This window comes from Setaria italica, chromosome IX (assembly GCF_000263155.2).
Source record: "Setaria italica strain Yugu1 chromosome IX, Setaria_italica_v2.0, whole genome shotgun sequence".
Lineage (NCBI taxonomy): Eukaryota > Viridiplantae > Streptophyta > Magnoliopsida > Poales > Poaceae > Setaria > Setaria italica.
In genome coordinates, this window is record NC_028458.1 from 5,212,277 (window position 1) to 5,272,098 (window position 59,822).

At 45.3% G+C, this 59,822-nt stretch overlaps 7 protein-coding genes, 1 long non-coding RNA gene and 1 other non-coding gene across 11 annotated transcripts; 5 read left to right on the top strand and 4 right to left on the bottom strand.

The window, feature by feature from the left end:
• Positions 1-12,151: 12,151 nt before the first annotated feature.
• Positions 12,152-19,071, bottom strand: LOC101779046. Its single transcript, XM_004981659.2, has 6 exons — positions 18,546-19,071; positions 17,717-18,252; positions 17,253-17,598; positions 14,700-15,182; positions 12,756-13,294; positions 12,152-12,644 (listed from the first exon to the last, which is right to left on the bottom strand). The coding sequence occupies exons 1-6, from the start codon at positions 19,039-19,041 to the stop codon at positions 12,297-12,299; spliced, it is 2,748 nt and encodes a 915-aa protein (XP_004981716.2). The 5' UTR covers positions 19,042-19,071; the 3' UTR covers positions 12,152-12,296.
• Positions 19,072-22,809: 3,738 nt separating this feature from the next.
• On the bottom strand, positions 22,810-28,785 carry LOC101779843 (protein Asterix). The gene is made up of 3 exons (XM_004981661.3): positions 28,532-28,785; positions 28,202-28,302; positions 22,810-23,138 (listed from the first exon to the last, which is right to left on the bottom strand). Exons 1-3 carry the CDS (start codon positions 28,700-28,702, stop codon positions 23,072-23,074), a joined length of 339 nt encoding a protein of 112 aa, XP_004981718.1. The 5' UTR covers positions 28,703-28,785; the 3' UTR covers positions 22,810-23,071.
• A 118-nt stretch (positions 28,786-28,903) lies between these two features.
• Positions 28,904-33,918, top strand: LOC101780257. Its single transcript, XM_004981662.4, has 7 exons — positions 28,904-29,092; positions 29,522-30,698; positions 31,177-32,142; positions 32,335-32,383; positions 32,472-32,698; positions 32,892-32,999; positions 33,162-33,918. Exons 2-7 carry the CDS (start codon positions 29,536-29,538, stop codon positions 33,388-33,390), a joined length of 2,742 nt encoding a protein of 913 aa, XP_004981719.1. The 5' UTR covers positions 28,904-29,092; positions 29,522-29,535; the 3' UTR covers positions 33,391-33,918.
• Positions 33,919-34,279: 361 nt separating this feature from the next.
• LOC101780655 (guanine nucleotide-binding protein-like NSN1) lies at positions 34,280-39,001 on the top strand. Its single transcript, XM_014804601.2, has 8 exons — positions 34,280-34,663; positions 35,775-35,913; positions 35,998-36,171; positions 36,265-36,479; positions 36,994-37,258; positions 37,438-37,617; positions 37,690-37,901; positions 38,416-39,001. Exons 1-8 carry the CDS (start codon positions 34,400-34,402, stop codon positions 38,701-38,703), a joined length of 1,737 nt encoding a protein of 578 aa, XP_014660087.1. The 5' UTR covers positions 34,280-34,399; the 3' UTR covers positions 38,704-39,001.
• Positions 39,002-39,365: 364 nt separating this feature from the next.
• On the top strand, positions 39,366-42,451 carry LOC101781057 (transmembrane protein adipocyte-associated 1 homolog). Its single transcript, XM_004981664.3, has 6 exons — positions 39,366-39,815; positions 40,680-40,871; positions 41,283-41,442; positions 41,536-41,638; positions 41,727-41,808; positions 42,075-42,451. Exons 1-6 carry the CDS (start codon positions 39,516-39,518, stop codon positions 42,150-42,152), a joined length of 915 nt encoding a protein of 304 aa, XP_004981721.1. The 5' UTR covers positions 39,366-39,515; the 3' UTR covers positions 42,153-42,451.
• Positions 42,452-45,467: 3,016 nt separating this feature from the next.
• On the top strand, positions 45,468-47,795 carry LOC101781462 (PLASMODESMATA CALLOSE-BINDING PROTEIN 3). Of its 2 annotated transcripts, none has more exons than XM_022822856.1 (4): positions 45,468-45,796; positions 45,930-46,153; positions 46,340-46,373; positions 47,345-47,795. In XM_022822856.1, exons 1-4 carry the CDS (start codon positions 45,730-45,732, stop codon positions 47,476-47,478), a joined length of 459 nt encoding a protein of 152 aa, XP_022678591.1. In that variant the 5' UTR covers positions 45,468-45,729; the 3' UTR covers positions 47,479-47,795. The 2 variants fall into 2 exon arrangements, with proteins under 2 accessions (XP_022678591.1, XP_004981722.1); XM_004981665.3 differs by having other exon boundaries at positions 45,475-45,796; positions 45,930-46,169.
• A 4,528-nt stretch (positions 47,796-52,323) lies between these two features.
• Positions 52,324-57,740, top strand: LOC101781864 (LRR receptor-like serine/threonine-protein kinase RPK2). 2 transcript variants are annotated; one of them, XR_215770.2, is made up of 3 exons: positions 52,324-55,879; positions 56,903-57,138; positions 57,265-57,740. XR_215770.2 is itself a non-coding variant. In XM_004981666.2 (2 exons), the coding sequence occupies exon 1, from the start codon at positions 52,646-52,648 to the stop codon at positions 55,832-55,834; it is 3,189 nt and encodes a 1,062-aa protein (XP_004981723.1). In that variant the 5' UTR covers positions 52,324-52,645; the 3' UTR covers positions 55,835-55,879; positions 56,903-57,740. The 2 variants fall into 2 exon arrangements, 1 of the variants encoding a protein (XP_004981723.1); XM_004981666.2 differs by having other exon boundaries at positions 56,903-57,740.
• A 5-nt stretch (positions 57,741-57,745) lies between these two features.
• Positions 57,746-57,818, bottom strand: TRNAR-ACG. The gene has a single exon. It is a non-coding gene; the product is annotated as a tRNA-Arg (tRNA).
• A 788-nt stretch (positions 57,819-58,606) lies between these two features.
• On the bottom strand, positions 58,607-59,640 carry LOC111255932. The gene is made up of 3 exons (XR_002676087.1): positions 59,444-59,640; positions 59,266-59,353; positions 58,607-58,799 (listed from the first exon to the last, which is right to left on the bottom strand). It is a non-coding gene; the product is annotated as an uncharacterized LOC111255932 (long non-coding RNA).
• Between the last annotated feature and the right edge of the window lie 182 nt (positions 59,641-59,822).

The following is a 59,822-nucleotide window of genomic DNA, read 5'->3' on the forward strand; positions in this document are numbered from 1 at the left end:
GAGCGCTAGTAGCTCTGCGTAGGGCCGACACATCCTGTTGATCGGCGGGGGGGTCATGAACTCCATCGGCAATATGAAAACCATATTGATTTCAGCCGCCGATTCGTCACCTGCCGACTCGTCGTTGCCTTTGTCGCTTCTCTTGGGGCGCCACACCCGAGGCCTTTCTTGCTTTTTGTCCGTCGTGCCCTCTTCTTCTTGCTGTTCCCATTGGCGGAGGCGTTGGATTCTCCGTTTTTGTGATTTGGTTAAACCGTCGGGGCACCATCTGGGGTTTATTGGCCTCCCTTCTCTCCCAGCGCGTTCCCGTTCTGGTTCGCGTCCTAACGGGTTCTCGTCTGTCACCCGCGCATCGGCCATGTTTTCGAGCCGGCTGTGAACGCTGGTTTTGCTACTTGATTGATCGTGGTGATCGGTTCTGCCCCCCTGCCTATCATGGCCTCTTCCTTCTGACCGATCATATCGGTCGCTTCTGCCCCCCAGCCGATCACGCATGGAAGGGCGTTGATCATCTGAGATTCGCCGATTCCTGCTGATCGGTTCTGGCCTTCCGTCTCTAGAGCGAGACCTTGTGAACGGCCGATTGTTTCGATAGGGGCCGTTGCACTCTGGGCACGTATCAGCTGATGGAAGTCTGAGGTTATTTTCCCAACAGTGGATGAAGAATGGGCATCTCCAATGTTCCTCGTGCCGACGTATTGCTTCCTCTCGGGACCTTGATCGTTCATGTTGGCGCTGGTATTTTTGGAGCAAGAACTGGGAGGTAATGCGTGGTCCTTCTGGCTCATCGTCATCGGCCTCCATCCGTCGCTTCCCCTTGATGTCTTCAGACGAGACTTGATTCCTGGGATCGACAGCGCCACTCTTTTTTGCCGATTCGGATGTCAGCACCTTCGTTTGGAGGGGATTCTTACCCGTATCCACCATGTTGGTAGGGAACGGATGCTGATCAATCTTCATTGGTTTGGCCGGTTTTGTCGGCACTTCAAACTTGAGTCTGCCCTGTTCAATGGCCGACTGTATTTGTTGTCTGAAGATTTTGCACTCATTGGTATCATGCGACGTGGCATTGTGCCATTTGCAATACTTCATCTTCTTCAACTGCTCGGCAGAGGGGATTGTGTGGTAAGGTGATAGTTTAATCTGTCCTTCCTGGAGTAGAAGATCAAATATTTTGTCAGCTTTAGTGGTATCGAAACCGAATGCTTCCGGCTCTTTTTTGCCGAATGGGCATGATATTGGCTTCTTCCCCTTAATCCACTCTGCAAGCCCGATTTCGGCGTCTTCTTCGTCCTCTATTTCTTCCAGGAATGCTACTTTCTTTTGGAAATTCCTCCTTGGGTCAAATGGACGCACTTCTTGTCCGGACAATCGGTGGACAATCTGGCTTAGGCTCTCGAACTCTTGTGACGCATATTTCTCCTTGATGTGTGGCAGTAGTCCTTGGAAGGCTATATCGGCCAACTGTGCATCAGTTAGAGCCAAGGAGTAGCACTTATTTCTGATTTCCCGAAACCTCTGTATGTACGAGGGTATCGGCTCATCGCTTCGTTGTCGGAGGCTAGTCAGATCAGATAGCTTCATTTCGTGGACTCCAGCATAAAAGTACTTGTGAAATTGCTTTTCTAGATCGGCCCATGTGATAATCGAGTTTGGTGGTAGAGTGGTGAACCATTGGAAAGCCGATCCAGACAAAGATGACGAGAACAACCGTACCCGCAGGGCATCTTGTGTAGCTGCTTCGCCGCATTGGATGATGAATCTATTCACATGTTCTACGGTAGAAGTATCATCCATTCCGGAAAATTTAGTGAAATCCGGAACTTTGTACCGATGGGGAAACGGCAACAAGTCATATGTAGACGGGTATGGTGTCCTGTAGGTATAAGTTTGAACCTTCGGCTTCAAGCCGAATTGCTCTTGCATCACTTCTGCGATTTGCGCCGCCCAATCTGGTTGTTGCTGGGGAATAACTGGCGGCGGAATCGGCACATGTTGATAGATCGGAACTTGAATGAAAGGGGATTGGTGAAACGGTGGTATCTGAGTATAAGCCGGTGGTGTAGTAAAGGACGGCTGCTTGTAGGCACCACTCGTTTCATCATATAGCATGAGCTCTGACGTCTTGTTGACCTCCGGAGAGATAGGTTGGTATGGAGGTATGATCGGCCGAGTGGCCGTTTGGGAAGGTGTCTGGAACAGAGGATTCCCTTGGCTGACCGATTGATTCAAACCGGTCATGTTTAGAGGTGCCCCCCAGGGTAAAGGAATAACTGGAGGGAGTGGTGTAGTGGACGGCTGGACGGAGCCGTGTCCCACAGGAGTTGACGACGTAGAGGCACCGACTCCTCCGTATCCCAAAGGAATTGATGACGTAGAGGCACCGATCCCTCCGACGGAGGATTGGATCGGCTGAGAAGCCTGATAAGCCTGATTTGGTGGAATCGGCTGAAAATACGTAGGCCCCCTGTATCCCTGTGGTATACCCCCGGCGAAGGAATTGACAACAGCATTGTGTACCATGTTTGAAAGTACCGAGGATTGGTTGATGAAAGCGTGATGAAGAGATTGCTGAATCATATCGGACATCTTGTCCGAATCTTCTGAAATCGTGATCTGGCGAGGAGTAGTGAAAGGAGATTTCTTAACAGTTTCCCCGCTTCTGGAACGACTGAAGGATTTCAAGCAAGCTTTCCGGACTTGCTCCAAATACTGATTCAGATCTTCTCTTTGGTCGTCCTTTAGATCTGCTTCCGTTACTTCGATGACGTTATCTTCGGTGATTTCAGCAGCTTTCGACATAACGGCGGTTGCAATTGTCCCACCGGGCGTGCCAAAAGTGTGTTGGCGCTAGAAATCGGTCCAGCGGCCGACACACGACCCGGGAGAATCTGCTTAGCTCCTGTTCGGGTGAATGCCCTGGTGCGGTTCGCGCGGCGTGCCAGCCAATCTGACCTGTTGATTGGCAAGGAAGAACACGTGTCAAATTCGGTAACTACGATCGGCTAAGTTTCCGATCGAGAGGACAAATCGGCAGATCAGCCGATTTACTGTAGTAAAGTAACCGGCTACGAGAGAGCGCGATCCTTATAGCCTTGTAGACAGAAAAATACTAAAACAATCGGTACAAAGCTTATGAAAATAACACTAGGAAAAGATCTAATCGGCAACGAACGGATCTAACAACAGAAGGTAATAAAAGCCGATACTACCGATTCCTAGCGGGATAACTGGTGATAAAAGCTAGAAAAACAGGTAAAAAACCTATGAATCTAGTTGATATCGATAACTGGTGAATAAATCTAAACGAAACGACAGCGATACGCCGGAAGTTAAAGCTTAGACGTTACTCGATAAGCGGAACTTACAGAATCGGCCGGAGATCAAGATGATGCAGCCCTGCCAACCCGCACGAACTCGTGAGAAGAAAAAACGATGGCGAAGTCGCCTGCTTGAAAGTAGTATGAAGAATAAAGTAACTTGTTGTATTGATTGATTGTTTTACAGATTTACAAAGGTAGCTATTTATAGCCCCGTACAAATAATCTTTCTTAACCGAGTAGGACTCTATCTCTAATTCAAACAGAAAACAAATATCTACAAGCACAATCCGTGTTAAACTAACTACCCCACGCTTCGTGGGCTGAACTCCACCTTATCTTTCCACCTAACCAGGCCCATATAGGCCTACTTTAGTCTTCCTTCCTGGTCGGGCGATTTCTTATCAGCAAAGGGCTGCCGATTGGGAACCTGAAGCGAAGCAAAAGCCACTTGACCGATTCCACACTGTAGCACCTTTTGACCGATTCCCAACTGTATTCTTTCGATTTCTTCCCTCTTTGACGCCGATTCTACTGATGACGAAATCTGACGTCAACAGAAGTACTAATGGGCCTCGGACCCAGAGGCCCGTCAAGAACCTCTATAAATAGAGGGGTGGGGCGCCCTAGGGTTTCATCCCTTTTGGCTAAAAACACATCTGCCACGCCTCCCACGCCCTCGCCCTATTGCAACTCGCGGACCTAGCAATCCGGCTTGTGACACTTCCTCCCTGCACGTGTGGATACCTTGGAGGTGTTGCACCTGCAGCACTTGGACGAGCCGCCGACAAGCCACGATGAGCCAATGACGAGCCGCGACATGAGGACGACCTTGTTGCACGTGGACGAGCTGGTGAGGAGCTGCTCGACGTCGACGTGATCGACTATGTGTTCGACTACGCTGATCGACTTCGCTGCCCCGACGTGATTCTACATCTTCTGCACCAGTACGTCGAGTGGTAATCCCGTGATCCATATACGGCAGTTTTCCTAGTTTACGCGGTAGAAAAATTTTTGTTTTGTGCTGGCGTAGCCTACCTCGTATCCCAACACCTCGTTCATCTAGCCGGGGTCAGCAGACCCGACCAGTCAGACCGGTCCACCCTGACCGGTCAGACCAGTTTGCTAAGGTGCCGCGCGTTTCCCCTCCTAAGAAGATGTATCGTCCCAAGCAGAAGGAGGGTGAAGTTCAGAACGTAGAAGTAGACCCAGAGGAGTGCAGAAAAGAGGCTACTTTCCAGATTGGGTCTATGGGAATTCTCGTTGAAGCTAATGTGGGAAGACTGATTGCCACGAGCGATCTGGTTGTAGCTCCTGTTCAGAGGGTACACGCTGCCAATGATCCTGAAGCTAGCAGCAATAGGTCAAATTCTTAATACTTCCTATCAAGGTGGTGCCCTCCTGGGTTAACTCGCACACAAAGGAGGAAGTTGCAGAGGCTAAGGCTACAAGAGAGAAGGGAACAGGAGCAAGATAAATAGAGGAACGAGGCATTCAACAAATACAGACCCATGGCGCCTCAAAGGAAGGAGTGGAGAGCCAAGGCCGACGCTCAGGACACACCGGTCAAACCGGTCGAAGCATCTGAGCCAACTTCTAAACCGGTCAGACCGGTCCTGTCAGAAACATCACCCATTTCTGCTCTTTTTGACCCTATGGCTTGCGATGACGAGTTGGCATCAATCCATGAGATGAAGGACGATGAACAACTTGTTGATTTTAGTTCTTCTCCTGAGAGAATGACGCTGGACATAAATGTAGTTCATATGTCAATGGATGTCTATGCGCTCTCGGAGGAGGATTTGGCTCATCTTGACTTTGGGCCTAAGGAAGCAGTATTCCAGAAGCCTAAAGCCACTGAAAATCATCTGAAGGCATTGTACATGCGAGGTCACATCAATGGGAAGCCGATTTCTCGAATGTTGGTAGGGCAATTGTCAATTTGATGCCCTATTCTTTGTTCAAGAAATTGGGAGGTTCAGATTAGGAGCTGATCAAGAGCAACATGATTGTTAGCGGTGTGGGAGGAGGCGAGCCTATGGGAGCTAAAGGCGTCGTCTCTATGGAGCTCACCATTGGGAGTAAGACGTTAGCTACTACTTTCTTCATCGCCAAAACCCAAGGTAACTTCAGCTTAATCTTGGATCATGATTGGATACATGCAAATCAATGTGTTCCTTCTACGTTGCATCAATGCTTGATTTAGTGGATTGGCGACGAAGTGGAGGTTGTTCATGGTGATACGTCGGCTTTTGTTGCTGTGGCCGATACTTCTACCATGAGTGCTCATGATAATGTTAGGTGCTTATTTGGCATAGATCTTTCTAATTATGACTACATTAGTTACACAAAGGATGGCTTTATTGCTGCTATATTAAAGCTGATTGATGATCGGCTAGCTCATCACATATGATGTAATGGTTGTAAATCTAGAATGGCTGCAACAGAGGCTAGAGCACTATCGGGCGTGAAAGAACGATAGGTGTGAGGCCATTGAGGAGGGGTTTACGTCGATCGATCCTTTAGAGGAGGTGGATACTGGTGATGGTATTGTACCAAGGCTGGCGTTTGTAAACAAGAATTTTGAGCTTGTTTTTAAGGCTGATTTAATAAATTATTGAAAGAGTATGTCGACTGTTTTGCATGGAATTATACTGAAATGCCTAGTTTAAGCCACGAGTTAGTTGAGCATTGACTGCCTATCAAACCTGGTTTTAGGCCTCATAAACAACCTGCTAGACGTTTTAATCCTATTATTTATGACCAAGTGAAAGAGGAAATCAATCAGTTACTTGATGCTAAGTTTATTAGGCCTTGTCGATATGCTGATTGGGTTTCTAACATTGTGCCTGTTGAAAAGAAAGGTACAGGCAAGCTCTGTGTGTGCACTGATTTTAGAGATCTTAATAGAGCTTCGCCTAAAGATGAATATCCTATACCTATAGCCGATGTACTTATTAATGCTGCATCTGGTCATAGAATGATTAGCTTTCTTGATGGCAATGCTGGATACAATCAAATTTTTATGGTCGAAGAGGATGTATCCAAAACGGCTTTTGTGTGTCCAGGATTTGTCGGTTTGTTTGAGTGGATCGTTATGATGTTTGGTCTAAAAAATGCTGGTGCTACTTATCAAAGGGCTATGAATTTAATTTTTCATGATTTGCTTGGAGTAGTGCTGGAACTATATATCAATGACATTATTGTGAAATCGGCCAGGCCTGAATCCCATTTGGCTGATTTGAGACTTGCATTGGAAAGAATGTGTCGGTATGGTTTAAAGATGAATCCACTCAAATGTGCTTTTGGTGTATCGGCTGGGAAATTCTTGAGCTGTGTAGTGCATGAAAAAGGTGTTGAGATTGATCCTGAAAAGATCGAATCCATCAAGAAAATACAAGCCCCAACTTGCAAGAAGGAATTGCAGAAGTTTTTGGGCAAGGTGAATTATTTAAGGAGATTTATTTGCAACTTGTCTGGGAAGGTGAATGCATTCACTCCTTTACTTCGGTTAAAAGATGAGGCTGATTTTGCTTGGGGGGCAAAGCAGCAAGAAGCATTTGAGGAGATCAAGAATTATTTGACATCACCACCCGTTCTTTAGGCACCAAAGCATGGTACTCCTTTCAAAATATATATAGCTGCCGAAGAGGGTGTCATTGGGGTTGTTTTGACTCAAGAGACTGAAGGGAAGGAGCACGTCGTTACTTATGTAAGTAGAAGATTATTGGACGCCGAGACGAGATACACTTTTATTGAAAAATTGTGTTTATCATTATATCATGCTTGTACCAAGTTGAGACACTATTTGTTATCAAATACTTGCATAGTAGCTTGTCAAACCGACATAATTAAATACATGTTGCAAAAACCTATTTTGAGTGGCAGAATTAGCAAGTGGGCTTATCCTCTCATTGAGTATGTTCTGGTTTGTGAACCGTTGAAATCAATGAAGGGTCGAGTTGTAGACGATTTTATCGTCGAGCATAGGATTAATGAGCAACTCGATTTGGATGTCGGTTATGTTACTTTTACCCCTTGGAAGTTGCACTTTGATGGATCAGTATGCAAAAGTGGCTGCAGTGTTGGTGTGGTGCTTATTTCATCCAACGGAGCTGTTTTTGAGTTTCTTAGCCGATTGGATCACAAGTGTACCAATAATCAAACTGAATATGAAGCTTTGTTATTCAGTTTAGTAATTTTACAAGAGATAGGGGTAAAACATGTTGAAGCTTATGGTGATTCTTTAATGGTGGTACAACAAGTATCCAAGGTATGTTAATATTTAGATGGTTTTCTAAATACTTATCTTGATAGATGTCTAGACATCATATCTTGCATGGATGAATTTGCTATTTATCATGTACCAAATGAAGAGAATCCGAGAGCTAATGCTCTGGCACAACAAACGTCTGGCTATATTGTCCAGAAAAGAAACTTTCATGAAAGAAAGTCAACGCTTTGCGAGGCCAGGTGTTATATCCTGGAGGAACCGATCCAACCGGTCTCCGAAACTGGTCTGACTGGTCCAACCGGTCTGACCGGTCTAACTGGAGAAAAGTCCACTTCGGCTATGAATCGTCCCAAATTTGCTAAAGACGAAGTGGATGATTGGAGAACACCTCTGATTAATTATTTACAGGATCTGGTTGACAGAAAGGTTCGACGGTGGGCGCTCAAGTTTGTGTTGATGGATGACGAGTTATATCGTCAGACACTGGATGGATTGCTTTTGAAGTGCTTGGATTCTGATCAGGCTAGGTTAGCAATGGCAGAGCTGCATGAAGGGGTTTGTGGTACGCATCAATCAGCTCGTGTGATGAAGTGGCTCCTTAAGTGAGCTGGTTTTTATTGGCCTAATAGGATAGATGATTGTTTTCGCTACTACAAAGGTTGTGAAGAGTGTCAAAAGTTTGGGGACGTTCAGTTGGTACCTGCTACATCAATGCATTCGATTATAAAGCTATGGCCATTTAGAGGATGGGGATTGGATTTTGTTGGTAAAATTCACCCTTCTTCGTCAAAGGGGCATTGTTTTGTAATTGTGGCTACTGATTATTTTACCAAGTGGACTGAGGTGATTCCCCTTAAGAATATGACATATCAAGAGATGATTGCGTTTGTCAAGGAACATATTATACACAGATTTGGTATTCCGCAAACTTTGACCACTGATCAAGGGACTTCATTTATATCCAAAGAGGTGCGTGAGTTTGTGGAATCCTATGGTATTAAACTGCTCAATTCATCTCCTTATTATGCTCAAGCCAATGGTCAAGCTGAGTCTAGCAATAAGATATTAATTAACCTCATAAAGAAGAAGATAGAAGATAATCCCAGGAGATGGCACGAGATATTATCTGAGGCTTTATGGGCTCATCGTATTTCTAGGCATGGTGCGACTAAAGTTACTCCTTTGGAGCTTGTCTACGGTCAAGAAGTCGTTTTACCCGTTGAGGTAAATCTAGGTGCATACAGGTTAGATAAGCAAGATGATCTTGATTTCGATACCTATTATGCTTTGATGATGGATAATATTGATGAAGTGACCGACAAGGAGATGGAGGCTTTGGCTAAGATTGAAAGGGATAAAATTCGAGTAGCTAAGGCATACAACAAGAAAGTTAAAGCCAAAGCGTTTCAGGTGGGAGATCTAGTTTGGAAAATAATTCTGCCTATAGGAGCTAAGAGCAATGAGTTTGGGAAGTGGTCTCCAAGTTGGGAAGGACCTTACAAAATTACAAATATGTTCCGTGGTAATTCCTTTATGGTAGAAACTTTAAGTGGATTTCAGCTACCTAGAGCTCTGAGTGGGAAGTACTTGAAGAAGTATTATCCAAGTGTTTGGCAAGATAAGTAGAAGCAGTATGGCCTATATGTTAAAATATCATCTTTAGAATAAATGGCCGGTGGGATCCATCATCCTGAGGAGTATTTCTTGGTACGCAAGTTTTACCAAGAAATAAGGGGATGTGTTGACGCCCAAAAGTGGCAGCGCCGCCGATCAGGCTCAAAAGCTGATCTGGCAGGTGAAACCGGTCTGACCGGTTAGACCGGTCTGTTTGAGTCCGAAAGGAAATTGAGAGTCCTGACCGAATTGGAGTAGAAGGCAGAACTTTCTTGCAGGAAAAGGCCTCCCACCCTATAAATATAGAGGGTCCTAGCCGATTGAGGGCTAATACCCAATCGACAAATAAACTTTTATCTTTTATCTTCAAACCCTAGCTTTTCCAACCCCCTTACTTTCCTCCTTCGTCTCGATGGTGGTTGAGGAAGCTCTGAGTGGCCTGACTGATCTCAGAGCAACCCTAGGCGCGCCATCTCCAACAGGGTCCCTCCCGAGGCGGCGTTCTTAGGTTTCCGCAACGCCCAGCAGCAGATCGGTCCGACCAGCCTGCCTGACCGGTCTGACCGGCCAGGTGCTGAGGCGCCGACGAGGTGATTGCCTAACACACGAGTGAGCTAGCTCACTCGTGTGTTGACCAGAAAAAGCGTCAACACTGTCTTTTGTTTTTGAAAATATGGTGCTTAATGTTCTTGTGATGCAATTCTAGCAGTACGACGTTTTCTCGTGATGCACGTGATACGTAAACAAAAATATCCCCTGTCGATGAAAGGTGTAAAGCCCAATCGAGCTTCAGGCATGAACATCGCAAAAGGTACTGTATCGTTTTGAATGTTCATAAATACCAAGCTTAAAACGGCCAGGGTTCCACAGATGTCGATTAGTCATATGAAAAGTAGAGGTATGATAGTTGTTGAATATCGGTGAACTTGAAAATTTTCCTTATTTGACACTGAAATATAACTCAATTTCTTTATGGATACTGAAAAATTTTCTTTACTTATATGATACAGAGTTCCAACTTTCATACCTTGTTAGATATTTTTATCACTTTCGTTAGTTAAGTCGTATTAAACTACATCTAAATAACCTCCAAAACTTATGAAACTTTTTCTAGTGATCGGGAAAAATCCATCTTGCTTAAAACTACACATCTATCTTTACAGTTTTAAAATTAGAATTGACCACATTATGCTACTTTTAAAACTTATCTAAATTTTATGGTGACAAAATACTTCCAAAAAATAACCAATATACCTAACTTGAGATGCATTAATTTATTAAATTATTTTCTAGCGTAAGTTACATATAGAATTTTTGAAAAATAGGAAGTTTGGGAAATTTTATATAATTTCACAATTCTCAACTTATGATGGGAAACTATTTATAAACTATTGCATCCCTTGTGACAAATTAGTCATTTTCCATCAATTTTTTAAAGTATTTTTTTGCCATAAAAATCAAGTAAGTTTCAAAGGTAGCCTAATTTAGTTAATTTCAATTTTAAACTTGTTAAGGTACATGTGCGTTTTTTAAGCAAAATGATTTTATCTCCAGCTATATATTCTATTACCGGAAAAAAAGTTCTATGAATTTTGAAGGTGATTTGGATGTCACTCTGCCTAAGTTAACTAACGGCAGTGCCAAAAATGTCAGTAAGCAATGAAATTTAGAACTCAGAATAAAATAAGGAGAAATATTTTTTTCATGGTCAAAGGAAAATTGAGTTACCTTCTTATGTCAAATAAGGGATTTTCTCTATACAATTAGGATACTTCCATAGTTGATACTATCTAGCTGCATCATGCGTAACATTAATAGTGTGTATGACCGCCGCTCAGTTGGTACGGTTCCTTTGTGGTGCAATTAATATGTTTAAGTGCTCAACTCCTCACTGGTGCTCGCATTTTTCTGAATTTATTCCAAGATTTAACCGGTACTATTCTTTCAGTGATAGACGACATACGACGTGCCTGTCGATAGCGAGTCACTAGTGGCGACTTTATCAATCTCGAGGATCTGACGAATCAGTCTCAAAAGTGCACATATGGGTAGGGTTGCGTATCCATATTCATAGGATTGAGTTCGCGTGCGTTTATATAAGCATGCATCTGTACTGTGTTTAAAAAAATAGTGTACATGACTAATATGTACACACAGTGTACCACCAGCGGAGCTAGGTATTGACCAAGGTGGGCCACGGCCCCCTTGTCCATGCAGATTTCTAAGCACCGGTATAGAAGTGCAAGCGTTCCTGAATTACCAGTCAGGCCATGCCTGTTTAACTCTAGCAAGCCCACGTTACTATTAAAGTCTTTTTTAAAAAAAAACTAAGCATGAGCACTGCTACGTAACTATGTAAGTCTCCTTGCAGTCAGCACAGCAAGCAGCACGCCATCACACAATCCACTCGAAGTCTCCATTTTAACCCTTGCACTCCATTCTTTTCTTCATCAACGCCCAAGCTTACAGCTGCTATTCTGCTGTACGTCTTTCCATTTTTGGCGATACGGCTCGCCACTTGTTAGCTGCCACTCCCTACGGCCGACGCGTGCCCGTCGCCGGCCTTCACCCTTCCACCGTTCTAAGCTCGCGCCGACCGAGACCCTTCCATCGGATAGCAGAGCCAACTGTGCAACCCCTCCTTGAGTTGATTCCTAGCTCCGCCACTGCAATGTACTTAAGTGGTGCACATGATTAAGCATTACGAGCTAAGTAAAATGTTGTATTGAATTGTACTCAAATAATTGCACTGAAGCATGTTCTAAATAGAATCAAAAGCAACAAACAGTTCTTGTCGAATTCTGTCAGCTACGATATTTCTGGTCCAGCCGCAGTCTGCTCGTCCGCATGAGCCATGAACGTCTATTTCATCATTTTTATATATCACAAACAAAGTCGAAACATCCTTATTTCTAAAAAATAATCGAAGTCAAAGATCTACTGACCCAGAAACGACAGCAACGTAACACTGCCTTGCTTCCATAAAAAGTCTAGATCGAGTACTAGCCCTGTCAAGGAAATTGGAACACATGCATGGGAACAGAAACTCTGCTATCGTAACAAGTGCAGGCGAATTGCAAAGGATTCTTTTGAGCGTAGGAGTAGTAAAGAAGGCCGCGGTCCTCAACTCACTCACTCAGCAGGTTCACAAGCTTTTTGAAGTTCTCGTACGAGGATCCTCCTTCGCTGACGCACCTGCGAGCCGCGTCCCTGAATAGCCGCGCCCTCTCCCTGATCTCGGCGTCGCCGACGACCTGTTCCACCTTGCTCCTCAGCTCCTCCTTCGTCACGATCCCGTCCGCGTTGGGCGACACCGCCAGGCCGGTCCTCCACACGCCGGTGACGTAGTTCCGGTCCAGGTACTGGTCGACGAAGTAGGGCCAGCACAGGAACGGCACGCCGTTCCTGACACCCTCCATCGTCGAGTTCCACCCGCAGTGCGACACGAAGCACGCCACCGCACGGTGCGCCAGGACCTGTGTCAGAACAACGAAACGGAGCGCCGTCTATCACTCTCGATCTGTCGCCCAACGGGCAAAAATTCAATAGCTAATGGTAGCTTCATGGGATCAATTATTCAAGGTGACCTGCTGCTGGGAGCACCAGCTGACGACCATGCCTCTGCCGGCGACGCGTTGATGGAACTCGTGGAGCCACGCCTTGCTCAGGCCGGCGGTGAAGTCCGGCCTTACCACCCACAGGAACGGCCGGCCGGTGAGCTTGAGCCCCTCGGCCAGCTCCTCGAACTGGCGCGGGTCGAAGATGGCCATGCTGCCGAAGGCCACGTACACGACGGACCGGTCGGGCTGCGCGTCGAGCCACTTGATGCACCGCTTGTCCTCCGGCAGGAAGTTCCCGACGGGCTTCCGGAACTCCCGGTCGGCGAACAGCGGGCCGATGGGCAGGATGTTGGGGAGGAGCTTGAACGCGCCGTCCTCGGCATCGTGGAAGGAGTTGCCCACCGACATCTCGGCATGGTCTTTGAGCTGCTTGTTCTGGGATACCACCAGGTTGAAGATGATGGGCTGCCCCTCGGGCGGGCCGGCGTTGTTCCATGTCAGCTGCGACGTGTGCAATGGCGGCATCCCCGGGGCGAGCTGGAACGTCTCCTGCCTTCGTGGCCAGCCTGTAGCATGCTCACACGTTATTCCGGCACGTTAGTTTTCGTTCCGATTCTTTTAGCAAAAATCTATCAATGTTCCAATGTTCTAGTCTCAAGCAAAGAAAATGTTCCGACGCTTAAATTAAAATGTTCCAGGTAGAAAAATAAAATATTCTTCAAAAAAATCAGGGGCAACAGATTTTCTAGCAACAATATATTGGATTTGCGATGTTCAGGTATAAGAAAAAAAATGCTCCAAGTAGATAGTAAAATGTTCCATTTTCGTTTCACCTTTTTTACCATAGAAGGATGAATCCAAGTCATTAGAAAACCAAATACTCTAAAAATGAAATATTTGAACAATATGGCTAACAAGAAATAATTCTAGTTTTGATGAATGCAAACAAAACATTTTCATGCAGGTTCTATTCTGGAGGACAAATTGATGTGGTTAAGTTGCAACACAGTGATGATGACCAACGGAACGTACCGATTCATGATTCATACATGTCGAATATTGAAGACGTCAGTGCTATGCTGTCTTCCATTACATGATGACCTTTTAGTTAACGTATTGGTTATTAATAAGGAATTTGATGTTATTAAATATTTACTTGAAATTATGTATCGTTCGGCTACTACGGGCTGAATAAAATGCTCGTGGCTCGTCCGTTTGCAACTGACTTAGCTTGGTGTAATTTTTCTAACGAGCCGAGTGTTTTCCTCGTTAGTATAACTTAACGAGCTGAGTTTAGCGGGCTACGCTCACCAACAGGTAGCAATCTCTGTAAATAATGGATGGATTGTTTCTTCCTTTTCATAGGAGAATGAAGTCAAAACTCAGAACTACCTTCCGACATTAAAAAGACAAGTCCCTTTTTCTAAGAAACGACACGATTAAAATTCAGTCCACATTAGGGAGTGCGACAAATTGTCAACGTCAACGGCCACTCGAGTTGCGAGTTGCATGTGGTGTAGGTCTGCCATTGTCTGATGTTAATTAGAGAGCTTACTGATGTTAATTGCAGTATTAAAGAAAACTTAAACTGAGACTTGCTTCAAATCTGCTTTCGATTTGTGTGCATTGACTACTAGCCACTTCTAATTAAAATTTCATTTCATTAATAGGGTACTATACTAGATTTTTTATGACATGGAAAATTTAATAAAGAGAGAGATAAAAGTGGTTTCATTCAGACACACTGGGTATGTGATTTCTAAGACAGAAATATGTTGAAGCTGAGTTTAGAGCTAGAATTGTATTTCATTTGACGTTAAATCTCGTGCATCACAATTACATGTCATAACTCTAGCCTATGAGACCACCCAAACTCTTTTAGATAATGTAGCATTATTGAAAACTGTGGAAAAAAACTATAACCAGAAAATGGCCCGAGAAATTGAACGATCAGTTGAGAAAATCAGTTACCCTTGTCGTCGATGAGTCCGTCCTCTATCAGCTTAGGGATCTTGTGCACGATGGCCAAGCCCGCCGTGGCCGCCGGCCAGAAGGCCACGACTCGTATGCCGAACTTCTTAGCGACCTCGAAGGACCAACCCATGCTCACGTCGCCGACGATCCACTTGGCCCTGGGCCGTCCGGCGGCCTCCATGTTGACGATGAGCCGCTCCAGGTGGCCCGGCATGTGGCGCGTGAAGGCGTCGATGAGCTTGCTGAGGTCCTTGCGGTCCTCGTCATCGGCCAGCCCATCCGGGATGGACGCCAGGTGGATGCCGCCGCCCAGTAGCGCCGCCTCGCCGCCGGACGCCCGCAGCGCGGCGACCACCAGCGCGTGGTCCACCTCGGTGTTGACGAAGGTGACCTCGAAGCCGTGGTCGACCAGAAGGTGGGAGAGTTCCATGAGCGGCGTGACGTGGCCCTGCGCCGGGAACGGCAGCACCAGGATGTGAGCTTTGGCCATGGCTTAGCTAAGCTAGACCTTCCTTCGTCTCTCTCTGTCTCGATCTGTGAGTGGTGGCGACCTGGCAAATCACTTCCAGAACTGTGGCATGTGGTCGATCACTGATTCGATCACTGCCTTATAGGCAGCCGGAGGAGAAGAGAAGCTATAAAAGAGCACGGAATTGAATTTTTATGGCTCCCTGGCCACACTTGCACCGCCCTTGCTTGGTACACCGAACCAAGATGGTCGGTCAACTAGGAGATGTACTATGAACTATGGCCTCCTGTTCACGTGGCAACTATTGGAATTACGGACCTTTTTGGCATAGTTTAATCCATAGGAAAACCTAAACAACCATATGACAGGATGAGTGATGAACATTGGACAATCAGTACTCATCCATCCTAAATTGTAAGTCATTCCAAGAATCTTAGAAAGTCAAAGTATCTCAAATTTGACCAAATGTATATGATAATATAATAACATTTATGATGCCATCTAAGTATCATTAGATTCTTCATCAATTATATTTTCATAGTATACCTATTTGATGTCATAAATCTTTATAATTTTCTCTATAATTTTGGTCAAACTTGAGATGTTTTGACTCTCCAAGATTCTTGGAATAACTTACAATTTGGGATGGAGGAAGTATATTTTAATCTAAGATTGCTACTCTCATAAACTAGCCTTCTTGCATCACTACAAGAAAATTGAACACTCGTTTTGGCATAAACCGTCAGGAACTTGGAAAACCAGGAAGAACATTGGAATCCTGACGGGCAAAGAAGACCGACGGGGGAGTTCCGGTTCTTGTTGGGCGCGTAACTGATCTGATAGGAAACCACCAATCTAGAGCGTGTGTGAGAAAAAAAACAATGCAAAAATCGCTGGCGCGCCAAGAAGATCCGTGCTTTGGAGTCTCTCTTGATATTGCTTGGCTCCGTAAACGGACAAGCATACTCCCTTTGTTCCGAAAACAATACAATTCTGACTACCTACCTGATAGGTGTTTGTCTAGATACACAGTTAGATTTGTATCTATTTTGGGACGGAGAGAGTATACCTACTTGTGACCTACAATGGAATGGAATTGAATCCATGTTATCTTATAGCTATAGCTATTAGAATTGTATGCAATGCACTGCAATACACTTGTATTCTGGTTATCAATTGATAAAATGCTTGTCGTCTGGCCATGATTCATAGATTGAGCGATATTCCCTGATTTCAGTGAGGCACGTAATATTACTGTTACCATGCCACTTTATAGCGGTCTCACGAAATCATCAATCCATAACCCAGCCAAGTGTCACCCTTACAAAAATCAAATATGCGCTACCTAATTCTTTCAAGGGGTTTTGCGGTAAATAACCGTTGTGCATTGCATCCTCATGCTCCTATAGATTAAATCGGCTTATGTGAAAGTACCCGTGCTTACGTGACTTCCATTGAACAAGGATGCAAGTTTGATGATGCACCATGTACTGTTTGTGAGAATTTGATACAAGTTTAGTGATGCACTATACATTTTTCTTATTTGTAATTGCTGTCAGCATGGAATATCATACGGTCCCCATCCACCCCTTTTAAATTTATTAGTTCAAGTCTACGATTTGATTCCATCCCTTGTTCACTTTACGGATTATCAGGATTCAGGCATCAATGCATGAGCTACACTGTTTAATTAGTCAGATACTACAAATCGTCAGCGGATTAACTAAGTAGTAACTACTCCGTCCGTTCCAAACTGTAGGTCGTTTTGACTTTTTTAGGTTCATAGATATTATTATACACCTAGACACGCACTATATCTAGATGCATAATAATATCTATAAATCTAAAAAAGTTAAAATGATCTACAATTTGAAAACGGATGGAGTTGTATATATTTTGATGGATCTCTCGTAACTTCGTACAGCAGTTTTCAGTGCACTACCGCACTCTTGCGCAATTTGGTGACCGCACAAACAGAACAACGTCAAGGCCACATCATGACACATGCTTGGGACCAAAGACAACTTTGCTAACACAATAGATGCACGCGAAATCCGAAAAGGATTCCTCATCAACTCCTCACTCACTCATCAGGTTCACAAGCTTGTTGAAGTTCTCGTACGATGACCCCCATTCGCTGACGCACCAGCGAGCCGCGTCCTTGAACAGCCGCGCCCTCTCCTTGATCTCGGCGTCGCTGACGACCTCCTCCACCTTGCTCCTCAGCTCCTCCTTGGTTATGATCCCGTCCGCGCCCGGCGCCACCGCCAGGCCGGTCCTCCACACGTTGGTCACGTAGCTCCGGTTCAGGTACTGGTCGCAGAAGTAGGGCCAGCACAGGAACGGCGTGCCGTTCCTGACACCCTCCATCGTCGAGTTCCATCCGCAGTGCGACACGAAGCACGCTACCGCACGGTGCGCCAGGACCTGTCAAGAAAATGAAACGGGGCGCCGTCGATCACTCTCTGTCGTCCAACAGGGGCAAACGATAGCGACTGATAGCTAGCTCAACTACTAGGCGTTTATGGGTTCAGTTCGAGGTGACCTGCTGCTGGGAGCACCAGCTGACGATCATGCCTCTGCCGGCGACGCGTTCGTGGAACTCGGTGAGCCACGCCTTGCTCAGGCCGGGGGTGAAGTCCGGCCGCACTATCCACAGGAACGGCCGGCCGGTGAGCTCCAGCCCCTCGGCCAGCTCCTCGAACTGGCGCGGGTCGAAGATGGCCATGCTGCCGAAGGCCACGTACACGACGGACCCGTCGGGCTGCGCGTCGAGCCACTTGATGCACCGCTCGTCCTCCGGCAGGAAGTTCCCGACGGGCTTCCGGAACTCCCGGTCGGCGAACAGCGGGCCGATGGGCAGGACGTTGGGGAAGAGCTTGGACGCGCCGGCCTCGGCCTCGTGGAAGGAGTTGCCCACCGTCATCTCGGCGAGGCCGTTGAGCTTGTTGTTCCGGGTGACCAGGTCGAAGATGATGTGCTGCCCCTCCGGCGCGCCGGCGTTGTTCCACGACAGGTGCGACGTGTGCAGCGGCGGCATCCCCGGGGCGAGCTGGAACGTCTCCTGACGCCGTGGCAAGCCTGCAGAGTTATTCCGGCACGTTAGATTCAGTCCACAAGGGCGTGCGAGCGTGCGACAAATTGTCAACGACCACGTCGTCCACTCTGGTCGCAAGTTGGATTAGTTCAAACTTGCCCGGAAGGTTGCAGCTCTGCCATTTGCTGCTGTTAACTGGAGAGGGCGAGAGGCCACTAAAGAAAACTGAAACTGATCGACTAGATTGATCTGCCTTCGATTTAGTGCGCGCGCTAACTACTGAATAATGGTAAAAAGTTTACTAGGAACAACTGATCGACTAGAATATGATGATTACCCTTGTCGTCGATGAGTCCGTCCTCGATCAGCTTGGGGATCTTGAGCATCAAGGCCAAGCACGCCGTGGCCGCCGGCCAGAAGGACACGACCCTGATGCCGAACTTCTTGGCGACCTCGAAGGACCAGCCCATGTTGACGTCGCCGACGAGCCACTTCACCCTGGGCCGCCCAGCGGCCTCCAGGCCGGCGATGAGCCGCTCCAGGTGGCCCGGCATGTGGCGCGTGTAGGCGTCGATGAGCTTGTTGAGGTCCTTGCGGTCCTCGTCGTCGGCCAGCCCGTCCGGGATGGACGCCAGGTGTATGCCGCCGCCGCCGCCCAGCAGCGTCGCCTCGCCGCCGCGCAGCGCGGCGACCACCAGCGCGTGGTCCACCTCGGTGTTGACGAAGGTGACCTCGAAGCCGTGGTCGACCAGGCGGTGGGATAGCTCCATGAGCGGCGTGACGTGGCCCTGCGACGGGAACGGCAGGACCAGGACGTGAGCCTTCATGGCCATGGCTTCTTCCCTCCCTCTGCGATCTGTTTGTCGTCTCTCTGTGGCGTGTGGTCGTCGGTCATATATAGGCAGCCGGAGGGGAAGATAACGAGCTGTGGGGTAGAGCACGGATCTTTTTTCTGGCGCATCGGCAGGCACGCACGCATGAATATCAGAGTGAAAGCGATGGCGATCGAAATCAAATCAGCGTCGTGACAAGCTGATGCTCGCGGTGGTTGACAGCTGCAGCCAGCATAACCGACCACTTCCTGAGTCAAGTAGCGTGACCTGCACGTCTGAGTCACCGGTCGGGGTAATCAACGACGTGGCCACGTGGGTCTACAATTCCATGTGCCAGGAAAATGGAGTACAAAACGATCCCCGGATAGCATGCCCGTGCTATTTTCAATGCGACAATCGCACCCCTCGGGTCGTGTGGACACTGTACAGATATATTACCACGTGTTCGGAAATATACGGCGTCCTAATTAAAATGTACTCGATTCCAAATTATAAGTCGGTTTGAATTTTTTATAGGTTTTGATATATATATATATATATATATATATATATATATATATATTACATTTAGATACATAGTTTAAAGTCAAAACGATCTATAATTGGAACATGGAGCGTGTAATTATATTTTTAGAAAAATACTAGGTGTTGGGGGGAAATATTAACGACCTCCTTAAGCCTCTTAAACAACAATCATAAAGGTCCAGGTCCACCTATGGCAATAGCGATCCCCGCCGACCCGGCATAGGCAAGGAGCATTCCACTCTGCCTCGCCCGACCCACGGTCCCAGGGTCGGATGCGCTCGACCCCTCGCCGCAAGGCTCCGCCTCGCCCAACCCCAGGCGTAGGGGGTCGGACTCATCCAGGCCTACAAGACAAGGGTCCGCCTCAGGCGCAGATCAGCAGACGAGGGTGCGGATCTCGTGGGCCCCCACCAATCTCGCCATAAATGCACCGCAGTTCTGGCACGCAGAAAGGCGCCCGCGCCCCTCGACGTGACCCGCCACAAGTACCCGGGCGGAACACTGTAGCCACGACCGCGCAGGCTACAGCGGTCGCGGCCTCCCCTGATGCGCCGTAGGGCACTCATTGCATGCGTCGCCCGGCACAGGAGGGAGCGCCGCCCGTTCTCGCGCTCAGCTTGCTCGGCGATAGGGACGCGACGTCCGTGTTCCACGAGCAACACGCAGGACTATAAGGGTCAGCCGTCCCCCACGACGCGCACGGCTAAGGCGGCCGGGCATCATCATCGTGTCTGGCGGTGACGGTCGACCAGAGAATAACCGACAGGATCCAACGGCAGCCGTCCCCCTCTGGCGGCCACACTGACGGGAGACAAAGGTCGGAGAGGAAGGCAGCGACCTGGGAACTCGCTCCTGGTCCCCGTGTTGTACCTTACTTAGCTTATCTCTTTTACTTCTCCACACGCCTGGCTCATCTGTAACCCCGGTACCCTCCTTGCGCTATAAAAGGAGAACCAGGGGGCCTGAGACAGGGGGGCTCAAGCCAACAGAATCCACACACTCTCCTCACGAGCATCAGTGCACACCCAAGAGACTTGGGACCAGCTCCCTCTCTCGCCTGTTTGTAACCCCTACTACAGATCACGCGTGAGTAACACGAGCAGCTCCTCATACTGGACGTAGGGCTATTCCTACCCGAACCAGTCTAACCCTGTGTCCTCTCACGCCACCATCCGAAGCCTAACGTGCATAAAAGAAATTTACTAGCCGTAGTCTTGATCCGCTAATCTCGACAACGACACTAGGAGTATGTTTGATTGATTATGCGGATATATTGTATTTGTTGTGAAAATAATGCTATGTTTATTTCTTTGAAAGACCTAATATAATAATAATTTTGCAATCTTTTATAGTTAATGTTTTCATATAGGAAATTGTACGGGTCAAAACTGTACCTTGGAGGCCATACTGGTGTCCACGGGTTAAAACTGTACTCCCTTGGAGACCATACTGGTGTCCAACACGTCATATATATGTTACGAATGACAAGCCTGTACATTAGGTAGCGCAATTGGAGTGATCGAGCCGGACCCTAAAAATTAGGGGCCCTAATTATTGGGCTTTAACTAGAGGTTAAGAAGATATTGGTACGTAATATTCGTCCTTTATTAATCCTATATGTTAGTATCTAATTTTATATTGCAGTTCTTTGTATGCAAAAAGACATGTACTTATTACTCATATACTGGAATCCAAATATATCTCTATTATTTGTATTTCACTACTATAGTATATAGGGCATATTTCTTAGTTTGCTCCATGGCCTCAAAATCTCCGGTACGGCCCTGACGAATGGCAGAAACATTATGTTGTAGAAAACGCGCAAATACTAGCCGTATGGTACCTGCTCCCGTGGAAAACGCGCAAGCCATCTGCCGGTGGACGGATGCCATTTTCAATGTTGATACGATGGATTATGGATATCATTTTCAATGTGACGAGAGCGCTCCTCGGCTGGTGGATTTCTTCTACTCATGGAGGCTAGAATTGCATCGGTCGCTATCTCCTGGTCGTCGCAGTTAAATAAAATTAAATCAATTTAGAAGAAGCTAGGAGATCGTCGTCTCTAAAAAAATTAGATCAATTTAGAAGGAGCTAGATGATTTTTCATCAAAATGAAGAAATATGTACCTATATTCGAGTTAGAGGGACTCGAACCTGATGATCAGAGTGCACGATCGCACCTTCCACCCTAATTAATTAATTGAGCTAGGCTGAGTACCATACGCCACAGCCACACTTGCCTCCGGCTACAGGATCCGCCAAACCGAGAGTCGTGGTCGCGAACAGCACCACACAAAAGAGAGTTCGTCGTGGCCTTGGGGAGAGTTGCTCTGCGACGCACGCACGCATCCGCTCAGAAGAAACACCCGTGTAGCTCTAACTAAGCTGATGTACGATGTGCCCTCACCACTTCATCAGATGTCCAGATGAGCATGCGCCACAAGAATTCAGCGGATGAGCAGGGGCGCGCACCAGACCGCGAGGGGATTGTCCCGTGGATCTTTAGTTTAGTGGGCGATATCTTGTGACCACATGAGTATGTGGACGGAGAACAACAACTTGTTCGGATGGCCAATCCCACCAAGCAGATGACGGGAGATCGTGCAAAGACAAGGTCTTCGCTTTTGTGATCCACGTAAAATATAACAGATAGGGGCCATCTATTGACATTTTGAGCATGGATGAGGCCATGAGGGTGAAAGCGCCAGATGGTCCAATGCAGTGAATGAAACGAAAGGAAACAAAGATCAGGCATTAATCAGTCAATTAAGCGGAGTGGGTTGGGTTTTTTTTTTTAGAAATGAGTCTCGGTTTGAACGAAATAGACCGGCCACGAGCGCACGAACGTCAACGAAGATAGTAAATCAGAGGTACTCCCATTCCAATTATAAGCCATTCCAAATTTTTTGAAGAATCAAAACATCTCAAGTTTGATCAAATTTATACAATAAAGTACTAAATTCATGATACAAATTCATGATACCAATAAGTACCATTAGTTTCTTCATTAAATATATTTTCATAGTATATATATTTGGTGCTATAAATCTTTGTAATCCTCTCTATAATTTTGATCAAATATAAAATAGTTTGACTCAAAAAAAATTGAAATACTTATAAATTAGAATGGATGGACTATATCCCAGCATGCATAAACAAACAAAAGTTTTCACATCAACAAAAGGAGAAAAAACAAGAGTCGGAAAAAAAAAGGAGAGGTGGCAACGAAGCAACAAAAAAGAAGTCCCAAGAAGCATCGATCAACATACCGGGAAGGCACCAAAACCCTTGTGAACACAGTTACAAATTAATATCCGGGAGAACAGGTACTGCACAAATAAATTATTGAGCATCAAAGATGTACTGGTCCATTAATTGACGTCGTCCAAATGAAGTGTGCTCGAATATACATAAATGTCAGCACTCATAAAGCATATTGAGGCACCAAGAAGATTGACTAGATATCCTATGAAGGATGAAGAGCATGGTGCGCATCCACAGATTAGCTCTTTGTACTGCCTGGACGAGGGGGACCAAAATAGTTCGTCACCAGACCCATAACCGCAAACCTGGAAATGTTAAAAAAAACTTTGGTGAGCTTTTCTAGTTGGAGATGCAATTACTTGTAGAAACATTGTGATTTCTCTGAAAGAACAAAAACTATCAATGAACATCTGAGGAAATTACGAATCAAAAGTAGAAAAAGGATGCAACCTAACTTCATGATGAATTTGGTTCTTAACTAGTGCTACTTTTAATAGCAAAACAACATACATAATTCTCTTCAAGATATCTATCCAAGCACACCATGCTTATACATACAACAACAGCAGCAGCACCAACATAGCCTTTCAATCCCAAGCAAGTTAAGGTAGGTTAGAGTTGAAACCTAACAACAGCCACAAATCAGGGTTCAAACACATGAATAGATGTTTTCCAAGCACTCCTATCCAGGGCTAAATTTTGGGTATATTCCATCCCTTCAAATCTTATTTTATTGTCCCTTCCCATATCAATTTTAGTCTTCCTCTGCCTCTCTTCACATTACTATCACGCCTTACGGATCCACTACGCACCGGTGCCTCCAAAGGCCTCCGTTGGACATGTCCAAACCATGTCAACCGGTGTTGGATAAGCTTTTCTTCAATTTGTGCTACCCCTGACGTATCACATATAACCTATCACATATTCGTATGACCACAAATCCAATGCAACATTCGAATTTCCGCAACACTTATCTGTTGAACATGTCATCTTTTTGTAAGCCAACATTCTGCACCACACAACATTGCACGTCTAATCGTCTTCCTATAAAACTTGCCTTTTAGCTTCAATGGTACCCTCTTGTCATATAAAATTCATGATGCTTGACGCCACTCCATCCACCCCGCTTTGATTCTATGGCTAACATCCTCATCAACCACTCCATCCACCCCGCTTTGATTCTATGGCTAACATCCTCATCAACATCCCCTGATGCTTGTAGCATTAATCCCAAATATCAAAATGTATCCTTCCTAGGCACTACTTGACCTTCCAAACTGATATCTCCCTCCTCATGTGTAGTAGTGCCAAAGTCATCTCATATATTCAATTTTAGGTTCTGCTAAGTCTAAAACCTTTTGACTCTAGGGTCTCCCGCCACAACTCCAATTTCCTATTTACTCCTACTCAGACTTTCATCAACTAGCACTACATCATAAACGAAGAGCATACACCAAGGGATATCCCCTTGTATGTCCCTTGTGACCTCATCCATCACCAGGAGGGATGAAAATAGGATGGGAAAATCCTGTACCGACCAACACCGTAGATCGTATATCCCGATCAGATATCGTTTTCACAGGAAAAATAGGAAACCAGGAAAAACTGGCAAAACCAGTTGGGGCCTTTTCCCAACTGTATTGTCGGTTCCCGCATTTGGCTGGGAAAAAATCGCACGGTTGTTTCCTGTATTCAGTCCCCAAACTCCTCTGCAGCCCACTCCTTCGCTCAGCCCAGCGCTTCAACCCACCACCGAACCCTAAGGCCTGCCTCAACCACCCCCGAACCCTAAGGCCCGCCTCAACCACCCCGTGCCACCGCGTCATGACTACCCCATCCCCGTCCCCAGCTCCCCATCGATTCCTAAGCCGCCGCCGCACTCCAATCTCTCTCTCTCTCTTCTCACATCTCCAGGTCTGAGGCCACCACCCACCACCAGGCGTCCAAGCCACTCCACTGTGCGTCGTCAGCCGGATGCACCAACGCGGCCAAGCCAAGCTCCCACCCGTCTGCTGCTGCGCTGCAGGCCGATCGCCATCACCCCTAGGCAGCTAGAGCCCCGCACAAGTATCTGGCCGCCGGCTGGAGATCTTCTGAGTCTGATTCTTCGTCAGCCACAAGTAGTTGTTTTGTTGCATACTCATGCAGTATGTATGTTGCTTGTTGCATGCACAGCAAAAGCTGTGCATGTGTTCTGTACTGTTGTGTTATGTTGCATGTGTGTGAGTTGAGACTAAGATTTATTTGTGCATGTGCATCTAAGAGACTAAGACTTATTTGCTTATATGCATCTATGTTCTTATCTTTGTATTGTTTATTTGTTTGCTTATATGCATGGTTGTAACTATTACGTCAAGCTAAATGTTTGAAGTGGTTACATGCATTGGTGTTCCCGATTTGAGTTATCGATTACGATCCGATTACGATCAACATGTTCCCGATCGAAATGTTCCGTTCCCGATATCCCGTAATATCGATTTCGTTTTTCTGTCCGACTTTCCCATTCCCGCTCTCGTTCCCGGCTAAAAAATACAATAGCGGGAATGGTTAAGGGATTTTCCCAACCGTTCCTGACCGCTTTCATCCTTAATCACCAAGGCAAATAGATAAGGGCTCAAAGTTGACACTTGATGCAGTCTGATTTTAATCGGAAAGTCATCTGTGTCGACATCACTTGTTCGAACTCTAGTTACAACATTGTTGTACATATCCTTAATAAGTCCAGCGTACTTCGTTGGGACTTTATGCTTGTCCAAAGCCCACCACATAACATTCCTTGGTATTTTGTCATACGCCTTCTCCAAGTCAATGAAAACCATGTGTAGATCCTTCTTCTCCCTATACCGCTTCATAACTTGTCTTATTAAGAAAATAGCTTCCATGGTTGACCTTCAAGGCATGAAACCAAATTGGTTCCTAGATACCCGCGTTATCCTTCTCAGACGATGCTCAATGACTCCCTCACGTAGCTTCATAGTATGGCTCATCAACTTAATTCCTCGGTAATTAGTGCAACTTTGAATATCTCCATTCTTGTATATTGGTACCAATATACTTCTCCTCCACTCCTCCGGCATCTTGTTCAACCGAAAAATATGGTTGAACAACTTGGTTAGCCATACTATGGCTATATCCCTGAGGCATCTCCACACCTTAATTGGGATACCATCCGAGCCCATTGCCTTACCACTTCTCATCCTTTTCAACGCCTCTCTAACATCAGTTTCTTGGATCTTCCGCACAAAGTGCATGTTGGTGTCATCAAAAGAGTAATCCAATTGAAAGGTTGTGTTCTCATTCTCACTATTGAACAATTTGTCAAAATACTCTTGCCATCTATGTTTGATTTCATCCTCCTTTACCAAGATGTTCTCCATTTCATCCTTAATGCACTTAACTTGGTTGAAGTTCCTCGTCTTTCTCTCACGAACCCTAGCCATCCTATAGATGTCCTTCTCTCCTTCCTTCGTGCCTAATCGTTGGTAAAGATCCTCATACGTCCTACCCTTAACCACACTTACAGCTCGCTTCGCGATCTTCTTTGCCTCCTTGTACTTCTCTATGTTGTTCACACTCCTATCATGGAACAAGCGCCAATAGCATTCTTTCTTCTCCTTAATAGTCCTTTGGACTTCCTCATTCCACCACCAAAGTCTAAAAAATACCAAGTCTAAAAAATAGTTGATGAGGTCACAGATCCCCCTACAGAGAACAACATGCTACGATCACGTAACCTCCTTCATATCATTAGAGCAACAGTAAAAAAGTGGAAATATTGTTAACTACACTCTTGCTTTCTAAAGCGAAGAAATCATTTTTGAAACGCACTGCCCAAGAGAATGGTAAAGTATTATGAAACACTTTTATGGCTTTGTTAACATGGCATCGAATACGTATAATACGTTTGGCGATATGGTTTATTCATGCCATTTTGTAGATGAAAGGTGGGAATTTGCATCTAAAAATAGATTTCTGCTGACATAATATATTGAAAACAGAACCCAAACAGAATATTTGAAAGCAAAATCCTAACTACAGAAGCAAAGTAACGAAAAACGAAGTGTGCTGCTATGTAGGTCCCTCTTATCTCATTGTTAGGTCAATGTATTGTTGCATGTCAATTTTTTAAGTCTCTACGTACCATCACAGTACACCAATCCTTTTCTTTTATTTCCATATACAATATCAATAAATCAGGTCTTATCTCCAGGGGTTAGCAAAATATAAACCATATCATTGCAACACCAATGAAAAGGAAATGAACCATATAATTGCAACACCAATGAAAAGGAAATGAACCATATAATTGCAACACCAATGAGAAGGAAAGGCAGAAATAGGAGTGTATAACTGGTAAGAAAATTGAGTATCTCGCAATGCTAAGACCATCCATTGATCAAATTTTGCTCAGGCAACTTGCAACCACAGCACATAATATCATTTCCCATCTGGTTAATACTTGCTTTGGTTTTAATGATAGTTTCACAAACAGTGAAGCACATGTAGCATTAATTACTTCCTCATGTCATAGGTTATTAATCCTACTTTCGCTAGGTAAACTATTACTATTTTATTTATATTTAAATTTTACAAATACACTAGAACTGGAATGGATGATCAAGGTGTTTTGGGGACCACAATGATTTCTAGAATGGCAATGTGATTGGAGGTGGAGGGTGTATTAACTTGGAGCAACACAACATTAGATTGGGCAAGTTGAGCCTTGCTGGAAACTTTGCCTCAAATATACATTTACCAGTGTCTGTACTAGCAGTCCTCAAACTTGTTCAGAGGAGTCACAAAGGTTCTCAAACTAGACCTTGAGTGGTTCTGGTACAATTATAAGGTTTAGTGAGTCAGATCTATAAATTAACAGTGAGGGCTTATGTCCTCTGAACAAGTTTGAGGACTGCTGGTACGCTTTACTCTTTGTAAAATCACAATGGCTGAAGCTCATGGTAACTTTGACTTTAGAGGTCGACGTCAGGAAGCATCATTTAACAACAGAAAGGCTTGGAATTTGCAACATTATACCAGCAATAACATCCTAACCAATTCATATCAAGAGAATCATAATATAGGCAGAAATGTTAGTCTTACTTAACCATGGCACACATCAAACCAGCATTAAAAAACAACCCACAAATTGAGGATCTCATAATGCAATAACTAAGGAGGGACGATCACTATATAGGCTCCTGAATTTATGTATATGTTGATAAGCTTACAGTATGAAGAGACAGTAAGTGTCAATTGGGATACTGCAGAATATGTTGCTATGCGGCACTCTAGATTTGAACTGTAGACTTTTTTAGAAGCCCAAGTCATAGTTCAATGCATAAACCTCAGGTCTGTTAAGAAAACTCACATGAAAGCCATGGAGAGCTGCTTCAGATCATTCTCGAAGTTCTTCATGTTCGCCAACGACTGCGCGCAGAAGATGATGGCGATCCACGAGCACAGCTTGTACTGCAAACAGAAGCCGATCAGATTTCACAGGTAGCCAACGCAGACAAAACTATATCGCAGCGAGCAACCCAGTAAGCCAAGCGCAATATCACCATGCTTTACAGGGAAACAAATCACTTGCGCAGAAGCATATAGATCTACCACTAAGCCACTAACTTGCCCAGATCTGCACAGCACTCGCAAATCAAACTCAGATCGGACAGGGTGAGGCGGGGAGATGGTTACGTACGCGGAGCATGACGCCGACGACGCCGAAGACGACGGCGAGGAAGCCCGCGTAGTCGATGGGCAGGTCCTGCGGCGACAGCTTCGGCGGCGCGTACGGCTTCGCCGTCGACGGCTGCCGCGGATCGCTGCCCCCCGCGGCCACCCCTCCCCCCGACGACGACCCCTCCTTCATCCTCCCTCTCCCTCTCTAAACTCTCTCTCCTCCTCTGGAGATCCAATCCAAAGCAAAAGATCGGAGAGAGAGGCGAGGGGTGAGAGAGAGATCGAAAGTAGATTTATACGTGGGCCCATACGGGCCGGGCCCGGTACGGCCCAGTTGGCGGCCCCCGCCGCCTGGTCGCCGACCGCTGAAAGAAAAGTCAAAACGCACGAGTCGGCAATTTCGCAGGCAGAGGCAGCTTCCCCGTTCCCACTGCGCCCCCCTTCTCTCACTGCTGCTCTCTGCTCCGCTCCCAGCTCCAAAACCCTAACCCCGCGAGGCAGCCCCGCAGCTGGGAGCGGGTCCAGGAGCTCACCGCCGAGCCGCCGCTACACTCCGCCTCGTCCGCCCCGCCGGTTGCTGGTAAGGCCTCGCCTCGCTTCAGCTCGCCGCTCACGCTCATTACTTCTGTCGGTGGCTTGTTTAGTTATTCTGGAGGTTGATTGGTTGCTTAGCTAGCCGTCCTAGTTGTTAATTAGCTTGAGCTTGGAGGTGGCTGGCTGTTGGTTCTCCAGTGTGAATGGCGACGCGCTCGGCGTTTTAGAGCTCTGGGGTTTATTTGGGGAATGGGGGTGTGCATTCCTTTATAATTTTAGCTCGCGGCTTGCAGTTCTTGCTTCCTTTTTGTACGCGTTATTTTCCGTTTTATTTTATTAGTAGATGTACGTGAGGTGATTTTTCGTAGGTGATAAGATGTGAATGAGTAATTTGGGTCTTATGGTTCCTGCAGGTTTTGTTGGGTTGCTTAATTCTAACTGTTTCGTGTAAATGCTTCTCTCTAATCATCTGCAGATGCGGATCAAAGCATGAGCACCACTCCTGTTTCAAGTTTCAGGGGGCCAGCCACTTTTCAATTGCAGCCCCAGTCTAGCAATAGTGCTGAAATTTTAGCAAATATGGATGGATTCGGTGCAAGAGATTTTTCAGTTGACCCAAGCACATTTTGTTTTACACAAGATGCTAATCAGGAATTTTATAATCGAGCTTTACAGCACAGTTATTCAGTTTCAAAGCAGGGATTTGACCAAGGTCTGCTAGCCAGTGCACCAGAGTTTGGTCTGAATGATGATTCTGCTGCACTGGGGGGATATCAACAATTTGACAACTTTTGGGGGCCTCGTCAGCCTGGAGAGTATGAAGGAATGCAAATGCAAAATATCAATGCAAATATCGCCCACCGGCGCAGACCTTCTAATGCATCCTGTATTGATCATACAGAAGAAATAACTTCCTATGACAATGATGACAGAGCTATCTCATTTGGAAGTAGTTGTAGCACGGGAATTGCAAGTTGTCCATATAATACTCCTTTGCAAAGCAATAATCACATTTCGGACACACGGGATGGGACTTGGGATGCTCTTATGCAAATGCGAGAGGCTTTGGGAGCATCTAACAGTGATAATGGACTCAATGAAGAGTGCAGTGACTTGACTTTCAATCATGCAGAACTTTCAGGTGGAAATACCATGAAGCATCAAGTTGCTTGGGACAATGGTTCTCTGACAAGCCCATCTTTCACCTCAAATTTTTTGCCCTACCCTGGTGATTCTGAGACCACTCTCACAAATACCTCCACTGTCTGTAGCTTTCAGAACATTTCTGATTTCCAACATAATATGAATAACAACGAGCAAAACATATCATCTTTTGAGCTTGAACTGCCCCATCAGAAAACGTCCACTGAAAGCCATATTTATGAAAGCCGAGGTGAAATGTATCCTGCTGAAAATGCTGGTCATGTAGATTCTTCTGGTTTTATGCCAAGCACCGAGTACAGACAAAATGATAGATCACATCAACTGTCGAGTTCATTTGTAAATAGTGCAGATGGATCCGTGGATGATAGCTCAAAAAAGTCACACCTCCTATATGAATGTGAAGAGCAAATGGAAATTGATTCACTTCTAAATTCATTTGGTGTTTCAACTGATAACCTTTCACAAACATATGGCATGTTCCAGCAAAGGTACACCGAGTTGTTGCATACTATTGCTGATTAAAGCCTTGGTTTCATTTTCTTGTTGAAATTAGAAACCTGTAACTTTCCTTTCATATGTTTGGACTTGTACAATTAAATATAAAACCTAAAATATTTCTATGTGCAGATAGAATTATTAGTTTATGATGCTCTATTAGTGATACCGGTTCTTCACAGTAACAGCAAGGTGTCTGCAACACTTTTATTTCTCGAACACGTCTGCAACACTTACAGACATGAACTATTTCCATAGATAGATTTTTGGTTTGTAACAAAAAGCCTACTTCTTTGGTGATGGCTCTTGCCATTTCCAGTTATATGGATCATAATAGCTTACTCTACAAGAAGCCCATAGTAGCAAATGGTCGACATTTTCTCTATGGAGTTTCATCTGCCCTTAAGCATCACTACATGATTTGGTATTTTTGTATTGCAAACTGATTGACTGTGTTAAAATTTTATGCAGTGACAATTTGATTGAATTTGATGCAACGATCAAATTAGAGGAAAGTGGTTCTGCTGCTTGCTTTAGCAATACTGCCGCATACATGCAAACTGGCCCCCTGGAGTCAGCTATATCTGACGGAACATCTTATCCTGAACAGTGTCAATCTACTTCTCAAACGTGTGGTTTATTTTATGATTCAGCATCACAGTGGCAAAATTTTTCGAGTTCTGGATTGCCTTTATTGGGTGGTGACAAAAGCATTAGTGAGCCCAGTTCTATAATTAACCTTGGGGGAAATGGTAAAGGTCATCTGCTGCCCGCAAGCGACAATGCTTTAGTACAGCAACAACAGAGTGTTGCTAGTGATACTAGATTGGGAATGACCGACAATGTTGTTAATTCCTATCTAGAGTTCACTACAAGCTTGGATGACCAATCTTGTCCAATAGGGGCTTCCATATGTCATGAAGAAATGGCAGACAAAGTCGTACAGGCAGCACAACCGGAAATGGTTGTAAATTGCCCCTTTGGGGTACGTGCTTCAAACCATGATGGACATTCAGATATGCAGCTACCCATTACACAGCCTTCTCATGTTCAAGGGACTGCCCTGAGTTTGTCCAAGGACCCCAACTTATCATGTATTGAAGGAACAGAGTGTAAGAATAGTGAGCTAACAGCAACATACAATACTACCCATAATCACCTGGGGCTTAATAAATTTGAATGCCATGGCATCCTCCACTCCAAGTCTTTTGAACAAAAAGCTCCTGAGAATATAAAAATGGATGATTATAGCCAGATTGTTGGTCTTCAGCAGAGTACCATTCTCTCAGCAAGCAAACCTTCTCACTCAGATGTTTTGCCCGTTGGCAAATTTGATGGGAAGGTTGTTTCACAGCAGAAAAAGCGGAAAAGGGCAACAGAAAATCTTTTAGCATGGCATGCACAAGTCATTGGGTGTGGGAGCATGTGTCATAGAAGGTGCTGATTTTGAAGAGAGCTCACCCTTCCTTCTTTGAACAATATATTTTTGAGCTTTTAGTTTTTTAGACCATTTGAGCTTTCAGTTTGGCTTGCTTTGCTTCTTTTGTTACAAAATGTTTATACTACTCCTTTTGGCTTGAGATACATGTTCGAAGGGGCTGATGCTTGTTTTGTCATTTTGCACTGTAGAACATCGGAGTTGGATTGGGCTCGTGCTACTAAAAGATTGGTTGAGAAGGTTGTATAATTTCTTTATGTTGTATAACACCCTTTTCTGTTGTGCAAGTAAATATTCCCTGGTCTGACATGCTTATCGTGCATAGCAGGTAGATAATGGGAATGCAGCAACAATGGAAAGAAGCAGCTTTGGGACTCGAGCTCGGAAAAGACTTATTCTGACCACTAGCTTGATTCAGTACATTCTTCCTGTTGTGCCAGCTAGGCTGCTTGCAACAGACGTGACTAATTCTGGTGAAAGCACTGTATACCACCTTTCAAAACTAGCACTCAGTGAAGCATGTGACACCGTTCTATCTTTTGTGAATGATGACACGTAAGCATTATTCTCTTTCTGTTGACGTGTATCCAGCTGTGAAAATAAAAAAATTTCTCCAAGATTCTAGTATCTTGAGAGTTAGGAGTTACATAAAAACTAAATAAATAATTACTTGATTTAGATATAACTATGTCATAAGTAGATGAGGTTTTCACGCTGCTCAAGCCTTCTTCTTGTGGTGTTTGGCCAGGCTACTTAACCAGACCAGCACTTCTGGGAAGGAAGACTCTAAAGTCCTACCGAAAGTTCTGGAAACCTTCAAGTCGCGGTTTGGCAAGCTGGAAAGTTACTTATCAGGGTATGGTGTACCAATAATTCAACTACAACTGGCAGGATTTAGTATTTGAATTTCTTCGATTTATCATGGTTTCATTTCTTTTTATTTACAATCGCTGCAATAATATGTTCCTCCTAAACTCTCATGATTTGCCATTCTTATGCATTTTCCTTTGAATGTCAGCGCTGAGAAGGCAACCACGTTACATGATCTGGCTTCTGAGCTACAGGACTTGGAGCGGTGGCATATTCTCCATCGTCTTGCAAGGTCGCACGGATACACTCAAAGGCGTGGGGGCGATACCTCTAATTCAGGGCTCGTCCCCTACACAACAACTATCAAGAAACATGACGGCGCCGCTGCAGCATCAGTAAACTCGCTGAGTAGCATCAAGTGTCGCTTACTGAACTAGAGTGATTCAGTGACTATTAACTAGTCTTTCCATGTTTTGCCCAGTTTTCAGCAGCCGCGCATCGCCGCAGTGCTGGGCTGCGTAGGAATATAACCATAGAATGTACTGCCGTCCCTGTTGCCTTAGGAAAAAGTTAGATGCAACTTGTGGATTGAAACGTAGGAGTATGGTGTTGTGATGTAATTTATCTCCGGTTCTGTGATGAGATGTAGGAGCACGGTTGATGTCGTCATTTTGCAAATGTAGCTATGACATGTTTGCTAAAGAGGCTAATGCTACTCCTGGGGTCGCTAGTTGTCTGTAACTCACAGATGTCAATGTTCTTTCGGTTTCGTTGTTAGATTAGATGATTATGCTCGTGGACTTCGTGACACATTTTGGGGTGGTGCGGATGTGGGACCACCTGTATCTGGACGGTCCGTGGATCCCTGTGTGGTGCAGGGGAGCTTCTTTCTGGGCTCACCTTTGGAGTAGAGGCTCAAAACTGTTAAAGTGGAACAGAAGTTTGGATGAAGCTGCTTCAGAATACTATACAATTTTACATGAGATGCTAAGTTTACACTCCGTCCGTACTATTCATTTTAGTTTTTTTTAGTTTTTATAGATGCATAATTTTTGCTATTATCTAAACATAATATAGGTGAATATCAAAAACTATATTTTTATAAACATTAAAATGAATAGTAATTTGGGAAGGGAGGAGTACTGTAAAGAGATAATATAATTTTCTGAAACAGAATTGCGGTACAGTTACAGTTTTGTGGGCCTGCTTACAAGTTTTAGCGTGCTCGCTCTTATCGGGCCGTTCAAAGACGTCGCAGTGAGCCCATCTCGGAGCCCAACACAACCATTACGCTTCCCTTCCGTCACCAGGAGACTCTCCTGTCTTAAACCCTAGCTCGGTAACGCCGCCGCCTCCACTACTCCCAAACGCGACCCTCCGCCGCCTAGCCGAGCCCCTCTCCTTCCCCTCCCGCCAGCGGCAGCGACAAGAGGACGCGGCGGCGAGATGGTGAAGAAGAGCAAGAAGAGCAAGAGCAAGCGCGTCACACTGCGCCAGAAGCACAAGGTGCTGCGCAAGGTGAAAGAGCACCACCGTAAGAAACGTAAGGAGGCCAAGAAGGAGGGCAAGGCCGGCCGGAAGAAGGTCGAGAAGGACCCGGGGATCCCCAACGAGTGGCCGTTCAAGGAGCAGGAGCTCAAGGCGCTCGAGGCGCGCCGAGCGCAGGCGCTGCAGGAGCTCGAGCTCAAGAAAGAGGCGCGCAAGGAGAGGGTATGTCATTTGTTTGCCCTTCCCTGCATGATTCTTTCTCTCCCATCTGGTGTTGCTATTTGTGGTGCTATTCCGTGAGTGATAGGGGCCAAAGCTCTATATCTTCGACCGAATCTATCTCCTGTTTGTTAGTTGATTTTCATAGTGTAATAAACTAATTCTTCCTTATGAGATGCTTCCATAGATTGGTAGTTAGTGTGAAACATGAAAATCATGGACATCGTCAATTTCGTCTGGACCTTGTCATCAAATATTCAGATGCCTGTATTTGGTTGGCAAATGAATTTCTGCTGTGCAGTTTTTGGAGCCGAGTGAGATGTGTATTCGAGGCAGAGATGGAAACAGGTTGTGGGTCTAATAAGTAGATGGCCTGTGTTTGTGCTACCTTGACAAAGTTGGGTCTGATTCTTGCTGTCAGCTACAACAAAATGCTTGTGAAAACTGATATTTGTTTTTGAAACTTGGGCCATCAGTTGAAACCTGAACTGAATGCATGTCCTATTCTATGATTGATATCATGCCAAAGGATAGAAATATTTTGTGATGTAAAAATTTGTTTCAGAGTATCTGTGATGTTTGTACAATTTTCCGATAGGTAGCAGCCTAAATCCTAATGGGTGTAGCATTGGGTTAGTTCTTGTATCACCTTGGGGCCAGTATGTTCTCGTGGTAATGTATGACATGTTTTTTCAACTACATACACTTATTGAAACTATAGCATACTTGAAGTTTCCCTTGAATATGAATGCAGCTTTAAGATCGACGAGACAGTACAAATCACACAAGTGACCTTGATATAGCATCCAAAGAGCATCCATTTCACAGAATAAATGAAAATTAGCCAAGTGTAGTCAGTAGTACTGCAGATAGTATGGTAGTGACTTTGTGGAATGATACTTAGTGTTTTTCTTAAACACTCTGCATTCACTCTGTGGACCATGGAAATGCCAACATTCTGGCCTTGGCAAATATTTAAATTAAGGCAGATGAACTATGTGTCGTTTCTTGCTTGAATGTCATTTATATTCTTTATTAGTTCCATAGATACACTGGTTTTCTTGTTCCTTGTGGTGGTGGAGCAACAATACATAAATATGCTTTCTGATTTCAGGCTCGGAAGAGGAAGCTTGGATTGCTTGAGGATGAGGACATTGCTAAATTGGCCTCTGCAGCTTCTGCACAGGGCAGTGAATTTGCAGAAAAGGATACAACAAAGGAGAACACTCCTTCAGAAATCGCAAAGAGCCATGGTAAGTTCTCTTTTATGATTGGTGATATAATTGGCTAATGCATGCAGTTACATTACTGATTAAAGATGCTTAATGTGTTGTCAGATCATTCAGAGAGGTCATTTTACAAGGAGCTTGTTAAAGTAATTGAGGCTTCTGACGTAATTCTGGAGGTTCTTGATGCAAGGGACCCACTGGGAACCCGTTGCATTGATATGGAAAGGATGGTCAGGAAGGCTGATCCAAGTAAACGAATTGTGCTGCTTCTCAACAAGATAGGTATAATAAAACAATTAATGGAGTTTAGACTCTAGAAGTTGCTCTTATGATTTTTGGCTTTTTACATATCAATTTTTTATTTGTCAATGCTAGACCTTGTACCCAAGGAAGCAGTAGAGAAGTGGCTTACATATCTAAGAGAAGAAATGCCAACAGTTGCATTTAAGTGTAATACCCAAGAGCAGAGGACCAAGCTGGGATGGAAATCATCAAAACTTGATAAAGCGAGCAACATCCCACAAAGCAGTGATTGTCTCGGTGCTGAGAATCTGATCAAATTACTCAAGAATTATTCCAGAAGCCACGAGGTAAATGATCCCAATGCTTTTGGAGAATTGTTATGCATAAGCTTCGGTCACCTGCCTCACTAGTTGATTGCTGTTAGGACTATTCGTTAAGCATCTTATGCTTATTCATCAGCATCATGTGTGCTTTATCACCTGACTTCCCTCCTTCTAATTGGATATTCACTTAATTTTTCTTGCTTATGTGCCCTACTTTGTGTGAACCATATTGCCGTTTATGGCAATGTTAAAACCCTTTTGATTTTCACGGGTGTCCTAAGTTTCAAATCTGGACCTAGTAACTTGTTTTTTGTAGTTGTTTACTTGTATTTTATCTTTTGTAGTTGTTTTACTTTGTATCTTATCATGGTAGTTTGATTACTAGTCATATCTGATGTTAATTTTCAGTTTCTTTTCCTAGATCCTTGTGCTTCAGTATTATCAATTTTGTAATGCTCTTGTACGCATTTATATGTTTCATTTCTGTTCTGCTTTGTTTGGCCATTTTAGTTAAGTTTTGTTATGGGTGTGCTTGCAGCTCAAACTGGCAATTACGGTGGGTATTGTTGGGCTTCCTAATGTTGGCAAGAGCAGTCTGATCAACAGCTTGAAGAGGTCCCGAGTTGTTAATGTTGGTTCCACTCCAGGGGTTACTAGATCAATGCAAGAGGTCCAATTAGACAAGAAGGTGAAGTTGCTGGATTGTCCTGGTGTAGTTATGCTCAAATCCTCCAACAGTGGTGTGTCTGTAGCCCTTCGCAACTGCAAAAGAGTTGAGAAAATGGAAGATACAATCAGTCCTGGTAAGTGCTACTTTGCATTTTCCCCCTCATTATATTAGCTTTGCTGACTTTTTTCATTATTCTAGTAGTCTTGTTCTTGTTTTATTCTGTAGATACTATTCCATCTTACAATTAACATAACATGGCTTGCAGTATGACTTGACATGTTTCAATTTTTTTCTGTTTTTTAATGCTTTTAGTGAAGGAGATCCTGAGTATTTGCCCGCACGAGAAGTTGTTGTCTCTGTACAAGGTGCCAAGCTTTAGTTCAGTTGATGAGTTCCTTCAAAAAGTTGCCACTCTTCGGGGGAAATTGAAAAAAGGTGGTATAGTGGATGTTGAAGCTGCGGCAAGAATTGTGCTTCACGACTGGAATGAAGGTATGGTTGACAATTTCTGTTATTAAATTTGTTACTTATTTATCTTTAGTGATGTGACCCTCTTGTTTCTAGGTAAAATACCATATTATACATTGCCACCTAAGAGAGATGCGGGGGAGGACTCAGATGCAGTGATTATCTCAGAAGGTGGGAAAGAATTTAATATTGATGAAATTTACAAAGCCGAGTCTTCGTACATTAGTGGTCTGAAGTCTATTGAGGATTTCCATCATATTGAGATTCCACCGAATGCCCCACCTGGTATTGATGAAGAGATGCTCGAGGTAATATCTTTTCCAAAGGTGATTTTGCCCTGAATTCAGATGATAATTTTGCTATAGAAATCATTCCTGCTGTCTGATAATTTTTTACAGTCTTCTTACTCTTTCCTATTAGTCCTACAGTCCTGTTCCTTGTGAGGGTCACTTTCATTGCATTAATTAATTAATTCATGATTCGAAGTCATTGTTGCTTGCTTGTGTCTGGTTGCTGGCGTGGTCCCAGGTTTACATGCTTATGCTAGAGGTTCAGTCATTCTTTTTGGTCTGCAGTAGCACTAAGAATCTATGGGTAACACTAGTAAGCCGTGTAGTCATTTAACTGTCATCATGTTAAAAGGTAGTGCATATTCTCTCTGGAGGGAAAATAACTCCCTAGGAATGCTCCAAAGGTCTTGTTGTACCACATAATTCATATGCAATTTTTTCATGACGGTATGCTTTGTTGTATACAAAATTTTTATGGCATGATGGACAATGCTTGCTTTTCTTGCTATCTGACCTATTCTCCACTAACCAGGATGGCAAGAAGCCGAGTCAGCCCGTTGAGGAAAGTCGTGAGGAATCGATGTCTGACGTTAATGACCGTGAAGGAAGCAAGGCAACCAGTGCTAGCACACAGCATGACAAGCTGTACACTGCTGAGGGCATACTCGATCCTCGCAAGAGGAAAGCAGAGAAGAAACGACGCAAGGTGAACAAGTTCAGTGCGCTGAGCGACATGGATGCGGACTATGATTTCAAGGTGGATTATCAAATGCAGGATGCGGCAGCAGCTGGCGAGGATGATGAGAGCACCGAAGCATGACGATGATAAAAATGATGGAGATGAAGCCAAGGATAATGATCCAATGACCGGCGTTGATGATGCGTGAAATGATGCCCTCTTCCGTGTGCATGAGTCGGTGACTCATGGTGATGAGTGCAAAAAAAAAAAATGTGCCAAGTGTGTGGTTACAAAATTAACCCACGAAAGTTTTGTACTCAGTTTGTTTCAAGTATAAGATAATAGATATTGAACTGTTAGACCATATTGAGTAGCCTTGTATTTTTTACTATTTTCACGCGGTTTAAAATTTGCAGCTGGGTTGGGCGCTGTTGTGCAAGTGATATTTCGAACGTCTCGTATACTATAGCAGCAGCCTAACACGTGGTGAATATGTACTTCCTCCGTTTCACATTATAAAGTTGTTTGTTCCAAATCAAATGAGTGTAGTATGAAGATATTTCATTATCTACTGAGTGGAACTGGTTAGATATTTATATATGCTTTATAATTTTAATCAAAGTTAAAAAAATAACTTATAATTTGAACCGGAGGAGAGTACTATTTTTGATCCGAGAAGATATATCCCCTTCAGGCCCCAGTTCCGGACCGGACAGGGGAACGGAAGTCCGTGGGTCCCACGTGTCAGCCCGCAACTTTGCATACGCCGTGTCCTCTTCCTCCTCTGCCTTTTGACCCCACGAGCCTGCGAAATCTTACCGATTCGGCAACCGGCTCGATCTCCGTGCGACTCCACCTCCTGAAACCGGAATCCCCCACCGACCCAAACCCTAGCGCGCACCCCGCACCCCTTCCCTATCTCCGGCGAGCGGACGGGCGGGCGGGCGACGGAGATGCGGGCCTTGCTCGCGGAGGGCGTGATGGCGCTGGCGGTGGCGCCGGAGGCCAACGCGTCGTCGGGTGGCGCTGCGGGGTCGCCGGCGGGGCCGCTGTGGTGGGTATCGGAGTGCCATGGGGTGTGGTACAGCCTGGCCGTGATGCTGCCGTCGCTGGCCTTCGTGGGGTTCCTGGCGTGGCAGGCGCGGCGGAGCTTCCGCAGGCTCAGCTACGGCCGCTCCCACGTCGTCGTGGTCGCGTACTACGCGCTCCTCTGGGCCGTCGCCGTGCTCAACCTCCTCTGGTGCTTCCTGCAGGTTCCGATTGCTAGCCTCTGTTGCTTATCTCTAAGTCCCGGATTGCCTGATCATTAAGCTTTCTGTGATTTGATTAAGTTGTTGATTTGGGCAGTCGATAAGTTGGGGAATGCCTTCCATGAAAAGTAGCAGTATATTGTGCGTGTTGTTCTAGCAATGACTAGTGAAAGGCAGGGACATTCCTTCTTGAAAATTAGGGGCAAATGGAGCTAACGAGTCATGAATTTCTTGGTGAAAATCAGTTGTCAGAAGCCTACACCACCCTAAGTGGTGTTGAGCATTAATGTTTGTATGTTTCGCTAATGCTCGATTGCTGAGTAGAATAAATGGATAACAGAGTGGTTACTTTTGGTGAACCTTAGCCAGCTGAGTAGTCTTTTGATGTTTCAACTTGGTAATGGAATAACTGAAGATCAGGTTGTGATTGGATCCAATGTGTAGGATGGGTAGGCTGGTCACTGGTCACTGGTCAGGGAATCACAATGATGAGCCAGTAGCAAGCTTTGGTGTGTTTCCAAAAAGGAAAGTGAAAGGGTCTAGTGGTCAGGTGATAGGTAGCAAGCTCTGTTGGGTTAAGGAAAAATAGAATCCCTGGTGGCAGGGTGTTGATGTTCAAATTCAATTACCTAGACTTCCACATTGGTCTGGTTATTAGGCTTAGGTTTCAGGTGAACGTCTCGGTATTGTTACTAAAATAGTTGGATTAATTCATATTTAATAATTGATAGGGTACTGCTTTAGTGAAGGGAAACCAACTCTGCCCTTATGAATTCAAAATTCATTTGTATTGTAATTTTTACATTGTATATGGCCTGTTCTCTTATGTAAGTATGATGAAGCCTATTTTGTTCCCTCTAATTCCAGGCATGGCAATGTTTGCCTGACAGGGCATTCTCATGGAATGTACTGTCGCTGTTTACAAAATCAGGAATGTTATTCTTGGAAGTCAGTCTGATAGCGTTTCTACTTCAAGGAAATGATGCTGGTGGTTTTGAGTCTTTGGCACGAACCTTTGTTATATCTGGAGCTGTAGTTGCTGCTGATGTATTGCTCAAGGTATGATGCTACTCCATAATTCAGGCATAATGGACAGTAACTAGCTTTTTCGTACAAGCGCTGGGTGTTATGTTTCTATACTCAGTTCTTGCAGTTTGTTTTTGGGCTAGAAAAAATTGTGATGCTATGCCATATTCTCTTTAATATATGTTACTTATTTCCACTTTTCCATAAGTTGGTACATATTTTCTATTGGTAATAAATCTTGCTTTTTCTTGCCATGCCACTGCAAAAGGATTTTTTGGCTCCTCAATGAAAGATGAGGCCCCATGACTTAATAACCCAATATGCCTTGCCTTGTTTCAATGTGTTAAATTATATCATCAGTGGAAAGTGCGTTAATACTCCAGTTCCCTTATTATGGCCTTTTACGCTGTGTTATGTATGAAACTGACTTTTGTCCTTGTTCAGACTATATATGTTTTTGGCTTCGGTGTTCCTTTGTTCATTGATGCTGATCAAGGAACTGGTGGGAAATGGGGCCTATGGATTCTCCACAAACTGGTGCTTACTGGAGTGTATGGCCTGATTGTTTTCATGCATCACTCAAGATGGAGGGACAGGCTACCTGGTAATTGATTACTGTCTCAGTAGTATCCTGTATGTTTCTAAATTCTTTTGATGGCTGTCTAATGACCATGATGTCGTGATTGTTTTGCTGCAGCAAAACCAGCATACTACAACTATGTGTGCGCGATGTTGCTACTGAATGGAGTATCACTGTTTGGCTGTTTCCTTGTTGCAAGTGGAGCTGGATTTGGTTTATGGTACATAAAGAACACTATTTTTTTTCAATGTTTATGGTAACTTATTCGCCTTCAAGAGCAATACTTGATGATGCTTCCTTTTTTTTAGGTTGTATAACCTCACAACCGTGTGCTATCATTCTCTTTACCTTCCTCTCCTATATGTGACTTTCTTAGCCGACTTCTTCCAGGTACCTTCTTGCCTATGATTTGTTACTTACTCCCTCCGTCCTAAATTACTATTTGTTTTGGCTTTTCTAGATACATAGTTTTTGCTAGGTACCTAGATATATATTATGTCTAAATGCTATGTACCTAGAAAAGACAAAACGAATAGTAATTTGGGACGGAGGGATTAGTTTTTCTGTAGTGCTTCTTCCTGAGCTTGTCTACTGGTACAATTTCATGTGCCTTGTTGTATTGAAATTGTTGTCTTTGCTGATTTGTCTGTGTGTAGGAAGAAGACATGCTCCTAGAGAACGTCTACTATTCTGAAATGAAAGACGCTGGGTTCTTTGATGCTGACTGGGATTAATCTTCAGCGTTGTAGCTGTAAGACCACTCCCATGTGAACTGCACGCTGTATTTTTCTTTATTCTGTACTCACAGCGTATGACAGAAAATGTATGTAGCTAACCATGGTGATGAATGAAAATATGTAAAATTTTACTGCTGCATACTTCCAGCTTCTGGGTCATCACGGATGTTGGTTGAGATTACTGCCATCGATGAATGAGAAATTCATGTCCATGGTAGAGAACCACGAAGTGGACCGTCAGAAATTGCATGTTACAAGCCTCATTTTTAAATATGTCAGCGTATCGCATTGGATTCTATCAGGAGTAGATAAGTTAATGCTACATGTGTATGCATGTTTTTATGATTGCTTTTTAGTGTATAGATGGTATGCATCTAGATATAGTGTATGTTTAGATGTGTACAAACATCTGTGAATATAGAGAATATAGAAAAGTCAACAGACGAAGTATTTATTTTTTAGGGCGTGATTGCTTCCCAACCACGGAAAGCCACGCCAGTGTCATCCATGGCTGGGAAAAGTTCTTCACCAGAAGACAGATTGTGCAGCACCCTTCTCTCTTTTTTTTCGTGAAAGCAATCTATTGCTTTTTCGGTGCCATGTACTGCAAAAATTGGTATTCGTAGCCTTGCTTTCTCGGCCTGCGTTCTACTCCTACTGGCTACTGGATAGAGCGTCAGTATAGCAGTATAGGGAGTGCTGCATTGCATTGGTTGGTGTTGGTGACGGTGCCTGTATTATTTACGCCTGGAAGAGAAAGGTTCGTGTCCATCCGGTATCCCGGTGAAACCGGACAAAGACTGTTCTGAATTCTGACCGTGACAGCACCACCTCTCAACCTCAACGTGTAGAAAGTACTAAAACAGCAAAACACCCCAAACACCCGGCCTTGTTTAGTTGTCAAAGTTTGGGGGTGTCAAATTACAGCACCGTAGCACACTATAGCGTTTCGTTTGTATTTGTAAATTATTGTCCAAACATTGACTAATTAAGCTTAAAAGATTCGTCTCGCAAAGTACAATAAAACTGTGCAATTAGTTTTTAATTTCGTCTACATTTAGTACTTCATGCATGTACCACAAGTTTGATGTGATGAGAAATCTTCTTTTTGCATAGTGTCAAAGTTGGAAGTTGGAAGTGAATTAAACAAGGCTCCAATGGGCCATGCCCGGACACCGTGGACAAGGCCCTTGTCAGGGCAAGATGTAAATATCAATTATCAAGCTTGTGGTGCATGTTTTTTTTAAAAAAAAACTAAGGCATGTTTGGATACAAGGGCTAAATTTTAGCTCTGCACTTTTAGCCCAAAATTTAGCTCTTGGGATCCAAACAGGAGGGCTAAAAGTGACAAATAGCTAAAATTTTGGAGCTAAATTTTAGCCACCAAAGAGGCCCTAAAAGGAGCTAAAAGTGAACTTGGACCACAAATTCCACCCCTGCCCCCTTTCCTCTCTCCTCCGCCTCCGTACCTTGCCCCTCCCGCACTTCCTCTCTCCTCCGCCTCCCACACGTCCGCCGCCTCCGCCCGAGCCCGCCGCCTCCGGCCCCCCGCCTCCTCCAGCCCCGCCGCCTCCGGCCCCCCGCCTCCTCCGGCCCCGCCACCTCCGGCGCCGGGGAGCGGCGACGGCGAGGAGGGGGCGGAGGGATGGACGGTCCCGGCGGCAGGGCGGGGCCCGGCAGGGCGGGCAAGCTGACGCGGACGCCCTCATCGATGCTGCGCTCCCCCACGGTGCGGAACTACTCCTCGTTCCAGGCCGTGGTGGTCGAGGACCCGGAGCCAGATGACAAGAAGGCCTAGGCGCACCCCAAGGCCTCGCCCCACCAGTTCCACCCCGGCGCCGGCCCCGCCTACCCACTCCTCGTCCTCGCGCTCCCGCTTGCCTTCCTGCTCCTGCTCCTCCTGCTCCGCGGCGGGGACGGCCACCACCTCGCCCTCCTCGCGGCCGCCGCGCGCCTTCTCCGGGGCCGCATCCGCCTGCGCCGCTCGCCCGGGTCGGGGTCCGTGCAGTGGTTCATCGGCGACGACGACGACAAGCCCCAGAAGCGGGTGGACAAGGCCGCCGCCGCGCACGGCCGCGTCGTGCGCGAGGGCGTCGAGTTCTACAGCAATGGGGACTGCTACGAGGGCGTGAGAAGGAGGAGGGAGCAGCGGCGCGGCATGATGCGTGTGGTGAGGAGGGAGCAGCGGCGAAGGGGAGAGGAGAGAGAGAGGGAGAGAAGGAGGAGGGAGGGTAAATCAGTCATTGTTTGACGAGGACTAAAATTTAGCCCATGGATCCAAACACCCCAGCAAAACTAAATTTTAGGGGCTAAATTTTAGAAGCTAAATTTTAGTCCGTGAACTTTGGATCCAAACACCACCTAAATTTTAGTCCGTGAACTTTGGATCCAAACACCACCTAAACTTGTGGTGCATAAACTGTCATTATGCAGACGCGATAAGGGTTCGTTGGGTAAGCTTAGCATCTGCTCCTAGCAAACCTCTGCAGCAGTAGATTCTTGATAGTTGATACACTTTGGCATGCACAAATTTCAAACCGGCCAGTTGATCGTACACCCGCGTGCCTTTTAACGGCACAGTAGAGTGTAGTGGACCAAGTGGTACTACTCTAATGCATCACCTTGCTGCACTGATGAACCGATGATGCATCGAGACACGCTACGCACGGCTTAAAATGGATACGCTACGAACGTATCCGACATTCCAGGGGTCCATTGACCATGGGGCCCCACAAATCCACGGATTACCATATTACCATTGCCGTTTGCCAAGACAGCAGCAGAAGCCCGGGTTGGCCCTTGTTTACTTTGCGAATTTGGGAGGTGCCAAATTACTGTAGCGTTTCGTTTGTATTTGTGAATTATTGTCCAAATATTGACTAATTAGGCTCAAAAGATTCGTCTTGTAAAGTACAATAAAACTGTGCAATTAGTTTTTGATTTCGTCTACATTTAGTACTCCATGCATGTACCGCAAGTTTGATGTGATGGGGAATCTTCTTTTTGCATAGTGCTAAAGTTGGGAGTTTTGTAGGAAGTGAACAAGGGCTTGGTTTGGGACCTCAGGTCCTCATTACCCTTGGGGTAGGGTTGTGTGGTCAGCGTGCTCTGCACAGTGTCCTCACTCCTCACATTCTACACGGTAGTACTAGTAGACTAGTCACATTTACTGCACCCCTGGTGGGACCCGGCGCGCAGGGGCACACAGCTCTGGCCAGCGTGTCTGCCATGCCACCCACCATGCGTTTTTGACCGTTCATGAAAAGCCACACTGCCTTCTGGCGCTGGACGGCTGGACCGGCCGGGCAGCCGGCTGCGTGTGCTCGTGAAAGACCCAACCCTTGCTTGCTTGTGCCTGGCCTCCACTGTGCCAAGCCAAGCAGCGAAACCCCTGCCTGCCTTGCCTGCCTGCCGTTGCATTTAAAACCCCTCGTTCGCTTCAGAGATTGAGAGACTCGAGAGAGTAGCAAGCAGAAGGGACGCCGCGCGGTGCGACGGAGATCGATCGAGCTCGCTCACCCGCCGTCGCAGCTCACCGCCCTCCCACAGCCACTCAGCAGCGTGCTCCATCTCCATGGCGGACGCGGCTCGCCTCTTCCTGCTTCTGGTGGCGGTGGCCGCCGCGCTCGCCGGCCGCTCAGGTGTGTCGCCGCGGCCCCACCCCTCCGGCTGATTTTCTTGGCATGCCATGGATTTGTTCTCTTGGCTCGTTCCTTGGCAATCTTTTCTGAAAGTCGTTTCTTGCATTGCCCGTGGCGATTGGATTCGTTCAAGACGGCGCGTGGTGCGTGTGCCGCCCGGAACTGGGGGACAGCGCGCTGCAGAAGACGCTGGACTACGCGTGCGGTGACGGCGCCGACTGCAAGCCCATCCTGCAGAACGGGCCCTGCTTCGCCCCGGACACCGTCAGGGCGCACTGCTCCTACGCCGTCAACAGCTTCTACCAGCGCAACAACCAGAACGCGCAGGCATGCGTCTTCTCCGGCACCGCCACGCTCGTAAGCACCGACCCGAGTAAGGAACCAGCCACACCTGCTAGACATTTTTTTTTCTTTTTCTCGTCCCCTCCTTCCTTCTTTCTGAATCGCTCTGCTCAGAGTTCGGATGAAAATGCCTTGTGTTTGGTTGGGGAGAGATTCGATTTCTTGGTTTAGGTTCCTGACGCTGTGTTTCTTTGGCTGCAGGCGGCAATGGGTGCACTTATCCTGCAACCCCGAGGTAATCCTTGCACGGCATTGCTACTTTGTGCACTCCTTTCTCTCTTTTCTTGGCACAAGCACAACCGACGTTTTAGATTCATTACTTTATACCTTTACTACTCAGAGCTAAAACCAGAAAACATTTCCCGCTTACTGAACCGATTGAAAGAAGATAGGGATTAATCAGGAAAAAGTTGCATCTTTCTGAAACAATCTGAAGGACATTGCCAGTTTTGCTTGGCCTTCTTGAGAAAGTCTTAATCCCTTAAGCCTGGGTCCTAGCAAGTGCCATGCCAGATTTGGTCCCTTTGGCCTTGTGGTACCAGTACCACCATCCGGTGGGCGGCCGTGTGTTGTTCTTGAGTTGGATATCCTGGAATAAAGGCGATTTGCGCGTGGGAGGGACTCCGTTACTTTCTTTCTTTCTTTTCCCGCATTTGGCTGCATCGATGAACAGCTCTGTATCCATGGAGTCTTTTTAGGAAATCATGTACCCTTCTGGTTCCGTCTCCCAGCTGGACGAGCCAGCCTCTCTGCCTCTGTCGCTTTTGCTTGTGTGTTTGTTTGTGTGTAGGTTCTCGCATTATTCGTGACTCCTTTTCAAACTAGGGGAGTAGTGGTATTCATAAGAACCTGGAATGTTATCATCAGGTCATTAGATGTTTGGATTCTTCCAAGTGGGTTTCCAAGATTTTCATTAGTCTTTTGATTTTCATGCCTTGCTGGTTTGGTCCCGTTCTCTGGTGGGGTCGATGAACCCTGGCATTCAGCTGGTCTTTGGCTGCAACTGCAAGAAAGGCCTGCATTGCTCTCACGCTTTATCTGTAAATACCTGCAATAAATTGCTACTAACATTGAGCATCAAATCCAATGAACGGCAAACACCACATTTGGAATATGATCACTGAACGCACCGCAACTGATGTAATAGCATCCCAGAACTGTCTCATACACTGAAACTGACCGTTCATGTTCATCTGTGTTGTGCAGCGCTGCTGGGACTAGCAACGGCGGTTCGCCCGGCGTGTACAGCCCACCGACGATGGGCATGGGCCCGTCGGCCCTCAACGACAACAGCGGCGCCAATGTCCTCCCGGTGGCCGGAGTCGCTGCCCGGCTGGTGATCCTAGCCTTCTGCTCGCTCATGGCGCTCTACCTTTGTGCGTGATCATGGCGCCCCTACGTCGCACTGCTTGGGTTTGGGCGTCTTGTTCGTTCAACTTTTCTAGTGGCAGGCAGAGGGAACCCTTTTGTTGGTGGCGGCACTGCGTTCGGGTGAAGAACAACTTTGCTTGGATGAATGGCATCGTTGCTGCTACAATTTCCATTCACTTTTCTCTGCTGTAAATCTTAGATTCTAGTAGGAGGGAATTCTGTGTTGACTTTGTGGACATGGTGTTTAGGGTCCATGTGTTAATTTGTTATTGCCTGATTTTATGCCTGGTGTTGCTTTTGCATCTGTTTGCCCTGATGCAGACTAATCTTTTGCTCATTGCTGAGAAAGCAGGTGTAACTCGTGCGAGAGAGAGAGAGAGCTGGAGAGCTGCGCGGATCCGTGAACAATTGATTTTCTTTGCATCATACCCTAGCCCGAGCCCCCTGACCCTGAGTAATAGGGCTCTCCCTCGTATGAGTATGACTTCTGGTTTCGTGTTGACAGTAGGACTGGAATAATGACACAAAAATATTCAGTTGAAAAAAAAATGTGCTGGAAAAAAATATAAAAATGCTTAGGCGATGGTGTCATGGTGATGGTGGTGAGAACTGAAGAAGTTGCTAAAAAGGCACTTCATTTTGAGCCCTACAGGCCAGGCCAGTCTCCTGAAATGCTCTTGTAGGCCGGCCCACGGACCCATTTCGGCCTTTCTCTCACTCTAGCAGCCCAGGCCGGGGGCCATTCGCTCCCGAAACTGACAGGTGACCTGGCGCGAGCTTGGAAACACACACACACGAGCCACCACCATTTTGTATCCCACCCAGATTCGCATTCGCCCAGGAACCCTTCGTGGCAGTCAAAATCTCAGGCCGTCGTCGTCTCCAGAAACGTAGCCTCTCACTCAGGAAAGCACGAGCACGGTTTCCGAACCCTTGACCACGAGCTTCAAAAGCGGATCCTCCTGAATGAATTCTTAACCATTTTCTAGTGAATTCTTAACCACGAGCAGCTCTTGCCAAGTGGGATCGATCATGGACGCCGCTATGGTTGCCCTTTTCGCGGCGAGCGACACGGGCCGTCGCCTCTCGCCTCCATTTCTGCTCCACCGATAGATCCCGGGTGGCAGGTAGGGCTGGTAACTTTTTCACCTGGTTGTTGGTGCGGGAAAATGACTTTGGAGTAGCTTTCCACGGATTAACAATTCACACTAATTTACCGACGGGACGTCACCCATGCTCGGTAATCAATTGCCTGTCATCACAGGATAAGAAAGGCTGGTGTTTGGGTCGAGTCAGCACGCAGTCGGCTAGTCCTCCCTCCACCCTCCCATACGTGGACGCGACGCGACGTCACGCCACGTGTTCGCCCGCTCGCCAGCCTGGGTCAAGCCAAGCGCGAGCTCGAGGGCGCACCGTGCGCAGGAGCTGACAGGTGGGTCCTCCTAGGGGCGGTTAGTGCAGTGAGGTGGGTTGTTGGGAGCTCGTGGTGCACGCTTGCGCACACCTGGCACCGACCTCGCAGTCGCAGCCCGGCTGTCCGCAGCCAATAAGCAATAACGCGCCACCATCTCGTCCTTTGATTCATTTATTATACAGCAAATATTTCTTCTTCTTCCCCATAATAGATGTTGGCTGGCTGCCAGTACAATCTAGCAAAGCTGTGCATCACCGATGCGTGACATGAGTACGCCGTTACAGCAATTCGTTTCTTTGGACAAAAACACAAACTACACTAGAAAGTAAAGAAGTATGCAGATATTAGAAGTGTAAGAATTATAGATATACTTCCTCCGTTCCTAATTGTAGGCTGTGTAAGAATTATAGATATACTTCCTCCGTTCCTAATTGTAGGCTGTGTAAGAATTATAGATATACTTCCCCCGTTCCTAATTGTAGGCTGTGTAAGAATTATAGATATACTTCCCCCGTTCCTAATTGTAGGCTGTTTTGGCTTTTTCAAGTTCAGAGATATTATTATGCATCTAGACATACACTGTATCTGAATGCGTAACAAAAATTATGCACCTAGAAAAATTAAAATGACATACAATTTGGAACAGAGGGAGTATCTAAGTTAGTGAAGTATCAAGATTTGGAACATGGGCACACAGCCCCCTTCAGATTCAAAGCCATAGACTAGGCTTTGTTGCATGAAGTAAGCATCAATGTTCAACCCAAACGTACGGGGTACAACTGTACAAGTATTGGATATGAATACAAACTATCGCTCAATTTGAAAAATATATCATAGTTTTTTTTTGTTTCCTCTTATTTTCCTATTACCGACAAAAATAAGCGAAATGAATAGGAGCCACGACCATGATGGTCGTGGATCTGCCCCAAACCATGATATAACTCAACATAGCTTAGCAAATTAAGTGATGTCGACAATATCTCATGTTCACTTTCACTTGATATTTTCCTTTTAATCTTGCATCTAAAAAAGTTTTTAACTTTTTCTAACATAAATTGGGAGGATTAGTATAAATGAATAATGAACAACTCAAGGAAGAAGAAAAAAAGAAGGGAGAAACGTGCCAAAAATATTGGAATGTGTAAGGAAAGGGGAAGGAGGCAGGCACCATCAGCATCCATCAGCGATCCCTCCATCACTATGATTAGTGCTCTGCTCCTGGACGTCCGACCCAGTCTCCCTCCAAGTCTTCCCTGGCATGGCCCACGTGTCGGTAGATGGATAGCTCCATGGGCGGTCAATTAAAGCCTACGGTTTGCTTAAAAAAAGAATTTAAGCCTACGGTGTGCAATGAAATGCAAAATAAAGGGAGGCGCAAGCTGCACAAGGGAATGCGCACGTAAACACAAAGAAAGAAAGAAATTTCGATTCAATTTGGGTAAATTTTACTCCTTTTCCAATGAGATTTGTCCAAATTTTAATGAAGTAGAACATGCTATAACTTTTTTTTGTGCGACAACAGACTTTTCCTAGAATAATGCACGTCCATACCTGGAGGCCGTGGATATATTTGTGTTCATGGGGCTTAAAGAATTTCCAATCTAATTAGAAAAGAAATGAAATGAAAATCTGCACAAGTGAATAATGTATCTTCGGTGGTACATGGTAAGAAATGTAATTGTTGCACGAAGAGTTTCTAGCCTAGTGGTTAGAGCACCTCAGTAGTACTCAACAGATTCGGTTCGACTCCCCGTGGGAGCGAATTAAACAAATCTAGAATAAAAAAATTATATAAAAAAATGGGTAGGTTCCCCTGCCAACTTTAGTCGAAAAATAAATGTAATTGTGTGCGGATTTCGACGGTGCACCTCCAACCCCCTAGGATCTATGGGATGATGATATCTCTGTGTCCATGGCTTAATTAATTTCTATTTTATTAAAAAAAATAAAATGAAGATCTGCACGAGAGAATAATGGTATTCGATGGGTGATAAAGAAATGTAATTGTTGCAGATTTCGACGGTGCACCTTAGAATAATATATCTTTGATAAGCGATATGAAATGTAATTATATATTGTGTATTTCGATGGTGCACCTACAGGCCTTGAGGATCTAGGGGATGCTAATATCTTTGTGTCGATCCGTTCTGTCTACAAAGGAAACGAAATGAAGATCTGCACACGAGAGTAATATGTCTTTGATATGCGATAAAAAATGTATGTTTTGCGGATTTTGATGGTGCGCCTCAGAATAATATATCTTCGAAAGCTGATAATGCTTTTCCATTATGTCTAGAAAAGAAATGAAATGAAGATATGTACAAGAGAACGATATATCCTAAACAGGTGATAATAAGAAATGTGATTGTTCTGGATTTCGACGGTGCACCTGTGGGCCTGAGGATCTAGGTGCCGCCGCTATCTTCGAGTCCATGGTTTAATGAATCTCCATTTTATTTAGTAAAAAATGAAATGAAGATATGCATGAGAGAATAATATATATTCATAGGTGAGAACAAATATAATTGTTGCGGATTTTGATTATATATGCCCCTAGATCACGATCTATAGGGGCAGCTGATATCTTTTGTGTCTTGAATTTCCATTATGTTCAGGAAAGAAATGAACCAAGATCTGCATGAGAGAATGTGTTAAGTTGAAGTGTGGTTTCATAAAGTATACTTTTCCTATGTTCTATAAATATTTTGTAACAAAATATACTAGTTACAATTGTAATTCGAAGACCTATCAATTTCCAAAACACCGAATTTTGTAACGGGAAGGATTATCTTTGCATTGTTTTAAGTTTAACCAAGATGTACATTTCAAAAGGAAAGTATAAACATATTAGAAATGCTCTAAAACAACTGGTGCTTATTACTCCCTCATAAATATTATTATTATGCATCTAGACATAGGATATATCTAAGTGCATAGCAAAATGTATGAATTTAAAAAAACCAAAACAACCTATAATTTGGGATAGAGAGAATACAGTATCAAGCTATAAATATCCAAGCACATGGTAATCATCTCTCACTCCTACAGTCTCAGTTTCAAGAGAAAGTAGAGCATCTTCTTAGAAAGAATAATTAGTATGATCAAGCCATCGAGTAACGAAGTACCAGTAGTACGTCGACGTGGTACTTCCGTACTACTAATAGTGGAGTATCAAGCAATTCTATTACCATTCTCCTTTCTTAATCTCCTTTTCACCAATGGAAACATGAGCACGAGACGCGGAACTAGTCAACAGCCCCAAAGCATGGGCAGACGGCGAGGCAGCGACACCATCAACAAACAAAACCAATCTTTCCAAGGGCAAAATCGTCACGCCAATCACCTCTAAAAAAGATTAAAAAATTCAAGCAAGAAATAGAAAAGAATTATCGCTGGACCTGGACGACGAGTAGAGGACGGTGGCGGAGAAGAAGAAAGAGCCACTGAGCCAGCGAAGGAAGCAACAGAACGAAGACCGTCACCAACCAAGAGAGAGAAGCAGCAGCCGCGAGAAGAACACAGAAGCCAGCGAGAGATCATCAGAGGGAGGGGGAGAAATTTGCAGGAAAAAATTAGCAGCCTTCCCTCTGGAATCTAGCTAATTACTTTCCGGTCCTTCTCCCCCATGTAAGTCTCCCCTCCCCGTCGCCTGCACCTACCGGAAGCGACGCCTCCTCCTGCGGTTCAGGTCCATTCCTGAGTCGTCGCCGTCGGCTATCTAGATGGTGGCCGCTCGCCGGAGCACGGCCTCCACCGCCGCGCTCCTGCTACTCCTGCTCGCGGCTGCAGTCTCCATCTCTTCTTCCGCCGAGTTGCACCGCAGCCAGGAGCAGGACAGATCGGCGCTGCTCCAGCTCAAGAACGCCTTCCCTTCGGTGGAGCTGCTCCGGCGGTGGTCCCCGAACTCCGGCGGCGCCGACCACTGCACCTGGCCGGGGGTCACCTGCGACGCGAGGTCCCGGGTCGTCGCTCTGGAGGTGCCCTCCCCTTCACGGCGCTCCGTACCCGGCCGGGAGCTCGCTGGCGAGCTGCCCGCGGCGGTTGGGCTCCTCACCGAGCTGAAAGAGGTCTCTTTTCCGTTCCACGGCCTCCGCGGCGAGATCCCCGGTGAGATCTGGGGGTTGGAGAAGCTCGAGGTGGTCAACCTTTCGGGGAACTCTCTCCAGGGCGCCCTTCCGGCCGTCTTCCCGCCGCGGCTGAGAGTGCTCACCCTTGCTTCCAACCTGCTTCACGGTGAGATCCCATCTTCCCTTTCCACCTGCAAAGACTTGGAAAGGTTGGATCTTTCAGGCAACCGGCTCACTGGATCGGTGCCCGGAGCTCTTGGCGGCCTGCCCAAGCTTAAGTGGCTTGACCTGTCCGGAAATCTTCTTGCCGGGAGTATCCCCACTGGTCTGGGGAATTGCGCGCAGCTCCTCTCACTGCGGTTGTTCTCGAATTTGTTGAATGGTTCTGTTCCAGCAGAGATTGGAAGGCTGACCAAGCTGCGGGTTCTAGATGTCTCGAGTAACAGATTGAGCGGTCCTATACCACAGGAGTTGGGTAATTGCTCAGATTTGTCGGTTCTTGTATTGTCTAGCCAGTTCAATTCAATGAATTCGCATGAGCTCAATCTGTTTGAAGGAGGGATTCCAGAGAGTGTAACAGCTTTGCCGAGGCTCAGGGTGCTATGGGCGCCGAGGGCTGGGCTGGAAGGAAATGTGCCAACCAACTGGGGAAGGTGTCATAGTTTGGAAATGGTTAACCTTGGGGAGAATTTATTTTCTGGACCGATCCCAAGGGAGCTAGGACAGTGCAGCAACCTCAAGTTTCTCAACCTTAGCTTGAATAGATTATCTGGTTTGCTGGATAAGGATCTCTGTCCGCATTGTATGTCTGTGTTTGATGTCAGCGGAAATGAACTGTCAGGATCAATTCCAGCATGTGTGAATAAAGTCTGTGCATCTCAGCTAATGCTAGATGAAATGACATCCAGTTATTCTTCAGTCCTCATGTCCAAAACTCTAGCAGAACTGCCATTTAGTTTCTGCAACTCTGGACAGTGTTCTGTTGTGTATCATAATTTTGCAAACAACAATCTTGAAGGTCATCTTACATCCTTGCCGTTCAGTGCAGACAGGTTCGGAAACAAGATGACATATGTGTTTGTTGTTGATCACAATAAATTCAGTGGGTCATTGGATGCAATTCTGTTGGAAAAGTGTAGCATCTTGAAGGGACTGATTGTAAGCTTCCGAGACAACAAGATATCTGGTCAGCTCACAGCAGAGTTTAGTACAAAATGCACTGCTATCAGAGCTTTGGATTTAGCTGGCAACCAAATATCAGGAGTGATGCCTGCTAATGTTGGTTTGTTGGGAGCTCTTGTTAAGATGGACATGAGCAGAAATTTTCTGGAGGGTCAGATACCTGCCAGTTTCAAAGACTTCAAGAGCTTGAGATTTCTCTCATTGGCTGGGAACAACCTCAGTGGTAGAATACCATCCTGTTTGGGTCAGTTGAGATCACTGAAGGTTTTAGATCTCTCATCTAATTCTCTTGCTGGGAAGATCCCAAGTAACCTTGTGACACTAAGAGATCTCAGTGTGCTTCTACTTAACAATAATAGGCTCTCTGGAAACATTCCTGATCTTACCTCTTCTCCGTCGTTGTCCATATTCAATGTTTCATTCAATGACTTGTCTGGGCCACTGCCTTCAAAAATTCACTCACTGACGTGTGACAGTGTTCTTGGAAATCCATCCCTCCTACCTTGTGAAATGTCAGCACTCTCCAATCCATTAGCGAATGTCCGAGCTCTAACTGAGACTGACAATAATCCACCAGCTGACAATACAGCCCCTGATGGAAGTAGCAGTGGTGGCGGATTCAGCAAAATAGAGATTGCCTCGATAACTTCAGCATCAGCAATTGTTGCAGTTCTCCTGGCTCTGATCATCCTTTATATTTACACACGAAAATGTGCATCAAGACCGTCAAGACGTTCTCTCAGGAGAAGGGAAGTCACTGTTTTTGTTGATATTGGTGCTCCTTTGACATATGAGACTGTTTTACGTGCCAGTGGCAGCTTCAATGCAAGTAATTGCATTGGAAGTGGTGGCTTCGGAGCAACGTACAAAGCTGAGGTCGCACCAGGAAAATTGGTGGCAATAAAGAGGCTTGCTATTGGAAGATTCCAAGGTATTCAGCAATTCCAAGCAGAGGTCAAAACACTTGGGAGGTGTCGCCATCCAAATCTTGTAACACTCATAGGATACCATCTCAGCGATAATGAGATGTTTCTAATATATAATTTTCTACCTGGTGGCAATTTGGAAAGGTTCATACAAGAAAGGAATAAGAGACCAATTGACTGGAGAATGCTTCACAAAATTGCTTTAGATGTTGCACGTGCACTTGCATACCTTCATGACAACTGTGTCCCACGCATCCTACACAGGGATGTCAAACCAAGTAACATCTTGCTTGACAATGATTACACCGCATACCTTTCTGATTTTGGATTAGCAAGGCTGCTTGGAAATTCGGAAACACACGCAACTACTGGTGTGGCAGGTACTTTTGGATATGTTGCTCCAGAGTATGCAATGACGTGCCGTGTTTCTGATAAGGCAGATGTGTATAGCTATGGAGTCGTACTTCTTGAACTTATTTCAGACAAAAAGGCACTAGATCCTTCTTTCTCTCCATACGGGAATGGATTCAACATAGTTGCCTGGGCTTGCATGCTTCTACAGAAGGGCCGAGCTCGTGAGTTCTTCATAGAAGGGCTGTGGGATGTGGCTCCGCATGATGACCTTGTTGAGATTCTACACCTGGGTATCAAGTGTACAGTTGATTCTCTTTCTTCTAGGCCCACAATGAAGCAAGTTGTCCGACGACTAAAGGAACTCAGACCGCCATCTTACTAGTAACAGCAAGCAGAGATTGGCTTCCTTCTGTAAATTAAGAGCAAGGTAAATAAACTATTTTTTTCTGTCCTTTTGCTTTGTTGGACTCAACCAAATAGTGTTTTATTCTGATTATGATTTGTGTACTGATAGTTCTTTATAGAAAAAGTTAGATAATTCTGTTGCATGTGATTGTGTTTGAGAAAAGAACCACGGATCTTAACAAATACAAGTGTCCATGTATCTTCTTGTATGATAACTGTGCTCATTTTGTCCCATCGCCACGTACTTGCGTTGCCCTGTGGATACTGTTTTCTGACAGAAATTTGATGTGCTCCCTGACCATATGAAATTGCTCTTTGGGATTGGATTGAGTTCTGGTCGTATTTACGTTTCATTCATGTTCTGATCGATATCGATAGTACTAAATATCAGCTAGCAATTGGTAAAATAAAAGGCCGAGTAGGTGTGAGCAATTCCTTCTTGTTAACTTGGTCCGTGAAAATATCTGCTTGCTTGAGAACCGAGTGGTACAGCGCTGTTAGTGGAGCCTCCAGTTGAGAGGATGCTCACCTGGGCTTGAACCTGGGTGCCTGCATGTCCACATATATCTCCCTGAGAACTTATGTTTAGCAGGTTACCTGCCCAGCTAGGGTTTCGTAGACGCGTCCTATATGACAAAGCTGGGGGGGTGGGGGGGGGGGGGGGTCTTATCCCTGTGGTCAAGTTTTTTTTATTTAAAAAACAGCTGCTTGTTCCATTGTATGGCTACTCACTATATGGTGCTTGTTTCCTGGATACTTGACACAACATCTGGTAGAGTGTCTGAGGGATGAAGTGCATGACTTGTATTCTCGATCAGATGGTTCTTTATTGCAGCTAGTTTGTCTTGTAGAAGAGCTATAAGAATTATTTGATTGTCAATCGATGAAAATGCAATTTTTTTATAGTTCCACTTACTTTTTCTTATGCATTTTGTCGATAAATACCTTTAGATGTTCTGAATGTGCATTTATAGGGTTTTAGCATCCGCTATGTTGGTGTCATCTTTATCATCAAAATTTGAAATGTTCTGTTTTTCGTATGTAGGCTGTTGGCTGTTCTGGTGACTTGAACTACCAGTAATGTTCAAATGCCATCTCTCATGGGGCCCTCAAGCAGGACATTCAAGCTGGTGGCAAACAATTCAAATGCCATCTCTCAAGGGCCCTCAAGCGGGACATTCATGGTATTTAAATGTGGCCTTGGATGCCACCTTATGGGACACTGCTATTCCTTCAATGCCACTGCCAGCGAGAGGAAGTTCTGCCATGCCTGCCAAATATGTAAGCAGCCTCTTCTGATCTTCTCCCTACCTGCCTGCCGCGCTGCTGTTTCTTTTGGAAAATTTCATTCATGTATACTCGTCTAACCTGAGGACACCCTTTGTTGTATCATCGTTCCTGTACAAGATGAGGCATTACCCAGTTAACAGGATGCATTTATATACCTTGCCGGGCAATTAAATTGGCACAATGCGCCTGGCTGCTCTCCTGACCGGGGATCGAACACAATGAGTCAGTGCTGGCCTTCTGGGCGACATGTAAGAGGACTGGATTATCTGTCAGTGGACTGGATACCTATCAATCAAAGCAAAACGGCATCTGTCAAATAACAGATTATCCGACTTCGCATTTGTAATTGTACATTCCACTCTCTTGTCATTCTAGTTCGTGTTGTGCATCTGTCTTGTCATTCTGTTCCTGATGAAAATGACCTGGAGGAATTTTGCTTTGATTAATCATTGATGTAAACTGAAACGTGTAGGCTGGAAGATAGTAGCAAAAGTGCAAAACATTTTGATGCTCGTAGTGTTTGTAGTAGCAGCATAACTGAGAATTGGCCTCCGTAGTGAGGCTGGAATGCGAATGGAATAAAAAAAAGATGACGCAACGACTCCGCTGGGGATCGAACCCAGAATCTCTGGTTCCGTAGACCAGCGCCTTATCCATTGGGCCACGGAGTCCTTCTTGTAGGGTCGTTATCCCCAATAAGAAAATACAAATATGTTCAGCAAATCAGCGCTTTTGACCTTTTGTGAGGTCAGGCGCATTTTTTGAACCTTTTTGTTTGCAGGATTTGGTTGGCTTGCAGGATTTGTATTAGCAGCATAGCTGTTTATCTCAAGCCTGGCTAGAGGGTCTGGTTGCATTGCTGGAGCCTAGCTACAGTGCCCAACCAGGCAACCAAAAATGGATTGGTTGGCTCTGGGGAGCCTGACTAGCCCTTAGAACGGGTATCTGAAGAATCCTGAACTACGTTCCTCTCCTGTGCTCTTGGTTAGTTGCCGCTAAAATTGGTGCTCTTGGGTACCCTTTGTGTTTCCGGCCTTTTATTTCTATGCTGTTCGAAATTAAATGAGAAAAAGTCTCTAATGTCTCTCTTTTGATCCATATAGTTGTTCCTAGGCACCAGGTCTTTCGATCCATATAGTTGTTTCTTCAGGCACCCAGGTTCAAACTCTCTACTAAGGTCATGCTACTGTAAAAATAATTCGTACATACCTCCATTTAGGGATAAACCTGCCGCAAATTAATTATGCGGGTTAGTGGCTGTCCGCTGCCGCAATGGTACTGCTCGCTATTATCCGGTGGACTCGGTGGGAGATACGTAAAAACTCGCCAGGCCCGCAAAGCATTTGTAGCTAGCTTACTTGCTCTTTAGCAGATGATATATAGCATGCGGCGCTGGCTTGCTTGCCGCTACTGTGGCTTTACTTTTCCACTTAAAAGAAAAATACATTATGATAGTATAGAACCATGTTGAAAATTTAACATTACAATTCTGGATAGTCAGATCAATCAAACAATTCTGGATATATTACATAGATGAACTTGAACTAATAGCTATTTTCAGTACGTTCACTAGGTCAACTCAATATCTCAATTCTTTCAGAATAACTTGTACTAAAGAACCTTGCTCGACCAAGCACCATCTTTCTTCGATTCTGAAAAATTCAAAACCAAAATATTCACCCATTAGCTTCAAAGTATACCTGCTGCTCAGTGCTAAACTAACACATTCAATCACTATGGTCTTGAGACATAAAGACGAAGCAATGCAAAACAGAAAGTGACAAGTAATTAGAACAGAGAAACAACATCAAATGATATTCCTACTGTCTGAGCAGAAAAAACAAATGACAGGAGCTCCGTAGTTCTGATTGCATAATATGAATATAAAATATAAATTCAGAACCATGCCTCTTAAAGTTCAAATAAAACTTATGATACCTTATTCTGAACAAAAATAGTGATTTCAGTACTAGGCCAACAGTACTACTCTGAACAAGATCAACAGCTAGCAAAACATTGTACTGATTTTCTCAGTTTTATGAATGGTTTGTTGCAGTTGCTGCTGGAAAATAGTGCAGACAAATAGCATGGTGTTCAACACGAGTAGTCATAGCTCACCATGAAAAGAGTTTACTTCATGCAGTGCCTTCATAGTACCGATCCTCGTTATCGTCAATATCTTCTGCCATCTTGAAGCTGGTATAACCTGAAATAAGAGGAAGCGATGAACATCCTTTAGCATGACACAATTACTTGAACAAGCATATTATTAAGTACAATTAACAGAAATGTGTACCTTCTGCTCTCAACCAATCCTGGAGGCATATTAATGCTTCTACATTCTTGCTTGTCAGACGACTTCTATACTCGCTAATCACTCTCCCACCAGTAGAGAATGCGGACAATCAACTTGGTGGAAGAGGAGGATGCGCCGGTTCTGGAGGCCTCGGGTGCCGCCCAGCGAGAAGGGGCGGAGACGACCTGCGCAGCGTGGCCGGCGAGCCGGGGGGGGGGGGGGGGGGGGGGGGTCTAAGATCTCGGTTGGAACTTGGACACTTCTCTTCAGCTGAGACACATGGAAAATGTCGTGTATGGTTGATAGTTGTTCTGGAAGTTGGATCCAATAGGAACGGTCCACAATTTCACAACTTCATACGGGCCGATGTAACGGGGAG

Coding starts and splice junctions, on each gene's coding strand:
- LOC101781864 (XM_004981666.2), top strand. CDS start 52,646: ATGGTGGCCGCTCGCCGGAGCACGGCCTCCACCGCCGCGCTCCTGCTA.
- LOC101781057 (XM_004981664.3), top strand. CDS start 39,516: ATGCGGGCCTTGCTCGCGGAGGGCGTGATGGCGCTGGCGGTGGCGCCG. Junction 40,872..41,282: donor CTGCTGATGTATTGCTCAAG/GTATGATGCTAC, acceptor GTCCTTGTTCAG/ACTATATATGTTTTTGGCTT. Junction 41,809..42,074: donor TCTTAGCCGACTTCTTCCAG/GTACCTTCTTGC, acceptor GTCTGTGTGTAG/GAAGAAGACATGCTCCTAGA.
- LOC101781462 (XM_004981665.3), top strand. CDS start 45,730: ATGGCGGACGCGGCTCGCCTCTTCCTGCTTCTGGTGGCGGTGGCCGCC. Junction 45,797..45,929: donor CGCGCTCGCCGGCCGCTCAG/GTGTGTCGCCGC, acceptor GATTCGTTCAAG/ACGGCGCGTGGTGCGTGTGC. Junction 46,170..46,339: donor GCTCGTAAGCACCGACCCGA/GTAAGGAACCAG, acceptor CTTTGGCTGCAG/GCGGCAATGGGTGCACTTAT.
- LOC101779843 (XM_004981661.3), bottom strand. CDS start 28,702: ATGAAGGAGGGGTCGTCGTCGGGGGGAGGGGTGGCCGCGGGGGGCAGC. Junction 28,303..28,531: donor TCGTCGGCGTCATGCTCCGC/GTACGTAACCAT, acceptor TTCTGTTTGCAG/TACAAGCTGTGCTCGTGGAT. Junction 23,139..28,201: donor CAGCTCTCCATGGCTTTCAT/GTGAGTTTTCTT, acceptor TAACATTTCCAG/GTTTGCGGTTATGGGTCTGG.
- LOC101779046 (XM_004981659.2), bottom strand. CDS start 19,041: ATGGCCATGAAGGCTCACGTCCTGGTCCTGCCGTTCCCGTCGCAGGGC. Junction 18,253..18,545: donor CGGACTCATCGACGACAAGG/GTAATCATCATA, acceptor ATAACTCTGCAG/GCTTGCCACGGCGTCAGGAG. Junction 17,599..17,716: donor GCTGGTGCTCCCAGCAGCAG/GTCACCTCGAAC, acceptor TTTTCTTGACAG/GTCCTGGCGCACCGTGCGGT.
- LOC101780655 (XM_014804601.2), top strand. CDS start 34,400: ATGGTGAAGAAGAGCAAGAAGAGCAAGAGCAAGCGCGTCACACTGCGC. Junction 35,914..35,997: donor AGAAATCGCAAAGAGCCATG/GTAAGTTCTCTT, acceptor ATGTGTTGTCAG/ATCATTCAGAGAGGTCATTT. Junction 36,480..36,993: donor ATTATTCCAGAAGCCACGAG/GTAAATGATCCC, acceptor GTGTGCTTGCAG/CTCAAACTGGCAATTACGGT.
- LOC101780257 (XM_004981662.4), top strand. CDS start 29,536: ATGAGCACCACTCCTGTTTCAAGTTTCAGGGGGCCAGCCACTTTTCAA. Junction 30,699..31,176: donor TATGGCATGTTCCAGCAAAG/GTACACCGAGTT, acceptor AATTTTATGCAG/TGACAATTTGATTGAATTTG. Junction 32,699..32,891: donor TCTTTTGTGAATGATGACAC/GTAAGCATTATT, acceptor GTGTTTGGCCAG/GCTACTTAACCAGACCAGCA.